General features: G+C 39.8%; 3 protein-coding genes across 11 annotated transcripts; 1 reads left to right on the top strand and 2 right to left on the bottom strand.

Annotated features, from left to right (window-relative positions):
- Positions 1-2,214: 2,214 nt before the first annotated feature.
- On the bottom strand, positions 2,215-11,411 carry RWDD2B (RWD domain containing 2B). Of its 3 annotated transcripts, none has more exons than XM_089512140.1 (5): positions 11,341-11,411; positions 7,092-7,319; positions 6,940-7,007; positions 4,760-5,122; positions 2,215-2,653 (listed from the first exon to the last, which is right to left on the bottom strand). In XM_089512140.1, the coding sequence occupies exons 2-5, from the start codon at positions 7,296-7,298 to the stop codon at positions 2,419-2,421; spliced, it is 873 nt and encodes a 290-aa protein (XP_089368266.1). In that variant the 5' UTR covers positions 7,299-7,319; positions 11,341-11,411; the 3' UTR covers positions 2,215-2,418. The 3 variants fall into 3 exon arrangements, with proteins under 3 accessions (XP_089368266.1, XP_089368264.1, XP_089368265.1); XM_089512138.1 differs by lacking the exon at positions 11,341-11,411 and adding an exon at positions 11,262-11,309; XM_089512139.1 differs by lacking the exon at positions 11,341-11,411 and adding an exon at positions 7,866-8,082 and having other exon boundaries at positions 7,215-7,319.
- USP16 (ubiquitin specific peptidase 16) lies at positions 11,401-40,940 on the top strand. Of its 6 annotated transcripts, none has more exons than XM_089512133.1 (18): positions 11,401-11,500; positions 14,722-14,824; positions 16,008-16,189; positions 16,851-16,954; positions 18,929-19,032; positions 21,342-21,529; positions 22,826-22,921; positions 24,794-24,924; positions 25,690-25,777; positions 27,177-27,255; positions 28,007-28,098; positions 29,860-29,916; positions 30,901-31,074; positions 32,046-32,706; positions 34,261-34,355; positions 35,014-35,100; positions 40,396-40,552; positions 40,654-40,940. In XM_089512133.1, exons 2-18 carry the CDS (start codon positions 14,764-14,766, stop codon positions 40,779-40,781), a joined length of 2,484 nt encoding a protein of 827 aa, XP_089368259.1. In that variant the 5' UTR covers positions 11,401-11,500; positions 14,722-14,763; the 3' UTR covers positions 40,782-40,940. The 6 variants fall into 6 exon arrangements, with proteins under 6 accessions (XP_089368259.1, XP_089368261.1, XP_089368256.1 ...); XM_089512130.1 differs by having other exon boundaries at positions 11,402-11,500; positions 40,651-40,940; XM_089512131.1 differs by lacking the exon at positions 11,401-11,500 and adding an exon at positions 11,591-11,672 and having other exon boundaries at positions 40,651-40,940.
- A 1,630-nt stretch (positions 40,941-42,570) lies between these two features.
- On the bottom strand, positions 42,571-55,591 carry CCT8 (chaperonin containing TCP1 subunit 8). 2 transcript variants are annotated; one of them, XM_089512136.1, is made up of 16 exons: positions 55,413-55,591; positions 53,646-53,736; positions 53,238-53,317; positions 52,642-52,791; positions 51,632-51,812; positions 51,190-51,251; positions 50,235-50,372; positions 48,437-48,615; positions 47,709-47,775; positions 47,539-47,626; positions 47,301-47,416; positions 46,564-46,635; positions 45,556-45,720; positions 45,161-45,280; positions 44,658-44,756; positions 42,614-42,773 (listed from the first exon to the last, which is right to left on the bottom strand). In XM_089512136.1, the coding sequence occupies exons 1-15, from the start codon at positions 55,470-55,472 to the stop codon at positions 44,670-44,672; spliced, it is 1,656 nt and encodes a 551-aa protein (XP_089368262.1). In that variant the 5' UTR covers positions 55,473-55,591; the 3' UTR covers positions 42,614-42,773; positions 44,658-44,669. The 2 variants fall into 2 exon arrangements, with proteins under 2 accessions (XP_089368263.1, XP_089368262.1); XM_089512137.1 differs by lacking the exon at positions 44,658-44,756 and having other exon boundaries at positions 42,571-42,773; positions 55,413-55,589.
- Between the last annotated feature and the right edge of the window lie 6,401 nt (positions 55,592-61,992).

Raw genomic sequence — 61,992 nt, 5'->3', positions numbered from 1 at the left:
TTAAAATATAATATTATTTAATAAATACTATTATTTATTAAATAAAAATAAATCAATACAATAATAAATTAATAGTAAATGAATAATTAATACTGAATAAAAATAATACTTATTAGTAGTAGTAGTAGCAGTATGCCACCTTACTCACAGGAGGGACCGATCACAGATTAAGAATGTGTGTGTTATATATTTTAATGCTCTTTCTGACTCATGGTGATGTCTAAGGCAACCCTATCATAGGGTTTTCTTGGCAAGTTTGGTTCAAAGTAGGTTGGCCATTGCCATTCCCTGAGGCTGAGAGTATGTGACTTACCCAATGAGTTTCGGGGAGGGGAAGGACTCGAACTCTGGTCTCCAAAATCCTAGGCTGGCACCTAAACCATTAGTCCACACTGACACACACACACACACACACACACACACACAAACTTTTAAGAGCCAGCTTGTTGTTGTGGTTTGAGCACTGCACTATGAATCCAGACATGGTATTTTGTGTGTGTGTGTGTGTGTGTGTGTGTGTGTGTGTAAATTTGGTGTTTTGAGCATTTTATACACATACACACAGAGAGAGTGGACCCTTGGTATCTGCTGATGTGTGGTTCCCAGCACCAGCCATGGATACCAAAATCTGTGGATGCTCAAGTCCCATTATGTACAATGGCATAGTCAAATGGTGTCTCTTATAAAATGGCAAAATCAAGGTTTGCTTTTTGGATGTTATATATATTTTGGAATATTTTCAAATCGTGGATGGTTGAATCCGTGGATAAAAAAAACAGTGGATATTGTAGGCTGACTGTAATATAATTACACACACACACACACACAAATATATATGTGTGTGTGTGTATACAGTATCCCCTGCCAATTCACGCGAGATCCGTTCTGAACACACACACACTCCAGCAAAAATGGCAACTTGCAAATATTTGAGTCCAATTGAAAAAAATGGCACATGCACCCAAGACACGCATGCAGGGACGCACCACCACTTTATCCCCCCCCCCCCTGCAAATCTACAGTGCTATATAAATAAAGCATAATAATAATAACTTCAACAGGGAGAAATGTAAGGTACTGCACTTAGGGCGGAAAAATGAAATGCACAAATATAGGATGGGGGACACCTGGCTGAATGAAACTATGTGTGAAAGGGATCTAGGAGTCCAAGTTGAACATGAGTCAACAGTGCAATGCAGCAGCTAAAAAGGCCAATGCAATTTTAGGCTGCATCAATAAAAGTATAGTATAGTGTCTAGATCAAGGGATGTAATAGTGCCACTCTATTCTGCTTTGGTCAGGCCCCACCTGGAATATTGTGTCCAGTTCTGGGCACCACAATTCAAAAAGGACATTGAGAAACTGGAGCATGTCCAAAGGAGGGCGACTAAAATGGTGAAGGGACTAACCATGTCCTATGAGGAATGACTAAGGGAGCTGGGGATGTTTGGCCTGGAGAAGAGAAGGTTAAGAGGGGATATGATAGCCCTGCTTAAATATTTGAAAGGATGTCATGTTGAGGAGGGAGCAAGCTTGTTTTCTGATGCTCCAGAGAACAGGACCAGGAACAATGGATGCAAGCTACAGGAATAGAGATTGTACCTCAACATTAGGAGGAACTTCCTGATAGTAAGGGCTTTTCAACAGTGGAACACACTCCCTCAGAGTATAGTAGAGTCTCCTTCCTTGGAGGTCTTTAAACAGAGGCTTGATGGCCATCTGTCAGGGTTGCTTTGATTGAGAGTTCCTGCATGGCAGAATGGGGGTGGACTGGATGGCCCTTGTGGTCTCTTCCAACTCTATGATTCTGATTCTATGGCAAAAAGAAGGCAAAGAAGGGGCCAGCTGAGCCATTTTACCACACAACAACTTCTGCTCCTGAAACAATCTCATATTTCTGCACTGCAGAAAAAATTCAGTTTGACACGACTTTAACTGCCTTGGCTCAATGCTATGTATATGAATGTAGTAATTCTGAACTCCAGCGGTGATAATTTCCTGTGTATGAACCAGAGAAGCAGATAGCATTCCTACAACCCAGTCTTATGAAAAATTCAGGCATGCATACCTGCAAGGGTTAGTCAATAGCAGCTATTAAGGTGTATAGAACTGAACTTTTAAAAAATATTTGTCATTAAAATAAAACTGTGAACTTTTGTTTCCTAATCACAAAAATACAATGCCTGCTGGATAACTATTAATTGAATTGCCTGTTAAGTGTCTCTCTTATATGTGTTTTTATGTTAATTCATATCCTATGCCTGTTTGACCATTTTGTTGTTTTTGTTGGTTTAGTGTTGTTCGTGAAAACTTGCTTGGCATCAAAGATTTTTTAAGTAGCCATGAGCAAAATCATTACCAATCATTTATTGGTTTATAAAAAAAGAGAAAATCTCTTTTTTTCATCTTCTTAATAGCCTACTGTCCTTCAACTCCAAAGTACAACTGAAATATATCGCCACAACCACTGTCAAGTAAAAAATGATACAATTGTCCCAAATCCATGTGATTTCCTCTGGCACCATGTGCATCAAATATTTTTTCTTCAAAAGCTGAGAATTTCTTGTGTTTCTCCATATGACCTCCAGATCCTTGTAAGCAAATATCTTCTCTGTGCCGGATTAAAATTCGTTGCCATGATAATCTTCTAAGCCTAGATACAATGAGAGTAGTGCAGATTCAGAAAATGCAACAAGTCTAATCCAGCTAAAGTTACTGCTAAATCCAGTAGAAAATATTAGTTGTGACAAATTTAATCCCCACAGCTTTCAGTGCAATTTAAATTATGTCAGTTTGTTATCATTAAAGGAAAAGGATTATATAAACCAGACTTAGTTATCTGATATTTATTTACATTTATTTACACAGATTAACATGGAAATCACTCCTCCCTACCCAGGATCACACAGGAGATATATATCCAACTCTCTTCCACGCCAGCATTCTCTGTAGTTGCCAGCCACAGATGCTGGTGAAACATCAGGAATAAACTCTTCTAGAACATGGTCACATAGCCCAAAAAACCCACAAAAAACTATGAATGCCAGCCATGAAAGCCTTCGACTTCACCTTGTATACTTTGATTTTCTTTGCTTGCTTCTAAACTATATACCCTTGGGAGTCCATCTTCCATCAGCTTCTGGGACGGGATGATGCAAAACAGCTCAGGGGCCCCATATAGCCATCAATGGTGAACTGGGTTACCATGCACTGCTAGTCTGGGCAGCACTAGATGTTTAGGCACTAGGTTCTACCATTTACTGTCACTGGGTATTGGATTCCATCATAAAACAGGTTTCTCTGCTGTATACCATCTGCTGATCACCAATAAGGCTTGTCTTATAACAATAATGTGCATCAGTGCTCAGCACCAATATAGGACAGGGTAGGACTAGACCTAGTTCCAGAACAAAACAGTATGTGCAGCAGGCACGGTTCAAACTAGGGTTCAGTTGAAAAGCTAAAAAAATAAAAGTGTACACATGTGAGCTCTCTCCCCCCCCCCACCCCACATAGCTATGAGAACTATCGATGTATGTTAGCAGCAGAGCAAAAATCACACCATTTCCCAGCCTCAAAGTGCCAAGTTAGTGCAACAAGTATCAAAATCATTAATATAAATTAGCTTTTTCTATACCCAGTGGATAGCTGTTAACATTTGGCCATGAGGTTGGTTGCCAACAAACAAAATCCATCTGGTGGCAGACCCCAACTCATTACATCCCTAGAGAATGTTCAATCCTGCGTCGATATTCCAATATGCCTTCTTGTTAGTCTGACGTGTAGGAGACAAGCATGATTGTTCGAAAGAGGTGAAAGGGGGGATGAAACAACTCCTGAATGGTCCTACTGATTGACTGTTGATGAAATAACTAACAGCGCTTTCAAACTAAAGAACTAAAGTACTTTAGCACCAGTTTAACTGTCATGCTTCCATCCTGTGGAATCCTGGGATTTGTTTTCAGAGCTATTTAGCCTTCTCTGTCAGAGAGCTCTGGTACATCATCAAACTACACTTTCCAGGATTCAGTAGGATAGAGACATGGCAGTTAAACTGGTGTCAAACTGCCTTATTTCTAGAAGCCATCTTCTGTCAAATTAGAGATCCTAAAAATACTTATATTACCTTCCTCACCATGCCACAAGAAAAACTTCTGCTGCAACAACAGGCTTCTTCTGTCATTAAGATTTTAGGTTGTAATATCACACAGTGAAATCTAGACTTTGACATTAAGGAATGTCTGTTAATACTATTATGCGTGGGTCATTTTCCTCCCTGAATGGTTCTGTAAAAGTAGCCATCCTCTTGCTTCAATATACCCTAACTTATAATGTTTTTATTGGCTTTACTATATCATTTGTACTGTGGAAAAACAAGCAACTGATACATCAGAGAACATGTAAGGAAAGAAGATACTAAGAATTCTGAGAAAACATCAATTCCATAGTTTGCTTAGAGAGAAAAAAATTAAGGACCAGTGTGACTATGTTATCATTACAGATTCTAATTTGGATTATAAAAACTGTGTGCTTTACAATATAATACAGAATTTTAGTATAAAGTTATTTTCTACTTTGAGTATAGTGAATTTTGATCCAAGAGGCCTCAACTCAAATCAGCTTTAAAGTAAACATCTGAATGAGGATTACTGATCTATAGAAATAGTACATTACAGTCTTGGGAATTTACTATTAGTAAAGTTAACCGATCAAAATAAGAACCTCACAAATCTTAAATAAATGATATATGAATACCAACCTTGCCCAAAACTCTTCACACATACTCTGTGGGCCTTCTACACAAATGATACCTGGTTTCCCAGGCATGCTGAATCCAGAGAGAGAGAGTTCCTTAGACCAGTCAATTATATTCTTTCTTTTTTGCTTGTTATAAATGTGATGACTATAAATCCAGAGTCTAGTGAAAATATCTTCAGGCTTCTGAACGTCTGATTTCTGTATAGTGGAAGATAATTGTTCCTTGCTGATGTAAGCAGCAGCATGATCTTTAATCCATTCTCTGGCACTTAAAATGCACACTTCACCAGTACAGTGTTTCTGCAAGTATGTCATGAGATCTGTGTTTAACTGAGCCTGTTGCGATCGGCTTATGAATGGAGATCTATAAGAGAAAAAAGAATGGTGCAGTCTGAAACACAGCCACAGTAAAAATCATTTGTAAGATGAAATGCAAAACTGATTCTAGATTCTCCTTCACTCAAAATATGAATGGATGCAAAGCTAAGTCTTGTTTACAGCAAACAAATTGAAATAAGTGGGACTTACTCACTAAAACAAACCAGGATCAAACTGTACTGTCATATATTCATATATAACAGGAAATTGCCATTTGGAAAGGAAGCTTTAAACTTCCTGCCCTAATGCAAGATGCAGGTGAGGTAAGGGGAAAAGCACAAATCTGAGACTGGTCATTTTGAATTCTCATATGCATGGCAAAGTCATTAAAAAACATGGTTTCTGTTTTATTTCAGCCTGACTACTGTCTTTGTCTTTAGGCTTCGGACAACAGGCTGGGAAAGTGCTTTTTGTCATTCCCCATACAATGGGTCTTTGGTATCTGCTGGAGATTGGTCCCAGGATCCCCTGTGGATTGGATACCAAAATCCAGGGATGCTCAAGTACCATTAAATACAATGGTACAATAATAGTGTCCCTTGTATAAAATAGCAAGATCAAAATATGCTTTTGGGAATTTGTATCTTTTAAAAAAATATTTTCAAGCTGTGGATGGTTGTACAATCCATGGTTGTACAATCCATGGATATGGAGAGCCAGGTGTATTTTTGAAAAATTAGAATTATAACAACACATTGATGTTATTCGGTTCTGTAAAATTAGGCCCTGATTATCTGTACCCTTAGGCTGTAGAGCAGATGAATAACAGTAATAAAGGAAACCACAGCATGCATACTATGGAAATAATAATAATACAGGTAATAGGAAACAGTCTCACGCTTCCTGATAAGTGAGAACCAGTCAATTTATTATTCTGATTTTTTATTAATCAGGTGGATATGAGTTCCTGTTGATGTATATGATAGAATGGAGAACCTAAATTCCCCTTTCCCTATGAAGAAAATCAGTGATTGCACTGAATGTCAGAATCTTTGTTGGAATATATATTGTAGCTACAACTTGCTATTTTGATATCTACAAGTGCATGAAAAGATATAAATAGAGGGGGGGGGGAAGATCACTAAAACTAGGATTTTTTTCAACTATGGAACATAAATAATCTGTCACAGAATTATTTCCTCTTAAGAAAAAGATTGCTATTTAGAGAAGATGGCAGGATAAATTCAATTTTTTGTGGTGGGTCAGAGAGAAAGGCTTTAAGAATATCATCTCTACACTAAAAAAAAAAAATTAAAAATGAGAATGTATTTTTCAGTATAGGTGATAGGACTGATTGGTAAAAACAAACTGATTACAATTTACACTAATATCCACCACTTATTTGGATTCACTTATTTTTAGAAGTATTTGGAAATGCAAATTTAGACCCTCCAAAAACCAGTATATTTCTCTGATCCAGATATATTTAATTTATAATGACTGTAGTCATTGGATAATTATACACCACAGGAAAGGTTAAATGTGTACATTATGTTATACAGTGTGCCCTTTCTTTACGTGGGGGATCCGTTCTGGACTCCCCTGCGTAAAGCAAATTCCACCTACACTCGAGCCCTACTTAAATGAATGGGGCTTGTGCATGCAGCAGCACAGTGGCGTGCGCATGCCCCATTGTTCTCTATGGGACACGCTGCCCCTTCTCCCCATGCGGCTGAAATGCTGAAATCTGCGTAAAGTGCGCCCGTGTATGACACGCACACACTGTATATTACTTTAAAACAAAAACAGAGGATTTCCACTTTTAGCCTGCAGCTCTCCATTTCAAAATGTGTAGTACACTACCTGATAGCGATTTCTGGAAGCACAGTTGGATATTTCAGCGGGAAAACACAAAACAAAGAAACGGGAACCTAGAAAGAGATTTTAAAGAAATTATATTTTAAACTCTAGTTTCAAAAGCCATATTGATTTATTTTAGGACAACAGGACATTACCTTATTTCCACTGGGAATATCTACTTCTAAATTAAGCATAAACTGTATTTTTGAAGATGGTTCTTCCAAAGTACGTTTTTCAACATGATCTTTCAGTTCTGCTAAAGCCAGCTGGTCAATCACCTTAAATTCATCTTCATTAGGAAACATACTGGAAAGGAGATCTAATTCAGAAAGCTGTTGTTCAGCTTCTTCCAAATTGCTCATTTTGGATATTTTTTTAGATTCCTAAAGAAATTGAGGGAAAACAGAGTTAACATTTACATGTTCTATTTGTTCTAGTTCTGTATAATAGTTAGATTTTAATTCTTGAATTCTGAGGGAGAGGAGAGCCATCAGGAGAGAGACCGAGGACCACAGAGACCATCAAGGGAATGTAGGAAGGAAGCGGCTGCTGTATTCGTTACTGCCTTGGACCTCTGCTTCTGCCAGAGGACTTGCTCTTTGCAGGACTGAAGCCCTCACTCAACAGGCACTGACCCCCACCCAGCACAGCTGCCTTGCCTGGCTGAACTATAAAAACTGGACTTCAAGGGAGGCCTTACCAAACAACAACCAGCAGAGAGATTATGGACCACAGAGATCACCAGTGAGCTATAGGCTGCTGTGTTTGCCACTGCCTTGGACCTCTACTTCCCTCAGTGGTCTGGGCCCTTTGCAGGACTGAAGCCCTGATTCAGCAGGCACTGCTCTGTACACTTGCACTTTATTCTTGCACTGGGTATAGAGGGCAAAGGTTTGTCCTTTTGCTGCATAGGGTTAAGCGTTTGTTACCTCCTTGGCCTCTGAAGGAGATAGGCAGGCCAGCTCCATGGTCCAGGCCTTTGAGGGAGAGAAGAACTGCTGGACCTGATCCCCCTTTCCTCACTACCATTCCCTTCTCCTTTTGTGTCATGTCTTTTTAGATTGTAAGCCTGAAGACAGGGAACCATCTAATTAACCATTTGTAAACTGCTCTGAGAGCCTTTATGGCTGAAGAGTGGGGTATAAATACTCCAAATAAATAAATAAATAAATAAAATCATAGAGTTAGAAGAGACCAGTCCAACCCCTTGCCATGAAATCAAAGCACCCCTGACAAATGGCCTTCCAGCCTCAGTTTAAAAACCTCCAAAGAAGGAGACACCACTACACTCCGGAGTTTATCAGACTCAAGTTTTGGACCCTGCAATTGCGCTAAGGAAGTGTAAAGACTGTTTTGCGTGATGTCTTACCACATTGCTTGCTTTTCCGTCATTCCCCCATAACGTTATGTTAGTGCTACAATTGCGCGAAAGTTGCGATTTGCGTGATGCGAAACCATGCATAGCGGAACTGTCTACTACACCAGTGCCTTCCGTTTCTGTCAAGCATTTCGCATCAAAATCCTTGTGCATGCCCTTTGGAGGCTTTGGTGGCATTGTGACCTTTGTGCTTCCGGGGGAGCGAGGGGGTCCCCCCATCTCTAGGGTCCTATTTAGCGGAGGGGAGGGGGAGAAGGAAAGAGCGGAAGGAAAAAGGGGAATCTGGATGCAACAGGTGACAGAAGGCAAAAGGGCAATCAGGGTGGCTTTTGGATTGCAAATGCAGTATTTTCCCCCAATTATTTTTATTATTAAATATATACACCCCTGTCTTTATTTTTATTTATTTATTCATTATTTTTATTATTAAATATATACAAAATGAGCGCATGTTTTGTTGTGTTTTTTGCTGAGGAATGTGTGTGTGTGTGTGTGTGTGTGTGTGTGTGTGTGTGTATTTGCCCTTTGCAACAGTATCCCTTTGCTGGAAGTCAGCTAATAAAAGTGAAAGGGAACAATAATAGGGCACTTTTTTCCTTGGAGAATCCATGCTAAAATGCGAATGTTACAATCAAATGTTACATTTGTTGCTTTTGTCAATTAGGCAATTGGCAAAACGATACATGCTTTTGCAAGGAAGGACAGCTCTGAATTGCTTTTAAAAGTCATAAAAGAATGCATGACAATCACATCCTTTTCTGGCATTTACGGTGATGAAATTATTATTATTATTATTATTATTATTATTATTACATGTGCAAGAGGCATTCTGGGGTGGCAAGGAGTGGGGGATACAGGATGCATTATTTTTATTATTAAATATATACACTTCTGTCTTGATTTTTATTTTTTCCCATTATTTTTATTATTAAATATATACACCCCTGCCTTGATTTTTAGTTATTTTTTCATTATTTTTATTAATAAATATATACACCCCTGTCTTGATTTTTAGTTATTTTTTCAAATAAATAACCTCGCGGCTTGGGGGTTCCCTTTTTCTCTCAGTGCTGCCGCTCTTTGGATGACCCTTTGGGGTCCCTGACATTTTCAGCCTCCTAGGTGTTCATGCAGGGCAGTGGAATGGAGCTGGAATGTATGACCCTTAGGGGCCCCTTAAAGTTGCAGCCTCTTCGGTGTTCATGCAGGGCAGAGGAATGGGGCTGGAATGGATGACCCCTGAGTGTTCCTTACATTGGAAGCCTCCTAGGTGTTCATGCAAGACAAAGCCACTCCCCCCTCCCCGGGAGTTGTCCTGGAAAAGGAAGGCCACCGGAAGGGAATGGGGTCAAAAAGCAGCCCAGCATCATGGGAACTTTGCAATCAGTAACTTCAGCGTTGCGTTGCGCTGCTGCCTACCACACCAAACCATTTTGCAACACATTTCGCAAGATAATGGGAGACCATGGCCTGGCTTCCCTTTTTGCCCGCAATGCCCAAAAAGGGGAGGAATGACGCTTAAACTATGGGAGCGTTGCGCAATGGGCTCTCATAGAAATGAATGGTGTCTGGAAGAACATCGCACTTTCACGTTATTGCGCAACGGTGACGCTAACATTGCGCGATAGGCAGGAAAAATCGCCAAAAACTCGCGTCTGATAAACTCCTCCGAGGGAGTGTGTTCCACGGTTGAACATCCCTGACTGTCAGGAAGTTCCTCCTAATGTTGAGCTGGACTCTCTTTTCCTGCAGCTTGCATCCACTGTTCTGTGTTTGAGTCTCTGGAGCAGCAGAAAGCAAGCTAGCTCCCTTCTCAATATGACATCCCTTCAGATGTTTAAACAGGGCTATCATATCTCCTCTTAACCTTATTTTCTCCAGGCTAAACATCCCCAGCTCCCTAAGTCTTCCTCATAAGGCATGGCTTCCAGACCCTTCACCATTTTGGTGGCCCTTTTTCGGACAGGCTCCAGTTTGTCAACATCCTTTTTGTATTGTGCATAAGTATTCCAAGTGAGTTCTGTCCAAGGCAGAATACAGTGGCACTATTACTTCCCTTGGTCTAGACCCTTGGTCTAGAGAGCTAGACCTTACTTCCTGACAGTAAGGGCTGTTCAACAGTGGAACACACTACTTCCTCGGAGTGTAGTGGAGTCTCCTTCTTTGGAGGTCTTTACGCAGAGGCCGGATGGCCATCTGTCAATGGGGATGCTTTGATGGAGAGTTCCTGCATGGCAGAATGGAGTTGGACTGAAAAGCGTTTGTGGTCACTTCCAACTCTACAATTCCATGAGTCATCCCCAAACTGTGTCCTTTAAGGGATTTTGGACTTGGGCTTTCAGAATCCCAGGCTATTGGCCAACATGGCTGAGGCTTCTGGGAGCTGAAGTCCAAAATCTCTTAAAGGGCAGTTTGGGGTCCACTGATCTAGACACTATGCTTCTATTGATGAAGCCTAGAATCACATTGGCCTTTTTAGCAGCGGCATCACACTGTTGACTCATGTTCAACTTGTGTTCTATTTGAACTCCTAGATCCCTTTCACAAGTTCTCCTGTTGAACCAGGTATCCCCATCTTATAGCTATGCCTTTCATTTTTTCCTGCCTAAGTGCAGTACCTTACTGAAATTCATTTTGTTAGTTTTGGCCCAGCTTCTATTGATGCAGCCTAGAATCGCATTGGCCCTTACAGCTGCCATGGCACACTTTAACTGTCATGGCACAATGCTATGGAATTCTGGGTAAGTACAGTCAGTTTTGACACCAGAGCTCTCTGACAGAGAAGGCTAAACTACAGGGAAGGCTAACTACAATTCCCAGATTTTCACTGCATCGGAGCATGGCAGTTAAAGTGGTGTCAAACTGGATTATTTCTGCATTGCTGAAGCAGCCATCAACAACCGAAGCGCACCCGGAAGCGCGGCTACGGGAGTTGTCTCATATTTACTGAGTCTGTGAGCATCGGACGCTTCCGTCCCCGCCCCCCGCGAGCTCATTAGCGCTCTCTTTCCCGACAGCCAACGGACCGGAAGTTCCTGGCGATAAAAGTGGCCGCTCTGCCACGTGATATCAATGCTCACGGGCCGCCAGCCGCTTCTCTGGTGCGGACACGGGGCCGCCGTAAAGCCCCTCTTCCGACTCACTGATGTGTCGTAAAACACGCAGGTACTCAGGACTTCGTTGCAGGTAAGACCCGATAGAACGCAGAGCATCCGGGCTCTTACCCCTCACTCGCCTGGGCAAAACGTTGGAATGCTTTTCTATTAGTGTCAGCCGCTGTCAGTAAAGGCAGGATAGGCGGGCCGCGCGGTGGAGAGTGGCCAATCACAGGAGGGATGTCGCTGCTTCGCTCGGGAAGGTACGCGGCTTTCTATTGGCTGCTGCGGCTGCGCTGCAGAAATAATCCGCCTTGGTTCCACTTCCGCTGCCATGGCTCAGTGTTGTGGAATTCTGGGAAGTGTAGTTCGTTGTGGCACCAGAGCAAAGATATTTAAATATCTGTTTGTTACACGATATAATATAGTTATATACTTTTATACATATTATATTTCAGTTGATATAGGCTGCATCTACATTGTAGAAATCATCCAGGTCGACACCGCTTTAACTGCCATGGCTGAATGCTATAGAATTCTGGGAATTACAGTTTCTGTGAGACATTTTGCCTTCTCTGTCAGAAAGAGAGCTATCTGGTGCCACAACAAACTACAATTCCCAGGATTCCCTAGCGCTCAGCCAGGGCAGTTAAAACAGTGTCAAACCGGATTATTTATAGATTGTATGATATATTAACATAGCCTGCCTCCACACTGCAGAAACAGTCCAGTTTGAGACTGCTTTTAACTGTGTCAGGGAATTCTGGGAACTGTAATTTTGTGAAACATTTAGCTTTCTCTGTCAGAGAGCTTTGGTTCCAAAGAGTAAACTACGATTCCTAGGACTAGCACACTGAGCCGGGCGGTTAAAGTGGTCCCAAACTGGATTATTTCTGCTGTGCGGACGCAGAGGGAAAGTAAAACTAGGCAGCTGTGGAAAAAGTAATGTATTTTCGTTTTCTCTCTGCTTTCGAGGAGAAGTTGCGCTCCATAAAAACTGCTGCAGCACTCGTGGATATGTTGATATATATATATATATATATACACTGAGGAAGCTGGAGTTACAGTCTAAAAACGAATAGTCTATGAAAGGAACTTTCTCTTCTCTTCCCTCCTGGCTTCTCATGGCGATTACTAAAAGTGCATCTACACCCTGGAAATAATGCAGCTTGACACATCGAGACCGTATGTCCTCACTACCAAGGAGGACCAAGGACTGTGAAACGGAGGACATTCAAGGAAAAAGGGAGGACACAACCAAATAAAAGCTCAAAACACTCAGGTTGAAGTTTAGGACAATGTCCTGGACTTTTTACATTTGTCTGTGGTTTCTAAAATGCCTGCTTGGCATACGGTGCGCCTGCAGTGTAGAAATAGTGCAGTGTGGCTCCATTTTAAGTGCTGTAACTCCATCCTATAGAATCCCGGGATTTACAGTTTTAAAAAGCCTTTAGCTTTTCCCTGCCAAAGAGTGCTGGGGCGCCTCACAAAACTACAAATCCCAGGATTCTGTAGGATGGAGCCATGGCAGTTAAAGCACTGTCAAGCTGCATCATTTCTGCAGCGTAAATGCACCCTTACAGACAAAGAGATAGTAGCAATATCAGTTTTGTACTGAGTGCCTTGCCAGATCAGCAAAGCTGTACGCTCCTGTATTTGAGACTGCTGACTTCTTAATTTCTCTGTCCTGGTGAGGGAAAGGAAGAATGTTCAAGGGTTCATAGAATCGTAGAGTTGGAAGAGACCACAAGGGCCATGCAGTCCAACCCCATTCTGCCATGCAGGAACTCACAATCAAAGCACCCCCAACAGATGGATATCCAGCCTCTGTTTAAAGACCTCCAAAGAAGGAGACTCTGAGGAAGAGTATTCCACTGTCAAACGACTCTTACTGTCATGAAGGTCTTCCTAATGTTTAGGTGGAATCTCTTTTCCTCTAGTTTGCATCTTCTCTGGAGCAGCATAAAACAAGCTTGTTCCTCCTTCAGTATGACACGAAAGAGTAAATGTTTTCCTCCACCCCCCTTTTCCAGGACATTGTCCTACATTTCAGCCTTCTATCCATGAGGAATTCCCAAACGTCCTGTGTTTTGAGCATGACTAAGAAGCATGAATTTATACTGTATTAATGTTAGTGCTTTTAGCTTTTGTTTTGTAATGTCCTACATTTTTCTTGAATGTCCTACATTTTGCAGTGACCTGCCCCCTATGCAGTTAGGACATCTGGTTGCCCAAAATGTCTTAACTTTTAATGTGAACTTAATACTGGTAATGTGTTTCTTTGGATCTGTACGGAAAACTTGGGTTGTAATTTCTATAAAATGCAGGCAGATCTGTCATTTAATGGAGGAATGGGGGGGGGGAAGCAAAATACATACAAGCATGTAGCAGGGAAAAGGCCAGCAACATAGGAAAAAAATAATGCAAGCCAGAAGCATGCTGAAGTACTTAGATTATCAATCCAGTAAAACTGGCTTGTTTCATAATAGCTTTTCTTGCACATTATTGTATTGTTCTCTTGAGGTTAGACTCAAAATGTATAGATCCATACCTTTCTTTCATAATACATTGTGGGTTAGTTTGGGATTTCCCATCAGACTAGCTTAACCTGCTGTTCTAGAATATAGTTTAAATGGATCACATAGCTTTTAGAGTCACACTGTTTATATTCTGGCATATTAATAGGTGATTTGCATAAATATAAATTATTTTATTGCATTTATATCCCAGTTTTCATCTGCAAGGCTGGTACACCCAAGGTTACTCTGTTTTATCCATACAACAACTCTTTGAAGTAGATTATAGTGATTATACGATAGCTTTGTCCTTGTCTTCCCAGAATCGGGGTTGATTTCTTAGTTGAGCACATATCTGAACTCAGATCTTTATAGTCAAAGTCCAATAATATCCACAGCTAGACTGTATGGGGGCTCTCAAGGACTTTTCTGTTCCCAGTATATTTTGAATGAACACTTTGCTGCTAAACAAATGGTTGTAATCTACCTGGGTAGGTCTTTCTATAAACTTTTCAGCCAGAGGTTGGACTTCATGGCCCTTTGAGCCTTCTTGTCCATATGTCTATAATATATAGAAAGAAAGAAAATATGATTGACAAGGTGAATTCCATTCCTATCTGTTATTAACATTTGTTCCAGGACATTTCATTGTGACCATGGTTTCTGATCCTTGAAGAAATAATACAGCAGTGTTGTGATACCATGGTGTAATGTGTGCTAACAGCCGCTGCTCCTGGAGTTTGAGATTTCCTTAGACATAAAGAGTGATGATTATTTTTTTCTCTCTTTCTCGCAGATCATAATAGTTTGATGTGAAATAAAACCTTTGTTCTCTAACATGGGAAAGAAACGAACAAAAGGGAGAAATGTACAGCCGGATGACTTACCGGATGTACTAGGTATGTTTTATAAGTCAAACAGTGTCAGTCTCTGCCCTATTGCAATTGTTCCTGTGAAGAAGAACAATATGTATCAGTGAACACAGTTCTCCTGAGGTGTGATCCTCTTTAGATTAAAATCAAGTCTTTAACTTTCTGGTTTCTCAAAAGGAACTAACATTTATACTTTTAGTATACAAAATACACACTCTTCCTGCCTATTTTGTTACTGCACAACAGAGCATGAGGCAGGAGTTCAAGCCAGCACTTGAACACTGTGATATCCCTGTTCCATCAAACCATCTGTAATAATAAAAGCAACTTAGAGCATAAAAAGAGTTAATTTTCATGTAGCCAAAAGACTATCAAATTACTTTCTAAATCAATAAAACAATTCAGTACTGATCAAATATCTATGTCTGGGCTTTGTATACAATACTGTCAGAGCATCAGTGTGGGCCTAGGGAGGATGGCGATAAGAAAGAAGAGGTAATTATGTTGGTTTTCATATGCGCATACTTTAAAAAATGCAATGCCTTTTTAAAACAAACAGAGTTTAAGCATCAGATCAAGCAAGTATTTATTACGTGTTTTAGAAAGCAGGGGTAGGCATAATATGGCCATCCTGATAATGTAGCTTTCTAACCCTTATTAGCCCCTGTCAACATTGCCTGTAGATTGGAGCTGCAGTCCAACAGTATCCAGGGCAGCCAATGATTTTTCATTTTTGATATAAAAACTACACAAGTTCTTGTGGAATCATTTGTGAGACAGTACCAGCAAGTACTTTACTGCTACCTGCAGGTACTTCATTACTAATTGCTTATTACAGCTGCCTCACCTTTCTTCCTTGGAGATCAGTATAGTACATATAAGCTGTTTCATTTTGTTTCCCTCAAAGCCCTACAAGACAGGTTAGAATCTATAGCTTTTAGAATCTATTCAGTGATTTCCAAACTCTGGTCTTTCAGCTTCCCAAATCCCTGACCCTTGGCTAAAATGGCTGGTGTTTCTGGGAGCTGAAGTACAAAGCCTCTGAAGGACCAGAGTTTGGGAATCACTGAGAGACAAGCCTTCTCAAGGCACTTTACAAGTGAGCAGATAACTTCACCCTAGAGATATCCAGTCCTATACCACATGAGTTTTAAATAATGTACCTCCACCCACTAGCTGTGAATCTCACCTTGTTTAAACTTCTTGACAGAACCTGTGTGCAAACACCTTCGTAAAGGCTTGGAGCAAGGCCACCTGAAGAAAGTGTTGCAGAATGTAGACCGGGGCTCTTGCCAGGACTGCCAAAAATTGGACAATGGGACGCAAGAGAAATCTGAAGAAGAAGAAGAAGACAAACCATCAATATGGTTATGTCTAAAATGTGGCCACAGGGTATTTCCCCCCGTATAACAAACATAATAAGTTTTGAAAATGTATGACTGATTGAAATAGTACCAAAATCCTAGCACTGTTAGACTTTCAGAATTCAAACAAGCATAGTCAGTGGACATGCTGGTTAGAGATGTTGAGATTTGTAATTCAAAAAGTACCTTTTTCACGCTATGATTAATTCTTACCATAACTTTTGATCAGGAGGAATACACATATTTTAGTGATAATACCAATCTCCTTTCTGTTAGATGCTTAAGACATGAAATGTGTACATTTAAGAATCTTCAGACTGGGTACCAATACAAAGAACTTTCCCTCCTTATCATGTCAGTCTTTCTTACTGCTGAATAATAACTAGTTTTTCTGCTAGACTTTATATATCAGTTAAGATTACTATGAACAAATTTTGCTCATGGGATACTCTCCCTAGAGTAAGCAATTTTTATTTTAATTAGCAACTCTTTTCATCACTAATTGAAAGTTATTAAGCATGGCCTAAATCCTGTTGGTTTGTCTCGACTACAGTAGACCAATTGAATCAGTTGTTCAATCATGAGTCAATACATAAGTTAATCTCATTGATTCAGGGGGTCTATTCTAATTGCAGTTAATAGTAGGATTCAGGCCTGTGTGTTTCATATTTGTGTTGTTAATATTACAGGGCTGTGGCAGAAATTCTCAAGGAAAACATGCTTTAAAGCACTATGAAACACCAAGATCAGAACCTCATTGTTTGGTTCTCAATCTGGACAACTGGTGTGTGTGGTGAGTTTGTCAGTTCTATGGTACAGTCAGCCCTTGGTATTCATGGGTTCAACCTTCCTTGGCTTGACAATATTCTTCCCAAAATTCCAAAAAGCAAACCTTGATTTTGCCATTTTATATAGGGGACACCATTTTACTATGCCATTGTATGGAAAGAGATGTGCTGCAGGGCTATTAAAAGGATTATGTAATCTTTTGTACGGCATACAAAATGCACAGGTTGTGTGTGGAGTTCTCAATGTCCCATACGGGGTTTCTTAATCATGTACAGTGTGCTCGCGTTAAACGCGGCTTTGAGCATATGCTCAAAGCCGCGTGGGGCGCAGCGGGCGGCACATTCCATTCCCCATGCGCCACCGTGCCACCGCGGGCACAAGCCCCATTCGTTTGAACGGGGCTTGAGCATCCACATACTTTTTCTTACACGGGGGGGGGGGGGAGGTGAACAGATCTGCTGTGTAAGAGAAGGGCGGACTGTACTACAGAAGCTCAGTAGCATCACTGTGTGTGTGGTGTGTGTGGAGTGCACTGGGTGACACTCCAGAATAGGGGGTGACACCCAGTGGGGTGTCCCCTCAGCCGCAGACCTGGTTTATGGGGATCCCCACAGCCGTGGGCCTGCTCCCTGAGGGCACGCTGGGCTTCTGCTGCCCACCCCATGGTTGATTCCCAGCCCTTTCCTGGAGTACACAGAGCTTCTCCCGCCCTCCTTGGGGGCCGGGGATGCTCCCGGGCCCTTTCATACGGCTTGCAGGGCTTCTCTAGCCTTCCCCAGGGGTCCGGGGCTACTGCATCTTCAGCTGTGCGCTTGTGTTCCTGCACTCATTGGAAGTTGTGCACCGGAAGTCCTGCTTCTATAAGTCCACACACCCCTGTGATTGACCACACCAGGTGACATCAACCCTAGGGATGCCACTGCAGAAGCTATTATGAAAGTTAATTATATTATTATCCTCAGTACAGAAGATTCTTTTCTGAAAGTAGGGTATGCTCAAATTCCACTGGGATATGTAGAAAATAAACAGTTTCCTGCACACATTGCTCTGATTTATTGAAAAACATTAATTATCAGTGGGTTGTAGCGACTGCTTTTGGAGAGGGGTGATGTGGATATTGTCTGCTGGACAAAGAAGCCCATGTTTGCTTACTTGGGACTGCAAATAAAATTAGCTTCCAATATAGTTCTAATTACTGGACTTTAAAAATAAGTCACATTTAGGGTCCTCTCCCCTCAAATAACACAATTTAGCAAGGAATTCATAATGTCCATTGTTGTTCTACCAGAAAGCTCAAGTAATAGTCATCAGTTTTATCCCCTGGACATCAAACATACTACATTTCAAAGCTAAAAGGAACCTTTAAGGAGTTCAGCTGCACATCAACAGTTTATTTATTTACTTATTGCATTTACATACTGCCTTTCTTCTGGTGTGTGGTTCACAAACACTAAAACAAATTAGTTAAAAACATGGTAAAAAACCACAATTAAAATATCACCATTTTAAAATAATGCATTAAACAATTTAAAATCATTAAAAAGTATGCAAACATTAAAACTAGAGTACTCTGCATTCCCATGAGAATTTAAATATAAAATGTAAGAAACCCTGCAAAAAACTTTGCCTTCAAATGTCATATTACAATTAGTCATAGGTCTTTATTTAAAATGTGAATATATTATTATACCATGCCATAATATCATAATACAGTCTCCTCTCCTAACTCGCAGATCTGAGATTTGCAACCTTGAATATCCGCGGAGGGGCGACCTCTGCTATTTTCAATAGTGCGCACGCCCAGGGGCGCACCTCATTCAAGCCTATGAGGCTTGAATATGCTTTCGCGGGGGGTCAGGAATGGATCTGCTGTGGAAACGGAGGGCCAACTGTACTTTGGATTGATGTCAACCACACAGTTAACCTAGGAGCCTGTGAGTGCTTAACTGATATGCTTTGCTTCTTTTTGTTGAAACAGGTGCTACTTATGTGATAATGAGGTCCAGTACAATAGTTCTACTCAGTTGGGGCAACTTGTGGATTATGTTAGGAAGCAAGCTCTTATGAACATTGAGAATAAAGGTAAATTCCTTGAACATTAGACTTGAATTTACTCATAATGTGTGTGTTAGTTACTGACTCACATTTGAGGAGTCAGTGAGTATGCTTAAAACTTAAATAACTGCATTACTGTTTTTCTGATTCTAAAAATATAGTATTTTCTAACTGCTAATCAGAAACGCAAAATTTCATCCGTAGGCTGCATACACAGATAGGCCCATAAGCCTTTAGAAGAAAGAAGTAATTGTAAATTTGCAATTACAGGTTGAATCTCCCTTATCTAAAATGCTTGGGACTAGAGATGTTTGGATTTTGTATTTATTTATTGATTTGGATTTTGGAATACCAGTATTTGTATATATGTACATAATGAGATGTGTTGGAGTTGGGACCCAAGTCTAAACACAAAATTAATTTATGTTCCTTATACATCTTATATACATAGGCTGATGGTAATTTTATACAATATATTTGATAGTTTTATGCATGAAACAATGTTTGTGTATTTTGAACCATCAAGTGTCACTGTCTCAGCCATTCATAGAAAAAAAAATGGGTTTTTAGAATATTTTGGACTTCAGAATTCCAGATAAGGAAGACTTAACCTTTAATAGTGACTATATTTAAATTAATAGTGACTAACCTCATACATGCCGAGAGAACCAGCACAGTGTGGTGGTTTGAATGTTTAGGATTCTTGGAGACCACAATTCAATTCCCTGCTCAGCCATGGAAATCAAATGTGTGAGCTTGGGCAGCTCAGATTTTCTCAACATTAGAGGAAAGCATTGTCAAACATCTTCTGAATTAATTTTGCCATGAAAATCCTAAGAAAGGGTCAGAGTCAGTCCTATTCAGCTTGAAGGCATATAATAACCACAACAACATCATACTGCACTTGAGTTTGTATTTAATATGATCACATCAGTAGTTAGAAATAGTAATCTGTCAGACACTTGGAAGCTCCAACTTGATCAATTATCGAGTCTGTTGACCCTACTCAGGCTATGTTTAATATTGTAAGGTTTTCCCAGTATTTCTCTTACCTCCATCTCTCCTCTCTGAGCCAAATGTTTTAAGAGAATGGCCAGTCCCATAATCATCTAACACGTTTTCTGATTACGAATGTATTCTCCTTTCTCCTGCTTACTTCTTAGTAGTGGCAGCTGTGGTTTCACATTAAAATGGTTGCCTTTGGAATTGTAGGCAGGGAATTTCCATCATTAATATACAATTTATGATAATAGGATAGCTATGTATGCATTTCATTAATTTTCTTTTACACCACTAAATTTCTTGAGGAATCATGCAGCCCTCCAGAAATTGTTGGATTGCAGTTCCTGTCATTCCTCACTATAGGTTATGCTGGCTAGGGCTGATGGGACCTGCAGTCCAACAATATTTGGTGGGCCACATGATTCCTATCACTGGTTTAAAAACAATAATAATGTATATTTATAATTGATCTCTTATGATATAGAAAATTTAAGTGGATGGTGGCTACCGGGGAGTGGGGCAAATGAAATCATCATACCCCCTGCATACAAACTGCCCACCCACATTAAAATTTTGCTTGAGTCTCCAAATTTCTAGCATTGCAGGGAGTGAGACACTGAAAAGTGTTCACACTTAGCATGCTGTGCTTTTATTCTCTTGCTAATGTTGACTATCCCTTTGCTTTGGAAGCCTAAATTTGCTTTCTAAATGCTCAGCTGAGGTTTTAAGTTATTTCAATGGTAGAAGTCTGGGGAGTGAAGGAAATTTTCATTTGGGAAGAGAAGACTTCTAATTTTGTTGAGCAGTGCTCCCATTTTGACTTCCTGTAGTTACACTCTTGAAACCTAATGGGTTTCATAAGATGCTGGTCTCCCCCCCCCCCCCCCACGCACACACACACTACCCCTGTGTTTTCCTTGTAAAGCAAGAGTAGTCAAAGTGCATTTCTGGGCTGCACATGTCCCCTTAGTCTGTGTTTTGCAATCCTGGACCCCCCCCCCACCTGTGCCAAACATTCTTCAAAGACAGCCCCACATAGAGCACCTTACAGTAGTACAGACAGGATGTAGCTAAGGCATGTGTCACAGTGGCTAAGTAAGATGTCCCTAGAAATAGGTGCTGTTGGCACACTAGCTTTAATTGTGCAGATGCATTCCTGGCTACTGCAGAAACCTGAGCATCTAGGTTCAGGACTGAAGCCAGAATTTTAGCATTTTGTTTCATAATGCCACTTTCCACTCGAAGTAACATTTATAATTCCTACATCCCGTGACTGGATTGACATCACATCTGAACTTATTTATTTTAAAATTAAAATCAACTGCTTTTTTTAGTGTCTAAAGAGGAAGAAGACAAACCAGTAGAAAACAAAAAAGTAAAAGATCACAGAAATGAAGAAGAGAAGGAGAAAAAAGAGCTTTTATTCAAAGACAACAAGGCTCATTTAAATGGCAATGCAGAAATGACAGTGAAGGGTCTCAGCAACCTGGGAAACACATGTTTCTTTAATGCTGTTTTACAGGTAAGGTAGAAATTGCTGAGATATCCAGATCTCTAGTCCATCTGTTCTCCTGTTTGTACTGAAGAGTCATTGGAACTGCTATTACATATTTCTGTTTCTGATCTAATTATTGTTTTTAAAGCTCTTTGTAGCATTGCTGTTCTGGGTATATCATTAAACACATTTTTGTACTTTCTAGATCTTTGAGGTCATGAATAAAGCTCTGGTGTATGTGTTGTATCCTTCAGAGTTTAAAGTGCAATTGGCAGCTCAGTGGACAATATAGACTTTTCTCTTTAAGCAGCTGTGTGTGATAGGGATTAATTGGGTTAGTGGTGTTTTCCTCCAGATAGGGCCAATAGATAAGCTATGAGACTGATTGAACAATGGCCCTATACAGACAGGCCAAAATAAAGCTGCTTCAGGTCACTTTGGAGGTATGGTGTTTCAATGATGCATGCGTCCTAAGTGTCTGGAAGCTGCACCAAAGCTGCACTCCAGTCCTTAGGACTGGAGCGTGGCTTTGGTGCGGCTTCTGGACTCTTACGACGCATGTATCATTTAAACAGCATACGTCCAAACTGACTCGAAGCAGCTTTATTTTGGTCTGTCTGTATCAGGCCAATGTGACTTTCCTACTTCCTCACCACTACTATCACAACAGCTTCCCTATACAGTCTTCCAGGCTGAAGGACCTTCTTGGAGGAATTTGTGGAGGTGCCGTGAGATTAGGAGATCTTGAAAATTCAGTGGCATTATATTCTTTTCACTTGCACAAAACATCTGTAGAAGTTAGGTTCTGCTATTAAGATACTGTTGCTAACACTAACATTTTTTATTTTTAATGTTTTCTGTTTTGAAAAGCTTATTTGCATTGGAAAATAAATTATTAACCCTCAGGATAATGACAACATCAAATATTAAAGAATCAAAAAAGCTAAAGCATCCAGACTAGGTGCATATCTCTCCCTTTTTTGAATTTAGAATCTCCTTTTGGGGCAGGCCACATGTATTTTTCTGTTTTGGGACCTTTGTTGTTTCTTTGGCGCATAAATACAGATATGTTGGTTGTTTCCTCACTAAGTGTTTATATTATCCTTCCACTGCTGTGTAGTAAAACAAAATGTATACAATATAATCATCCCCCTCCCCAAGGTTAAAAGGAAACTCTGAAACCACAACTATAATAGCTGTAATAATAGACCCAAGGGACTAAAAACTGAACATTAGTTTTCAAATAATTGTTTTTAAAAGCTTTTCATTTCAGCTTGTAGAGATTTTTGAACTGTCTAATGCCTGACATATTTTTCCTTACAGAACTTATCACAAACCCCAGTTCTGAGAGAGCTCTTGAAAGAAATTAAAATGGCTGACTCTACAATTACAATTGAGCCTCCTGAATTCTCAGTAGCAGTACGTACACTGCTGTTTTGTGATATGTTAAAATAATTAAGAGGTGGTTTTAAACACTTTAAGCAACTTCTCTCTTCAAGGTTAAATTGTTCTTCTGCATACTTTTTGATGGATTTAGTGAGGAGGTGGCCAAAGCAATAACGCCATGACTGTGGTTTTGTATCAGATGAAATAACTTCATCTTTGAATGCTCTCCTCTCCTGTTTTGTGATGACAATAATGAACTGCACTTTCATGTTATGGCTGGGTCCACTATGCATCAATAGAAGCATAGTGTCTATATCAAGGAAAGTAATAGTACCACTCTATTCTGCTTTGGTCAGGCCTCACCTGGAATGTTAAGAAGCTAAAGCGTGCCCAGAGGAGGGCAACCAAAATGGTGAAACGTCTGGAAATCATGTTCTATGAGGAGAGACTTAGGGAGTTGGGTATGTTTGGCCTGGGAAAGAGAAGGTGAAGAGGTGATACAATAACCCTGTTTAAATATTTGAAGGAGTGTCATATTGAAGCTGGAGTAAGCTTGTTTACTGCAGCTCCATGGAATAGGATCCAGAACAATGGATTCAAATTATAGGCCAAACTATAGGAACAGAAATTCCACCTCAACATTAGGAAGAACTACCTGACAGTTAGAGCTGTTTGATAGTGGAACACACACTCTTGGAGTGTGATGGAGTCTCCATCTTTGGAGGTCTTTAAACAGAGGCGCTGGGTGACCATCCATCGGGACTACTTTGATTATGAGTTCCTTCATGACAGAGGGTTGGACTGGATGGCCCTTGAGGTCTCTTCCAACTCTATGATTCTAATTATTCTTTAACTTTCGTGTTATCCATTGTTTTAACTGTATTTTGTTTTAACTAATTTTGTAAGTTACCTTGAGTCCTATATTGGGAGAAAAGTAGGATATAAATTAAATCAAAGATCCTGCCATGTTGGTCAACATGAACTGCTATGGAGACCTTTAACATCTGAACAGATTTGTATAACTGTAAATAGTGTTATAGGCCAACACAGCACATTAAATTTGACATAAGCTTTTATAAACAGAATCAGAACTTTCTGATCTCCTCATGGCCACATGAAATGGGAAGTTGAGAACACACAAGCCACCTACATCCTGTTAAGTTTGTACAGGACTGCAGATACATATTTATGTCTTAATGGCCTGTTACAGACAGTCAAAATAAAGCTGCTTCGAGTCACAGTGGAGGTATGGTGTTTCAATGATGCATGCGTCCTAAGAGTCCAGAAGCCGCACCAAAGCCACACTCCAGACTGGAGCGTGGCTTTGGTGCGACTTCTGGACTCTTAGGATGCATGCATCATTGAAACACCATACCTCCACTGTGACTCGAAGCAGCTTTATTTTGGCTGTCTGTAACAGGCCCATGATACCAATCTCCTCCCCCGCCCCCCACCATTGTCCTTGTTTCCCAGCATTTGGATCTTCATTTGAAATGAAAGGCTGTGTTGGGGGCTGGATTTCCTTTTAGGATACACATTTCTCCTCCTCCTCCATACACACCCACCCCTCTGAGCCAGATTGGCAAATTCCGATGACATATCTCCCTCAGTTCCCTCCCTATGCTACAATCCCCCCTTGCCCCAACTCCTAAGCCTTTCCTCATAGCTCTCTAAACTTTATGAGAAACTTTTGGTAGGGGTGAAGTACAAAGAGAGGACAGAGAATTCATTCTGTGAGAATGCTCTTTTATGAATACTACATTAGATGTGGATCATTAAATCTACAAAATAATGTGCCTTTGCTTAAGAGAGTGGAACTGTCTGTTTTCCTGTTTCAGATTATTGGCTAGCAAAGCTGCTGTTTAAAAATATGTAATGCAGGTGCTTTCTTTTTGTGTTGTTCAGGAAACCCTAGAAGTTACACTTGATCAGCCAAAACCCCTTACTTTAGCAATGTGCCACTTTCTGACAGAAATGCAAGAGACACAAAAGGGAACTGTGACTCCTAAAGAGCTTTTCTCCCAGATCTGTAAAAAGTGAGTATCTCCGTATGAGGCAATATTAATATTGAAAAATGGATTTAGTACAACATATTTCATGTATTGGCTGCTTTGTAGTGAATTGACCTAATCAGTTATAACTTTCTTAATTGCTATGCCCTTATGAACATCAGTTGACTAAATCCAAATTTATGCAAGTGAATTTTCAGAACTTTCTTTCCTTTCCCAAACCCTGCATCCTTCTGTGTTGCCCCAAAACTTACTCCAACCTTCCAGAACTATATTTGTAGATCCACAGGAGGTGGAGTGGGTAGCAGGAACTGGCCCTCTTTCAATATCAGTGGATTCCACTCATCTGCAGGAAAAGCCCACTGCTGGATCTTGCCCCTTAAACAATCCAGACATCGAATGGTTCTAGAATTTGAAGTGTTCAATCCTGTACAAATTTAACAGGAAGTAAGTGGTATTTTTAAACAGACCTATGTAGGTTTGTGCTGTAAATCTCTTGAAGAAACTATATCCCTGCACTTTTTTTATTCCATACCAAAATTATATGGAAGACCATGCAATGAAACAAGTAATTGCAATATTTCCAGATTATTGTTACAATTTCCTGGGGCAGTAGCATAAAAAGATAAACAAACCTGAACATCTGAAGGTGATGTGAGACTTTGTTCTTCATTGTTGAGCGCTCTTTTCTTTTGCCCTGGTTTTCAGCTGTTTCTCCATGTCTTCCAGGAACCAAAAGTGATATCCATTTTAATCTGTGACCATATTATTTTCGTTTTCTTTCTTACTCAGAGCCATACGGTTTAAAGGGTATCAGCAACAGGACAGCCAGGAGCTGCTTCGTTACTTACTAGATGGAATGCGAACAGAAGAAGTCCAAGTAGGTATCTAATCATCATTGGTATGGTGGCTGCTGGAATTTCACATACTGCTTCGTCAACTTCTAGTGTTTTAGGAGAATGAGTTCTTTGAAAAATTCATGCTACAAAATCTAGCTGTGAATTCTCATGGACATAATGGGTGAGATTTAGACTGCAGTTCTGTACACCCCTACGGGAGAATAAATTCATGCTTAATTTAGAATTGGGCTATTATTCTTATTTAATAATTTTATTGAACTTCAACATATATAAATCATACACATTCAGGGCATCAGAAATACAATAAAGTTGTATCTCTGAATTAATACATTCAATTTCTCTCACTGCTGTGTCTTAACTTTATTGTGCAAAGGAACATATCTTCATTATTATCCAAAGGCAACTGTCGTGCAACAAAATAGGAACATTATGTTATCTCTTAAAGTTTTCAAAAGGCAACCATTATGTAGTAAAATAGGGTGGTTCTTTTTATCGGTACATAGAATTATAATTCTAACTAACTATATAATTGTAACTAATTTTATTACCATTATTATAATTATCACCATCTTTAGGGTTTTGTCATATATATATATATATATATATATATATATATATATATGCAAGTCCTTGCATATGAATCAGATATATTGAACCAATTTTATATGAATGAGTTGCATCTACTTTTTTGAAAAATTGGAAGCCTTTCATTGACTTGCAGAAAATGACAATAATATGTTAACTCTGGGGTCTGATAATTAGGCTTAGCTAAGTTGAAGAAGTTCATATTTAAAAAATTAGAAGTTTGATGCTAAGATTTATAACCATTATAAAGAAAGTCAGAAATCAATATAAATATTTCTTGGGTTTTGGGTTTTTTCCCCCTTGTTTGTTACATTTTTCTCTTCTTTCTTTGCTTTTTCAAGTTTTTGTTTGTATGTATATTTTTTTTTTTAAATAAATAGGTTGCATCCAGTTAGTGTCATCCAGGAATAGGGAGGGATGCCATCCTCAATCATTTTCTGTTATTCCCTGTATCCTCCCCTATACAAATCTGCTTGGGCAGGTTGGGGAACTCCTTGAGATAACAGGGGAATTGGTGCTGGGGGCTTCAGTGGCTGTAGAAACGTCAAAAACCCTCTCCCTTTTTGCTGTGTCACTGGAAGCGTCCACTGGATCAAATATATGTGTGTGGGTGTTGGTGGGAGGGATAATCTGTCTTTAAAATAATATGCTCAGAAAGAATGGGTACCATATTATACATAGCATATTTGTTGGTAGAATAATTTGTGCTTGAAGGTTATATTTCCGTTTAATTATTATTATGGAGGTTGGACCTCAAAAAAGCTGTATTATTTTTATTTGTTTTTATAAAATATATACTTATGTTTAGTAAACATTTAAAATTATATTGTCTAGAGGATCTGTGCTGGGATTTTTAAGGCACTGAATAATTCTGCTGACAAAGAAAATGAAGAACTAAAAAAGAAGATCAAAGGTAACTTTTGCTATTTGTTGGCCATTTTTTGGATTCTGTCATGGAGTCAAAGTCTTAATGAGACATGTGTGCACATTTCCCACAAAAGCCACACTTGTGGGTCAGGTTATTTCTGGAGTAATGGAGTGCAGGGTTAAATTATTCAGTGGACTTCCCCACCTCAGGTGCACATGACAGAATCCTTTTGGCATGCTTAAAGCAGATTGATAGATTCTGCTCTATAATTTTGGGGAGAAAAAAAGGAACAACTAATATTTAAAATGTTCACATTGTGATTTGAGACTATTTGGCAGCCCCATTCATCACCTCTTTCCTAGTCGGGAACTCTAATGTCTTTATTCTGTCTTTTGACCGTTTCTTTTCTAATCACTGATTAGATTCACATGTAACAGCCTGGGTATAATTTGTTGAATTCTGACTAATGTCTAAACTCATCCTTACAAACAAACCCCCACTTTAAAAAATGGCTTTTTCTTTTGTGTGAACTTTTACTTGTACCTGTGTTGTTTTCCCAACAATTCCTCTCAAGCAGAAGCTGACAAAATAGAGAAAAACAGGACAGAAGTAAGGAAAATAAATTGTCATTTGCTTGACTGTATGCAGGTCAAATCATAACTAAACCAATACACAACATGAATAAAAATTTAGTATGATATTCGAACAAGACCAGTTCAGTATTGTTATAAAACAAGTGCATATTTTAAAAGTAAAAAGTTTGATTGCTTTATTAATATATTGTCTAACATTTCAGAATATGAAAAGAGAAAGATAACACAGACTTTTGTGGATCGTGTTTTTGGAGGCGAGTTAACAAGTACAATAATGTGTGAGGAGTGCCAAACTGTGAGTGGCTTGATGTTTGTTATAGTCCAAAGTAGGAGTGCAAATTGTGTGACCCTACAGATGTTGCTGAATTTCAGTTCCCATCATTGCTTACTATTGATTGTGTTGGCCTGAAACTGCTAAGATTTTGAGTTCAGTAATGCCTTGAGGAACACATAATTCCCACTCTGACCCGTAAAAGTATTTTTAGGCAGTCAGTGGAGTGGCACAGGTTTCTCAAATGATCTGCATCCCAGCAATTGTGTAGAGGCAGGAAGGGGCAGTTTTACAGGTGCCAGGTTTTGCAGGTGCCAATTCTGTTATCCTCCAGGTATAATCTCAGAATTCAAAAGAGTTGCTGAATACATAGCTGGTGATTGTAATGGCTAGGATAGTTTTTTTGCTCCCCTTTCTCATAATTGACTGTAGCAAAATAAATTATTTGTGATGAAAAAATCCACGAAAATTTACCAGGCCTAAGATCAGTTAGAAGACCGTGTTCATCTATATTATTACCATCATTTACAAAACACACAAAGTTGAATTGTTAACCTTATTCATGTCTTAATTTCATATAATGTTTCCTATATGCCATTGTTTGTCCAGGTTTGCATTTTTATTCCGGTTTAGTGGTTTATCTTATACAGCGCCCTACAAATTAGGTCCAGCTTTAATATCCAGAAAATGTTTTCATTTAGGTTTTCATTTAGGGAGCCCTGGTGGTGCAGTGATTAAATGCCTGTACTGTAAGCCACAAGGTTGTAAGTTTGATCCCAGGGGCTCCAAGGTTCACTCAGCCTTGCATCCTTCAGTAGGATGCTAAAATGAGTACCCAGCTTGTTGACGGCAATTAGCTTATACATTGTAAACCACTTAGGTAATGCTTATTTCACTGATAAGCGGTATAGAAATGTACTTGCTATTGCTACTGCTGTTTTCACTTGCCAACAAGGATATAATGAAAGCTCCTCTGAGAACACATGCAAAACATATTTCACTTTCCACTCAGCAAGAAACAGCCTGGTTCTCCCACAAAATTAAGGAGAATGACTAATAGCACAGATGGCATTTTTCTACATGAGCCTTATCTCCCCTCTTCCCCTTGCCAGTGGTGTCTCTCCAAAAATTTACACTAGCTTCCTAAAAAGATCCAGTGTAAACATTTTTTTTTTCAAAATGAGTTTTTTCTTCCTTTCCCTCAGAAATTATCCTATGACTGTTATCTTAGTCAGATTTTTTTTTCCTTTATGGTTTGGGAATGGGGAATTAATAAAGACTGCAGAGGCACTGAGGAAAGTAAAAAGTAGATTTGAATGTGCTTTCAGCCTTCTGTTAATTTGCAAAGTAAACTTTCCTGTTCTTAAGAAATCTGTATGTAAGCGGAATAAAATAGCAGCTTGTTGACAGAGAAGTATTTGGAAAGAATTTATTTTTGGTGATTTCTATTTTTTATGTTCAGCCAGAAGAACAGAGGCCAAATTATTTATTTATATCCTGCCCTTTCCCCAAAACTGGGACTCAAAGCAGACTACTCAGTACTGGCATCTTGCTTAACTACTTTTCTTGGATAAGGCAAATTATTCTTAAATGCCTAATTTTAGCTTCAAACTCCCTGCCCTCCCCAGTGGCATTGGAATTTGGGACGTTTTTTCCACCAGCAGCTGCAAGCTCTAGTAGTTTCGCAGTACAGCTAAATTCATACACACTAACTCTAAGATATACGATACTTTAAATTCTCCTACTATTAGTTCTCCTACTAATGGACTCAAACATTTATTTCAGGTTTCATTAGTTCATGAGTCATTCCTTGATCTTTCACTCCCAGTTTTCAATGAACAGGTAAGCATAAAAATGTGAGCCTTTCTTTAGATTGTACAATCTAGGTTGTGTTGCTAAGATTCTGGAAACAGCAAAAATGGAAGAAGAATTTGAAGAAGACAGTATTCATTAACAGGTTATGAGAAAATGTACAAAAGACACATAATTTCAGTGAGTGAGATCTAGAAGTTTCTATATATGAAGACCTTTCCCCATTCAGCTAAAGTGAGAGCTTGGAAAGATTGGAAGGTGAGAGGTCCTCAATCTTTCCAGGATGTGTACAAACAGAACTGAAAGTAAGGAAATCACAGAGTCAGGCAAAACAGGTACACGTTATTCTTCACATGTTGTTGTGCCTGCTACCAAATCCACAACATATGAAGGTCAAATAATAATGGAACAACTTCCTGACGGTAAGAGCTGTTTCACAGTAGAACACACTCAAAACAAGCAAATGATCTATAGCTCAAACTACAAGAAAGTATATTCCACCTAAACATTAAGAAGAACTTCCTGACTGTAAAAGCTGTATGACAGTGGACAAGGTCCCTTGGAGTGGTGGAGTCTCTTTCTTTCGAGGTTTTTAAACAGAGGCTGGATGGTCATCTATTGGAAGTGCTTTGATTGTGTATTCCTGTGTTGCCCCTTTGGTCTCTTCCAACTATGATTCTATGGAATAAACTAATTATACATAGTGTAACTGTAGAATTTCTACTACTTCCATACTATGTTTAGTGTGGTAGTTAACATCACAAAAATATATTTTTGTGAAAATGTGAAAGAAAGCTTGGCACATTTTTTTTGAGGACTTGAATAAAGCCAAGAAAACTGAGGCCAAATTCTCCTTCCCTGCAAAGTATTGTAAACAATAACAATTTATTTTTCTCATTATTTTTAATGCTCATTAAATATGCCAGACTGCATATTTTGCAAAATATGTATTGAACTGTACTCTAATATTACCACTCCATACCTGTCTAAACAGTTCATATTTTTCTTTTTAAGGGTAGTAAGAAAAAAATAGGTGAGAAAAATGTTAAAAAGATACAGGAAAATGAGATGGAAAATGATGAAGACAACATAGAAAATGACTGTTATTTGAAGGACCGAGAGGAGACTCCTGGTACAAGTAAGCATCTTCAGAAAAAGGCAAAGAAAATGGCAAGAAAACAAGCAAAGGTTAGTAGTGGAGTGAGTAAAAATGGGTAAACAAGGGTTGGGCAACCGTCAGAGGCTAGAGGGCCACATTAGCCCCCTAAACAACCTTGAAAGGTTATAACCTCCTATACCACCACCACTGGAAAAAAAAAAACCACCCTTATTTAAAACACAAACACCATCTAGGGACCTGTGATACCAGACTTGTGGTATCACATGTTGTCCCACTCATGGTTTAGAATTGTATAAATAAGAAGTGGTAAGCTTGGAAGTTATATATCCTCTCTCTCTCCCTCTCTCTCCTCCCTCACCTTGGATGCTGCAATTTCTGAACAAACTTCCAAATTTGTGATAAATTATAGGTCTACATCCTGTAATGTGAATCTAATTCTCATATATGCTTCTGTCCCCTGCAGCCATCTTCACCATCAGAAGCTATTTTGTAGAAGGTTTCTTAGTCCTCTAGAGCAGATTTGACTGCATACGTGGATGTGAAATTGCCCCCTTTACTATGCCCCATTGGATCCTGGCCATTGTTTGTGATTGCATAACATGCAGCAATCTGTGACTTGGTCAAACTGTAATGTACCCTTAAATAAGGATTTGATCGTGTTTTTTGAACAGAATTTTAGAGAAACAATAGTTTCAGAATACCATAGTTTGCCTCATTAGCAAGCACATATATTTAATGCCACAGTGTTCTAAGAAACTAAGTGCTGTTGCACATTCCTATATATTAGGGGTTGAGGAGAGTGTGAGCTTAAGGCCATCATGACTTATCCATTGTAACATTAAACTATGGTTTGAATTAGATATAGTCAGATCACATGCATAACTTGTCAGAATATCTCTATGCATTATTAATTAATATAATTTGTTATTCCAACTATATGGTATAAGCCATGTCTGATATATATGTCATATCTGGCACAAATTCATGTAACTTTCCTTATGGTATCAATTCTTAATATATTGTGTATTTCACTTGATAGAACCAGCGCCGTCAGCAAAAGTTTCAGGAAAAGGTGATCCCTCTAACAGACAGCTGTGCCTCTGAAAAAAATGAAGTTGACCATGGTTGTAGCAATGGAACAGAAACTGTTGAAAGTCACTCTGAGATAACTTGCCTAAAGCAAGAGGAAAAGACATTAAACCCATGTGAAGACAGTATAAATGGACATAATATAGCAACTGAAACCCAGAATACAGGAAAGCACAATGTAAACACAGAGAATTCCGACCACATAGCAAATAATGAAGATAGTATGGAAGTTCCCTCAGAAGGCTTAGTTTCTGTTGTGGAGTGTGTCAATAAATTTGACCATTTGTCTCTCAAAGAAGATAGTATTGAGGAAGATGAGGATACTGCCAATGGTTTTCACAAACTGTCCTTGGATGAAGAAGCTGATGATGATACAGATAGCTTCAGTAAACTTCATAATTCAGAAACAAAAATGTACGAAATAGTGAACGAGGACCCAGAAACAGCATTTCGTACTCTTGCAAACAGAGAAGCAATGAATACAGACGAAAGCTCAATCCTTCTTTGCTTATATCAGTTCACTCATAATGAAAAACTTTGTGAGAACAATAAACTCCTCTGTGATGTATGCACACGCAGGCAACTTTGTGGACCAAAGACTCCTGGAAAAAGTATGCCATGTTGTACCTTCTAAAAACTCTTTATCCCCCCCCCCCCCCCCATCTAGTAGAAATAACCTCACAGAGCACTTGTTTTAGTGGAGTGTGGAAGGAGTGTGATACTTCTTTGTTTTTATGAGTGCATGAGATGGTTTTCCATGTAGCTTTCTCACAAGGCCATCTAGGGCATTGTTGTTGCCAGTTTTGAAGTGTCTATGCAATTTAGTTGAAGAAGTAACTTACTCAAAGCTGAATGAGTATAGCAATTTTGATAATGGTAAATATTGTTATTTTTCTGCTTCTGTATACCATTTGTTTAGGCAAACAATCAGGTTACTGGGAGTAGGAAAGTCTCAATCTTTAGTCCTCCAGATATTTAGGATTTCAATTTCCTGAATCATTGATCATTGACTGGGACTTCTAGGAATTATAGGGTGAAAAAAGGTTGAGAACTACTTGAGTGGGGTGTGGCATAATATGCAGTACTTTGTAAAGTCGAAGGCTTTCATGGCCGGCATCCATAGTTTTTTGTGGGTTTTTCGGACTATGTGGCCATGTTCTAGCAGTTTCTTTCTGACGTTTCGCCAGCATCTGTGGCTGGCATCTTTTTTTCTACATATGACCTAGCTTCCACTTCTCTGTTATAGTTCTATTTCCATTGCTGGTCATTTCTTCTAGGCATTTCTTCTTACATCCCACGAGGTAAGATAGCAATGGTAGTACATTATCAAGAAATAGGTAATGCTCTACCAGATTTCATAATGAAAAACACATATATTTAAATACTGGATGGTAATTTGCAGTAGTTTTGCAATAGAGCACAAAATCCAAGTGTATGCTTTCATTGTTGAGACACAAACACACTGGTTCATGTGTTGCAACTGAGCTTCTGTTTATCTCAAAGGACATTTCATAGGCTTGGATCCTTGTTTTGATTGAGAGCTAATTGTAGCATTCAGTCCCTGTACTTCTGTCTTGGAAACAGGTAGCAAATGTAATCTCAGAAGCCAGTTCTCAGATCTGTTACATTTTTCCTGTGAAAGGAAATACAGAATTGCTTCATGTGTTCAGAGGCTGTGCTTTTTAGTATGCTAATTTGTTTTCAAGTTACATTTTTTCAATTTGTTAAGAGTAAAAATCTCCAGTTATAAATTTAGAAAGCATAAATGGTTGTGTTCTCAATTTATCTGAAACAAATTCCATTTGGCTTCCATTGATTATTGTGCATAGATAAATCTGTGTTCAGTTTTTTATATCAGGGATTGGCAACACAGTAGCTTCCAGATATTTTTGGCTGAATATTTCTTATAATCTCTGGCAAATATGCATGCTGCCTACAGCCTAAAAAAGCATCTGAATTATACCTGCCTGCATCTGGATGGATTGTTCCTGATTTCTTTTATCCATTATATGCAAAATTAAGAACAGTTTCACAACATAAAGCATTCTTTTCTTTTTAAACCTTTTATTTCTGTATGTCACTTGAACATAGCATTAGGGATGGGAAGTGATATAGAAATTGACTAAACAATAACAAAACGCATGTTTTTTTCTCTTCTTCTCCAGATACCAAGAAACATGTATACACTAATGCCAAAAAGCAAATGCTTATTTCACTTGCGCCTCCAATTTTAACTCTTCACTTAAAAAGATTTCAACAGGTATTGTTAACTTCATTTGTAAAATTTCTAAAACTCTCTGTTAGCAGGGCAGCTCAAGATATTTTGGACTGTTGCACTGTACTCTACACAGAGCTGCTTTTGGAAAGTGCTCAGGAGCCTCAGCTAGCCCCAAAAGCTACATCCACACTGTTGGCAAGGGTTGGTTACAGGAAACATATGACTCCCTTGTTAGAGCAGATCCACAGGCTACTGCTGTGTTTCTGGGCACAATGTGGATGGCTGGTTATGAGCTGTACAGCTCAGATTCAGGTTATTGGACAACCACATTTTCCCATGCAAACCTGCACAGTCTTTGAAATTCTTGAGAGGTTTTTCTTTTAGTTGTGCCATCCTCACAGGGATGTCTAATGAAAATGCAGGAAAGGGCTTTCTCAGCAGCAGCTCCCTCCTTGTCCTTGGTAGGTGAAGACCACAACACTTACCATCTGAAGTGATGGCCTCATTCTGCATAACTGTAGTGCTGGACCTTTCTGGTAGATAACATTTGTTAACATTTAGGGAAATGTAGCAAATGGCAGTTTACTCTGGCATATTTTATGTTTTGAGTTGAAGAAGCAATATTTCAAACTGAAAAAGTAGGAGTATTGTTTTGTGATAGCATGCATTTTATTTGTGTCTTTCTGTGGTTCTTTCCTAGGCTGGATATAATCTCCAAAAAGTGAACAAACACATAACATTTCCTGAAATAATAGATTTGGCTCCTTTCTGTTCAGTTAAGTGCAAGGTAAAGAAAGAAAGAAGTACATTTAATTTCCATTATTTCTCAACACCCCCACTTTTTTTAAAAAGAATCTGTGTGTGTGTGTCATAAATTTAACTTGTATGCTTAAAAACATAATGTATGTACATCCAATAAACATGCTTACCATGTATATATTATGCACATACAAAAATAAAGGAGCTGGAGTTCGATTCTGGTTCAGTGCCATTTAAGACAAAACTAACTCCTTAATATATCATTTGTCTTCTCTTGGGATCATGACACCGGGTGCAGAATTTACCTAGCTTATTGAGTAGACTAGGAAGTCATCTAATTCCACTGCTAAGATGAACTGTATGTATGTTACATTCTGAAACCAAATGACTGAACCAGGAAGACACAGACCTGGAGGGAGAAAGAAACTAGATATATCAAGATCTACTTTCACCATAAAGAAGCCCTAATTCCTAGAACTAATATGTCTTTGGTTGGCTTTACTGTATAGGCTGATCCCACCCTCCCCTCAAAACTGTAAGAACTGTTGCATGAGGCACAGCCTTTCATATAATGATGAACTTTCTTGATTGTTTTTTACTGTGTTTTTAATCTATGTGTCTCACATTCTTTCCTCAGACAGTACTTCACTTTTCAATGTTATCATATCGTTCCTTCTATTCGGAGTTCCTTGAGATTGTTTTCATCCTTCAGTGTACTGTCTCTGGTTCATTGTGGCCAGTATTTTCAGTACTACTTAATATCATTTGCATTGTCAATCAATCAATCAATCAATCAATCAATCTTTATTAATGCTTAAGCCAAAGGCCATTCGCATGATAAAATATAAAACCAATGACAGCAATTCAGAATTATAATATTCCATCAAATAACATCCAAATTTAATACATAATATGCTTCCAGTCAATTAAATAAGACAAGGTTAAAAAACCACTTGAAGGTTTAGATAAGATCATCCACCTAACAATCGTTAAAACGTTTAAAAAAAAAAACAACTTCAAAGTTTAGATAAGGTCATCCCCCTGACAATCAACTGCAATGTCTGCTATTACCCTTGCCCGAATTTTGATTGCTGCTGAGGCAAACAGTGAAACCTTATAAGTTACCTTAGAATCAATATCAGACAAGAGATAATAAATCTTTTCGGAAATGGTATTAGACTGTAAATTGGACAGAATAGATCCCATAAATTTAGTTTTTGGACCAGTATATAGCGAGCAAAAAAACTAATAATGAGGCAAATCCTCGATTTCTGGGGCTCCACAAATACATAAACAGGAATCCTTAGGTGTATGTGAATATCTGCCATCAATCATGGCTGAGGGCATTGTTTGAAAGCGAAGAGCTGTAAAAGCCTGTCTAAGCTTTAGAAATGTAAGATTCCGTAGGTAAACAGCCATCTGATGGTCCAATTTATAAAATATAAACCATTTGGAAAATTTTGAATTGTTAATAGCCAGTCTATCCAGATGCACATCATGGTTAAAAATATATTCACGGAGCTTCTCTCTTGAATTCCAACTGGAAGAATTTTCAATTAGAGCAGGATATGATTCAAGCAGCCTCTGGTGTCTTGAGCTCCAGACTTTGCAGCTTGGTAAATATTGAAAACACAACTTAGGAAAAACCTTAACTGTAGAATCTTTAACAGATCTCCAGTAATTAAGTAAAGTAAAATGAATGCGAGCTTTAATGGAAGGGAGGCCAACCTCAGCCCGGACCAAGGCTGCAGGCGTGCTGGGTGGGAGTAGGAGCAATTTCCTGAGAAATGTATTCTGGATGGCCTCCAGTTTGACCAATTGGGAATCATCCCAACCCCACACAGCAGCGCCATAAATAATGTGGGTTATAACTTTACTCTGAAATATTTTTACAGCAGGTGCAACTAGATGACCCCCTGCCTGGTTATAGAATCTAAGGATTGCTCCAATTGATCTCACAGCTACTGCTCTACTAGCTTCTATGTGGGACTTCCAGGAGAGGTTTTCTGTGAAGTAAATGCCGAGATACTTAAATTCTCAGCATTGTTCAATCTGATGACCGTTAATAGAACAATGAAAATCAGTGTCTTTTCCCAAAAACCATTACCTTTGTTTTATTATAGTTGATAACAAGCTTTTCCTTGGAACAAAATGCCTCTAGTTTGGAAAGTAACCTTCTCAGACCTATACGTGTAAGTGAAATTAAAACCATGTCATCAGCATATAACAGAATAGAGATCTTTTTTGATCCAAGTGTAGGTGGAAAAAATTCTGGGCCAGAAAGTGCTGCGATGATGTCATTCAAATATAAATTAAAAAGTGTTGGTGCCAAAAGGCATCCTTGTTTAACTCCTTTATTTGTAGGAATAGGATCAGTTAGTGAACCAGAGGTACCAACTCTTATCCTTGCTGTTGTATTGGTATAAAGTTCCTTGATCAGAAACAATAAGCGGTTATCTATATTAGTATTGGCCAGTTTATGCCATAACAAGTTTCTGTCAATTGAATCAAAAGCTGCTGCTAGATCAATAAAAGCAACAAATAGATGTTTTGTAGTGCCTTCGATTCCTTTCTGGGCTAAATAATAAAGAGTCAGACAATGGTCAATAGTACTCTGGCCTTCCCTGAATCCAGCTTGTTCAGGATAAATAATCTGGTTATTAAATTCTCAATCCTCCAGTCTATTTAATAAATATCTACTATATAGCTTAGAATCAACGTCCAGAAGGCTTATGGGCCTATAGTTATTAGGATCTTGCTTATCTCCCTTCTTATATATGGGGACAACTATGCTCTGTTTCCAGCCTACTGGAGTTATCCCAGTATTATTGATTTGGGTAAACACCTTAGCCAATATTGGAGCCCACCATTCAGAAAAGTTTTTATATATTTCTGGGGGCATCATATTTTCTCCTGGGGCTTTATTCAAATGCCAGAGCTGCAATCAGCTTTTTTATCTCAGACTCTGAAACCGGGGGCCATTGAGGCAGATAGGTAGTTTTTAAAACAAAAAAAGTGATGCTCTGCATTTGTAGCTCCATAGTTTACTAAAATGGCTATACCATTGTTGTGATGTGATATGCCCAACAATAACCAGTCTAATCCTATTCATGCCAGAGGCAGTAATATCCCAAAACTGTTTCTCGTTCTTTTCTGTAACAGCTTGTGCTAGTTGTTTCCATTGTGTTCTAATATATTCATCTTTTTTGTGTTTTAAGAGTGCCTTATAGGATGACCGCATAGAAGCTAAGATGTCAGGAGAGATATTATCATTGTTTCTAAGTGCCTGCCGAGAGCACTTCATCAGTGCTTTCTGAGCACTTTGACATTCCAAATCAAACCATCTGTTAGTTACTACCGTGTTGGGATTAAATTGTTTGTTACTCACCAACTTGGGCCTAAGCATTTTTACTGTGTTTTTAATCTATGTGTCTCACATTCTTTCCTCAGACAGTACTTCACTTGTCAATGTTATCATATCGCTCCTTCTATTAGGAGTTCCTTGAGATTGTTTTCATCCTTCAGTGTACTGTCTCTGGTTCATTGTGGCCAGTATTTTCAGTACTACTTAATATCATTTGCATTGTCAGAACTCTCTCCTTCCTTCCAGTCCTGCATTTCCATTGTTCTCTCTAGTATTTCTATTTAATTTTTCAGCACAATCATAGTAGTCCAAAAGATTGCACATTTAATCTTTCTCAAGTAAACCACTTAGTTTTCATTCTTCTTACCCAGCAATAACAACATACACTCTGGGGGAAAGTCACATAGGCCTGTTACAGACTGCCAAAATAAAGCTGCTTCAGGTCTCTTTGGAGGTATGCTGTTTAAATGATGCATGCATCCTAAGAATTTGGAAGCTGCACCAAAGCTGCACTCCAGTGCTTAGGAATGGAGTGTGGCTTTGGCGCGACCTCCAGACTCTTAGGACCCATGCAACATTTAAATAGCACACCTCCAAAGGGACCCGAAGCAGCTTTATTTTGGCAGTCTGTAATAGGCCTCAGCCTTGGCTTTTTTCACTTTAAGCACTTTCTCACCCTTGCCCTGGTCTGTCACCACACCATGTCACTTTTTTCATTAGGTTACCAAAATAGCTTTGCTGCTCTGGCAGTTGTCACCTTGACTATGGCCTGGTACAGACCGCTCAAAAAGGGCGGTCTGCCGGCGCCCTGGTTTGCTCCACGAGGAAGCCGCAGCGGACAAACTGTGCAGCTTCCTTGCGGAACAAAAAGAACCCACAAAAGCGGGTTCTTTTGCTGCACCATGACGTTGCAGTGCGCCAATGGCGCACTTGCGACATCATTATGGTGCCGCAACATGCAGACGCTAGGTGTCCGTCGCATCAAAATGGCAGCGCCCATCTGTACAGCGCACCATCATTTTGATGTATGGAAGACATGCTAGGGTTGTGGGGCGTCTGTAAGAGACGCCCCGAGGCAACTCTAGCACGTCATCAAGACGTGCCACGAGGCCCGTCTGTACCGGGCCTATGTTCTCCTTTTCTGGTCTTTTTCTCTTTGGGTTCCTGATTTCTTTCCAGCTATTTGCTGACACTGCAAGATCCCATGTTAAATCCTCCTGTGTTGACTTTACACGCCTGACTCCTGCAGGTACTTATTTAAAAAAAAACAAACCTTTCTATGGCCTTATTCCCCCTTGTTATTCTTCCACTTTTTCCCAACTCAATATGTATTCCTTACTACCAGCTTGTATCCTAGCACATCATTTTCTGTCACCTTCCATCAAGGTCCATCACTTCCTTTCATCTTTTCTCTTGATCCCTGAAATGACTCCACCCTTTTTTCATTGCCACTCTGCACCTAAGACTTCCTTCAGACCCCTCCAGAAAATCATTGGCATTATGTCCTGGTAATATCCACTTGAATGAGTTCTCTGTCAATCATTTTTGTCTGACTTTCCCAAATACTGGCTGTTAGGATAGGCTAGGACTCATGGACTGCAATGATCATGAGGGCTGGAAGGGAAGATAAAACCATTATAATGGCATCCTTGGTAGAACATTTCCCGATGTCAAGAAATTCATAGTATCCTAGTTTATGGATTAAAATGTGATGGATACATTTCTGTTCTGATGTATTTTGTTTGCAACCAACATTTTCAACAAGAACTAGGTGTCCTAATATCTTTCATCTCCTACTGCGAAACATACTGCTGCTTTCTTAGGAAGGAATCCCTTTAAATCCAAATCAAGACACAGTAGAAAATATTGTGTGTGGACACAGAGGAATTTTAAAATGTTAACTTTTTCATTCATACAAAATAAAATCAAGCTGCCTTAAATGCTCTTGTGTTTTCACAGAATGTTGCAGAAGGGAGTTCAAGGGTCCTGTATGCCCTATATGGAATTGTTGAACATAGTGGCACTATGAGATCTGGCCACTACACTGCTTATGTGAAGACAAGAGCTACTGCCAACCAACTTTCTGATCTTGTTCTCCATGGCAGGATTCAACAAAGTAAGTAGAACGTACCCTGAAAGACCAATGTAAAACTAATTTTTTAATGGCCAGAATGTTATAACACAGCAAATTTGCTTGCTTTCCCCCCATTTCAGCAGATACAGAAGAGACTGAATCAGCCAAAGGACAATGGTTTCATATAAGTGACACCCAGGTGAAAGCAGTGCCTATATCCAAAGTGCTGAATGCACAAGCATACCTCCTATTCTATGAACGACTACTGTAAATTATCTAAGGAACGGAGACTTGCTCTACAACCAATTGATCTGAAGAGAAGGAAACTTGGATTCAGCAAATTATGCTGCTGACCTGTGTACATTTATTTAATTTGCATTTTGAAAATTTTACTCTTGGTTTTAAATAAAAAATACATCCTTAAAACTAACTCATGGTAGCTAACATGAATTATCCTTATTTTATGTAGCGTAGAGGGCTTATTTGTCATTTAATTTAGAATTTTTGCCCCCTTTAAAAACCCTTCTAGCTTTAGCTATGTAGGTACTAGAAAACCTGGGGGGAAAAACGCAAAGTGGTACAATGGGCACTTGGTATATGAAGGGGTTTGGATGCCCATAGATATATAGTCCCATTATATACAATGTATAGTAAAATGCTGTCCCTTATATAAAATGGCAATTAAGGTTTGCTTTTAGAATTTTTTAAAAAAAATATTTTCAAGCAAGGCATAGTTGAATTGGTTGATACAAAGGATCAATTGTGTAGTGGTTAGAACACATAGCAGAGAGCTGGGTTCCACTTTCAGTTCATACATGGTAATCTATTGTGTGCTTTTGGTCAAATTGCACTCTCTCAGCCTTAGTGGAATGCCATGTGAAACTACCTCAGAATAAATCTTGCCAAAAAAGGGGGTCATCATAAGTCAAAAAAGACTTGAGGACAAGAAAGCCTGCATTAAAGGCTTAAGACTACCATAGAGATCCCCATCATGTGAATAAATTGCGCTGGTACCGGGTTTAAAATCACAAGAAACATATCCCTTGCAATCCTCATAGGCCAGGAATTAGAAGGCTGCATTCCCGTCCCCTGCCCTGAGACTTTAGAACATTGCATCTCCACTCTGAAATCTTAATAGCCCTCATCACACTTTTTTCATGATTGCTGCTCTTTCCTCTATTCAATAGTTTAATTTTAAAACATGCCTAACTTCACTCACCCATTCACTTGCCGGCAAAACACATAGCAATAAGTAAACACTCCTTTCCAGCTGCTTTTCCTCTTTAATCAGTGGTACAGCACAAAAAAATTATCTATTTTCCTACCAATTAGTAACTAGGGAAATCACCTGCCTCAGCATAGGTCATTTCCTAGTACTCTTTTCTCCTTCTACGTAGCCACTCATTCAGGATGGAGCAAAAAATCTCAACAGCTGAGGAAAGAGTGTTTGCTGGCAGCAGTACAAGGCCTCTTCAAGTGTCATTTCAGAAATTATTTCTGGAAAAGCATATTTCATTTGGAAATACAAATAATTACATGCCATTTTTCTTACTTTCATAGGGGTGCTTGTAATGTTCTTTTGGTGATAAATTGGCCAAATGAAATATGTCTTCTAGTTTCTCCTGTTACTGGAGAGGATTTCTTATGAGAGTTACACTGAGCTTAAATCATCCAAACTGCATCATCAACCATCCTTTTGCTAATACAGATAATTTGAGATTAAAGCGAGGGGAATCTTTCTAGAAAAACATAGAACTGTGGCATTATTTTCCAAGGCCAGCTACCTTTGTTTCCAGAAGGGTCCTTTCAAACTACAAGGGCAATTGCCTCTTTACAACTCAAAAGGATCATTACAATGAGGAAACATGCCAAACATGGCATATCCCATAGGCTCTTAAATTTGGTGCACAGTATGGACAATGGAAATCTGGATTAAAGTAGCTGAGATTTGTGAATTTATACATTATATTGATTTTAAAACGGGTTTTGTACACACCAAGACACAGATACTGAATGTATTACCTTGAAACTCTTTAAATTGCTAAGAACATGGGAGCAACTTTTACTGAAACTGTTTTATTGAAATGGTACAAGACAAGCATCTAGTAGAGATTAGTCTCATAATTTAAAGGTAGGTAACACATGACAAGATACACAGCTCCTAGAAGAAGTACACTGAATTGTTTCAATCACTTTGGTCGTCATCCAAGTCCTTCTTTCCTGTTGGCGGTTTAGGGCCACCAGCTGGTTTTGCCATGATGATCTACAAGAAGAAAGTTGTTATTACATTGTTGCCTCCAGTTTATATAATAAGCATGGTAGAACTGGATTTTATCTATTATGGACCTTTATAATTCCTTGCACATCATTATGTTAGTACTTGCAACACCTAAACTAATGTATGCTCTTTTATGTTGCAGCAGAGTAATACAAAACACAGAGTACTACTGCTTTAAATTGTCTGTACTGTGTGCCTATGGCGGGATACATACCGCCATATAGTACGTATTGTATACGTACTAGGGTTAGGAAGGGGCGGTGCTTCCACACACCCCTAACCCTAGTACGTATACAATACGTACAAGATGGTGGCGCCCCTTCCACATGGGCGCCGCCATCTTTACGTACTGGACGCATAACGTCCAGACGTGTCGCGGCGCCTATGACGTCGCGAGTCCACGCCAGGCGCCTCGCGATGTCATAGAGGCGCCGCAAGAAGAAGCTCCGAAATGGAGCTTCTTTTTTGCTCTGCGCGGGGAAGCGGTGGTTTGTATCCCGCCTATGTTAATACAGTACACAGAAAGCAAAGTATATTTCAAGACATTCTTCCATAGAAGGAAAATGAGTACCCTCCTAAAAGGAAAGTTATTTTGCTTTTTACATGCATTGTAAAACAGCTTCTTAGAATCAGAATCATAGAATCATAGTTGGAAGAGACCGCAAGGGCCATCCAGTCCAACCCCCTGCCATGCAGGAAATCCAAATCAAAGCATCCCCGACAGATGGCCATCCAGCCTCCGTTTGAAGACCTCCAAGGAAGGAGACTCCACTACACTCTGAGGGAGTTTGTTCCACTGTCGAACAGCCCTTACTGTCAGGAAGTTCCTCCTAATGTTGAGGTGGAATCTCTTTTCCTGCAGCTTGGATCCATTGCTCCGGGTCCTAGTCTCTGGAGCAGCAGAAAATAAGCTTGCTCCCTCCTCAATATGACATCCCTTCAAGTATTTAAACAGGGCTATCATATCACCTCTTAACCTTCTTTTCTCCAGGCTAAACATACCCAGCTCCCTAAGCCGTTCCTCATAGCACTTGGTTTCCAGACCCTTCACCATTTTAGTCGCCCTCCTTTGGACACGCTCCAGTTTCTCAATGTCCTTTTTGAATTGTGGCGCCCAGAACTGGACACAATATTCCAGGTGGGGCCTGACCAGAGCAGAATATAGTGGTACTATTACTTCCCTTGATCTAGACACTATACTTCTATTGATGCAGCCTAAAATCGCATTGGCCTTGTTAGCTGCCGCATAGCACTGTTGACTCATGTTCAACTTGTGGTCTTACAGAATGCTGTATTGGCATGTGTATGTAACCTGCCTTGATCACAGGAAAGGTGGGCTAGAAATAAATATTTTATTATTATTATTTATATATACATTCTTACTCATTCCACAAAAACATTTTAAGACTGAGTTGCCATGGTCAATGGTGATCTGCATCCAATACTCTTGAAATATCCTAAAGATATTTTCAGATGAAGGTAAAAGGGGACTCCTGATCTCTAGGTAAGACCACAATTCTGCTGCCACAATTTCCAAAATGCAGTCACTGTGTCATATGTCTGTTATACTGCATGTTAACACATGACAGCAAACCACACTAACAAGTTTAAAAGGGTTAGTTAACACAGTATTCCTGTCATACTGAACGTGGGATCATGCATATTAAGCTCCTGACCGATATTTCAGCCTGTTTTAAGAACATCTAATACCATGTTTCACTCTCAGTGTCTCAAGCAGGTTGTTAGATAGTGATGTTGCCAACACGCAATTCTTTGAAAGCAAACACTCATCAATTCCAGGCAGGGTGTAAAGTACTCATGCAGAGTTTCTGTTCTTGTGAACAGGAGAGACATGACACTAAATCTTACTGCAAGCTATGTTCAGGGGCCTTCTTGCCAGTCATCCTTGTCCCAGTTTTCTGGTGCTTTAGGGGCTTTTGGACCACCTGCTGCTTTTGCCATAATAATCTACAGGAATTACATATTTAAACACTGGTTTCCACAATTTCAATTTTGAACAAGTCTCTGCATAAACATAATTCTGAATACTCCTGTCTTGTACACAGCTGAAAATGATACACAAAGGGCTGCTACCAGTAGTGTCTAGTAAGGTTCTACACTGAAGACTGAGAACATGTAGCCTTCCAAATGCAGAAGTACACTCATCATCCTTCATCACTGGCTAGAGCTAACATTTGGAGACCCACATATTCCCCACCCATACTCTATAACAATAGAACATTAAGTTAAACCATAAAGCAGAACCTCAAACCGTAATGAAATTCTGAAATACCTATATAACTGTTACAATAGGCTATGAGTTTGCACAGTAGACAGATACAGTATGAAAAGAGCCCATTATGCCCACTTACCTGATCAACTCTTAGTACAGTCACCGCAGCATTTGTTGCCAGCTTGATTGCCCAGTATTTACCAAGGTATGTGTCCAATACACCAGCTTCCAACATATCTTTCACAGCTGCAGCTTCAGCCTGTCAAAAATGGACAGAAAGTTCATGGGCAGAATTCTCTAAAGTCATCACCTGAATAAAAGGCATGTTTTGGGGGTTTTTTTATCGAAGAACCTCAGAAATATCATCACGCTTAATATTTATGAGGTATTTTGTTTCTATGGCCTTCCTGAAATACATCTGACCCAACAGTATTCAAAAGGTTACCCTGCTAACCAAAGCAAAATTATAAACATTTACCTTGCAGCCACTTCCCTTCCCAAGTTACAACTAATGGACATCATATATAGTCTTACCTCAATATCAAAACCAACATTTTTGTTGCCTTCTTGATGTACAGCATAGAGCTTAGAAATAAGTTCATTCCCTTTTACTCCAGAATTTTCTGCCAGGGCTCGGGGAATGGCTTCAAATGCCTCAGCAAATTTCTTGATAGCATATTGATCAAGACCTGGACAAGTCTAAAGATAGAAGAAAATGGCCATTGCTAAACTAAAAGTATTAGCAGCATTAGTACTTATGTAGAACTTTGAAACCAATGGTTGCTATTTGGGATGAGTATTTATCACTTCCTACATCAGAGACAGTATTGCTCTGTATATCAGCTGCCAGGAAATGTGAGGTGAGGGCGAAGTTGAATTCTTCTCTGCTAGCTAACTTCCTATTGGTCACTAGTCAGCCACTTTGTTAAATTAACATAAGACTAAATTAATTCATCAGTATGATCCAAACTGATCCCTCTTCCTTTCATTGGGAGTTCCACAATCAACATGTTGCTATAGAATACAATGCATGTACCTATAACCTTGTATCACTTGAAGATGAAACACACAATGCTTCCTCTGGCGAGTATCTCATATTATGGGTAGGCTCATACAGAAAGAAACTATCTTTCACATATTCTGGTCTCAATCCATTTATTTTTGAATATGGCTGGGAAACCAATGAAATTGGTGTAGTTAATACAGTACCAGCAATATCACATCACTAAAGCTCTTAACAGACCACAGCCTGGCCAGCGCATGCTGTAGTAGCCGCAGTTTTTGAACACTTTCTAAGAGCACCACTGACATAGCAGTTTACAGTAGTCAAAAGATAATTAAGCTTATCGTTATTATGGCCAGTTTCGTGCACCAGCCAAAGCTTAGCAAAGGTACTGCTGACCACCTCAAGCACTCTAGCACATCAGGAGCACTACTGCAGCCAAGAACACTCCCAAGCTTTGAACTTTCAAAGGGAGGAGGCTCTGATCCACATCCTAGCAGAATTTTTAAGTTTAATAAGGAAAACCATTTGTAACTTACCTCTCCATATGAAGTGATCTGCTTTGCCAATTCAATTTCTGTTGCACCACCACCTGGAACAAGTCGTTTATCCTAGAAAAGTGTGCAGATTTTATCATATTTTATAGGCTATGATTTCAAGTGCCAATTCAAGTATGAAAGCTTTAGAAACATTTATTTCTAAAGATACATATTACATAGTGGGTTTGCTTTCTTATATAAAAATGTACACATTTAAATGGATACACTCACAGTTTAGTATGTATACTATAAGTTATGCTATGTATATTTATGTGTGTATGCATATAGATAGATGGACTGTGTGTATGCGTTTGTGCGCCTGCATACAACCAAATACTTATCATACTTCATGTATATTCATTTAAATTTATACTCTTTTTTTGTAGGATATACAAATTCCTATAATTTCTGCTTTTGTATAATAGGATTGTAGCAGGAGCCAGTGTGGTGTAGTTCTGTGAGTGTTGGCTAAGACTCTAGGAAACCTGTGAGTTTCCAGTGGGTTTAAATCTGTGCTCAGACATGGAAACCCACTAGGTGAACTTAGGCAAGTTAAATTCTCTCAACCAGAAAAAGGCACTGGCAAACCTCCTCTGAAAAAATTCTGCCAGAAAAACCCCATGACATAGTTACCGTAAACTGGAGTCAACTTGAGACATAGCAGGGTTACATTTAATGAGGTATTTAATAAAATAATTTCTCAAAAACAAGTTATCTATTCACATGACTTTACTCACCCGAGTGAGTACTTTGAAAGTGTTGACACCATCATCCACTGCTCTTTCTACATCATCCATGAGATTCTCGGTTGAGCCACGAATTACTATTGTAGAAATAGCACCATCTTCCTTGTCTGTACAATTGGTGGGGAAAAATCAAGATTTAACTCATGAAGCTTTATTATGTGCTAAGTTTGCATACTTAATGTAATAAACAGAACAAAATCTAATTTACTAAAGTAACAGCAAGGCATACCATGTTTAAACACAACTACTTGTGTTTCCCCAACTTCTGATAAATACACACTGTCACAGTGACCCAATTCCTCTAGATTTGGTGGTGTCTAGAAAAAAGAAAAAGTATTATGCCTACACCAAGAAACAAATCTCCATTAAAATAACGCATTGTTGTTGTTTTTTACATACCAGTCTGGGAAGGGCTGTAGCACTAACTGTTTTACATAGTCTCCTGAGATCCCACTTAGAATTCAGCCTTTAAAAAATACATAAATAATGTTCAAGGCAAAAATCCTTTCCATAATTTGGAAATTCTTCTTAGTACAATGAAATAAAATTTTTCATATATGTTCAAAAAGCTTATGTTATAAAGGAAAGACCAATGTCTAAAGTATTGACATTGATCCTGGCATATGTGTATCAATCAATCCCTGCAAACATATATAGCGACTTCAGACACTAATGTGTTAAGCAATCCAGAACATGTACTCTTATTTAAGGAGTGGCACATTTCTATATCAAATCAAAGCTTCCTCAAAATACTACAGTGCATTATACAAGGTACCCCAGTAAAAGTCTCCTATCAAGTGCACCTAAACTGCCTGAAAATCTGAACTGTATCAGTTCAGTAACTCGTACACTGGAATTAGTGGATAAGACCCATTCCACCAGTGAAAAGTAAACATGTCCTTAAGGTTATCAGCAAAAGTTGTAGCGAAATGTAGTGCTAAGGCTGGGTGAGTGGGAGTTAGGCCTGAAAATGTATGGAAAACTAGTACATGATCTTCTTAATCTCAGCATCACTTATCACTACCATCAAATTATAATGTAGGCTATAATCATTTATACATTGTGCATATGTATATATACTTTAGGACTCTAGGAGATTTAGACTATTTCATCTTGTAAATCCTTACCTGATCAACATAAGTTTGTATTTGTTAGCATAATGAAGGGCCATGTCTGCCACTTTTCCACCTGTAACTACAACATTTGCACCAGCATCAGCAATGGCCTTCACTTGTAACTCCATTAAGTTCTCCTCTCCTCTACTAAAAGTTGTCAGTTCTTCGGCATTTTTGATTAGTACAGTTCCCTGTAGACAGAAAATATTTTCCCCATCACTCACAAAAGCCATATGCCAAGCTTCTATTAATTTTTGTTTTAAACTACAGTGGAAACTTGCTTTATGCGGGGATCTGTTCCGAACCACCACCCCATGTAAAATGAATTCCGTGCATGGTCAAGCCACGTTTAGATGAATGGGGTGCACTCCTGTGTGCAGCGTGGCACGCACGTCACAGAAACATGCACCATTCATCTAAATGGGGCTTCCTGTCCTCATTACCTCAAGTCCGCATATGGAAAGCCCATTTATGGGGCAGGCCAACTGTATCTTGTTCTTAGAGGCAATTCATGCTACGTTTTGCTTAATACACAGAAGCTAGAAAGTGAAAGAACTGGAAGTACCAATAGTCTCAGTTACTGCAGACAAGAAGCATCCAAAAAGATAATGCAACTCCAAATCAGTAATTTGCGGCATTACACTCATCTGACGAGAGTGACCACAAAACATAGATGTTCTTGCCCAGTAATTATTTTTAAGAACATTTAAAAAGTTCAAAAGGTTAAAAGGGAAAAGAAGCTCAGCTGTTTTGAGAGTGCTTTGCTCTACTTCCATCCTGACATGTATTATTCCATAGGACTGACGGTGGTCCTTTCTTCTGTTCTCCATAACTAGTAATTAAACACTGATTTGTAAATATGCATAACTGGCTCCTTATTTTCTCCAGGTAAGCCTTCCATGGAAAGCCAGGCTGCAGGGTTTTATGTGCACCCTGATTCATAATTCGGTTACACAGAGAAACTTTAATGTAAACTGAGACTTATATAGATAGCCAGCCATTTCCATAATTGTAGTGTCTGAAAAGTTAGTGCTGTGGTTGCATAAATGATATCAAACTGATTATATCCCTGAGATACAAAGCACGATACAAGACACCTCTTGTTTGTTCTTTGTGTATCATGGAGAGCATAGGGGAAAGCATGGAGTCTTCCTGCTGCTGGCCATCTTTCCTCCCATGTCCTCCCACCTGCTATAAAATTAAGGTAGACATGCAAGTGACTACAAATTTTGACTGTTTATATCTCAGATTAGATTTTTCCAGACAATTATAAACATTATAAAGATTAAGCTTCTACTACATATTTCTGAATACATAGTAGTAACAAAGTTCTCTCTCTACCCACAAATGTCAGGGAGCAACAATTCCATAAAGCTAGAGAAGATTTTTTAAAAAAAGCAGGATAACTCCAGAGCTTTGTCTGAGAAAACTGCAATTTTTATCTTCTCCTTTTGGTAATACTAAATCCCACTGATAATGGTAAAATGAGCAACATGCAAATTACACCAGGTCATTTCCCCAGCTTTATTAACAAACAATTAGTTCCTCAAATTTCCTATTTCTTTTCCCATACTCCTTTTGCATTATTCTTTTTTATAGAATCACAGAGTTGGAAGGGTCCCCATAGTGCATCAAATTCAACACCATTAATAGATTATATTATTTAATTAGCTAATAGATTATTAACCTGAGGCCAGACTTGTTTTTATAGTTTTATAAACACTAGACTTCTTGCCAGCTCAATAAGAGGGTATAAATGGTTTAAATATATAAGAATAATGCTATTGTCCAGATGATGTCCATAACATACCTTAGTTTCCATGATCATACCATCAAAAGGACAAGAATAGACAGCAATTTTAGCATTTTTGACAGAAGTAATATCACCTTCAGTTTCTTTTTTAAAAACCATTCCATGCAAAACTGTCGATGCCCAAATGCCAGAACCCTGAAGAAAAAAAGTGGCAATTATCCTCCTACCCTAGTTAAGGAACTGTATTTTTAATTTTAAGATCATTAGATTTATTCTTTTATTTAAAACTCTGCTCCACCAAACTCTAAACTCCTCCTTTGGAAAATACAGTCAAAGAAAAAACTGCTGCATTAGGTGGACTGGATTTCCCTACACTCCTGTCTAAGTAGACTGGAAAATTACCTACTCCAAATCCAACCTACTGTCTCCCACTTATGCAAAATAATCTGCATTGTTATTGTGATTTACAGTTATGCTGACATTATTGAAGCCATAATGCATGCTATTCTCTGAAATCTACCTAAGAACCTCAACTTTGGGCCCGAAGGGACAGGCCAAAATAAAGCTGCTTCGGGTCACTTTGGAGGTATGCCGTTTAAATTATGCATGCGTGCTAGGACTCTGGAAGCCACACCAAAGCCACGCTCCAGTCCTGTTCAGGCCCTTTGTTATGTATACAAGTATCCATGATCTAAACTTTTGGGAGAACTTCATATATATAGAAACAATATCTGCTAAAAATTCAAATGTCACAGAAGGTATCTTTCCAACATTTTGCCTCTATCTTACTCCAATTAATGTTGAGAAAGGCTTTTTCAAAAATTGTTTTGTAACAGCCATTTTTTATTAAGAAGTTCTGTTCCTAAAACATCAATCTTGCAAAGCAATGCTGAAACCTTTTAAGTATAGCAACCAGTAACTTTGATAAAGCTCAATGAAAGTTGCTTCCTGTTATAAGCATCTTTAGAGACTAAACATACAATACGGGTAAGAAATTGCAACGATTACTTACTAAGATCTTGCACACTCTAATGTTGTCAACATTGAAGTGACCCGATTCAGGAAATATAGATACTGTGAGAGAATTAAAAACCAAAATCGCATTACTTTCAGCAAGATTATTAAATGAAGCACTTTTTTAAAAAAACAAAAAACTTCTAGTTTAGTTACTTAATGACATCCCCAATTTAATGGGCCAAATAAAAATATTTTAAGTTATAAACAAATTAAGTTGTATTCTCCTTTTACAGGCACTGTAAAATCTACCTAGCAGTGAAGACAGAAAATCCATAATATAAAGCAACATCCAGTGAGAAAAAAAAACAGGGAGCAATTTAAGCCTTGGTTTCCAGTACAAAAGCCAAATTTGAGCAAAGCTTGCATAAAAATGAAATGTAAAGGGTGTTAATGAACAAACTGCAAACAACATTAGATATATTTATATTAACACTTACCACATGCTTCAGTAATAAGATTAGTCAAAAAGACTTCATTGCCACAATGTTTACTCATTATTGAAGTCTGCAGCAATGATGCCACTTCTTCAACATCGCGAAGATTTTTTGCAGAGCAACATACTAGATCAGGTAGAATTTCTAGGGCTTTCTTGGAAGCTTTTTCATAGCCTTCAATCACCTGCAATTAAATATACTGAACTCTTTATACCAAAAATAAAAAAAAATAAAAAATGACATTTCTGTTGTTGAAAGTCAATTTGAATAAATCTCCCTAAAAACCTCCAAAGAATTCTGTACAAATCACAATGGAAGGAGATCAAAGTACATTAGCACTGCTGAAAAGTAATTTGAAAAATGTAAGACAAAAATTAGAACGGGGCTACAGTCTTCTGTTCACTTATCCAACAGTCTTTGTGTGTTTATGTGCCTTCAAGTCACCTATCAATGTATGGCAACCCCATGAATTTCACAGTTTTTTTAGGCAAGATACAGTTTTGTCAGCTCTTTCCTCTTATAGCCCACAGCACCTGGCAGTGATTGTACTGCACCTGGACTTCACTGGCAGCCTCCCATCCAAGTACTAACCAGTTGACCATGGTTAGATTTCAATATCAGACAGGATCTGGCAACGTTGGGATATATAAAACGGCTCTAGCCAACAGTACTTTGGCTTAATGGAATTGTTTGTAACATCATTATTCAAGGGCATATTGTCCTGGAATACTAATAGGAACTGCAATAATCCTGAGAAGGGCTGAGTTTTTAATGTTGTGTATGTTACAAATTTTAATGGTTTTTATTCTAGCATGTTATATTTTAATTTATAACCGTTTTAACTCCTTAAATTGTTTAATTATTTTTAAATGTTTATATTTTTATATTTTAATATTCTTATACTGTTTTCAATTGTATTGCTTTATACCTGTTGTTCGCCGCCTTGAGTCCCTATGTTGGGCGAAAGGCGGGATGTAATAAAATAATAATGATCCAAGAAAAATAAAAATTACCTCTGAAACAGAGAGTCCCATTCTTAGAAGCTCCTCTGCATGTTCCAGGAGGGCTCCAGCAAAAACAAGGACAAAATTTGTTCCGTCGCCAACTTCTTGTTCTTGCATATGAGAAGCCATGACAATCATCTTTGCAGCAGGATGCTGAACCTATTCAAGATTTTATATCAGGAAAAGTACAATGTGAAAATGCATAAAGAACAGTGTATTTTAGCATGTTTGACACTGTAACATAAATTCAAGCTGTATACCTCATGCACTGCTTCTAAATTTTATGAGTCAATACGCTGTACATATGTGTGATGTACTGAAACATTTGCATATTTTGTTCTTCTTTGTTGTTAAATGCCTGTATTTGTCATACACACTCCCATTCAACTCAGCAGATCATGCCACTGCCTGTACTTCAAACCAATTTCAACATTATGTTATCCTAATTTTCTCTCTCCCACTTCCATTCAGATCCCTTTCCTAGGAAGCAAGACAAGACAATCTTCGTAATGGACAGCATACAAAATACTCCACCAAATAATTCCCATGTAAAATTCAGCATATTTTAAACAGAGTATGAAAGAAAGAGGCAGGCAACAACTTACCTCCAGTTCTCTTAAAATTGTAGCTGCATCATTAGTAACAAAAAGCTTTTCCAAATGATTGATAACCATTTTGTTCATCCCTGAAATAAGCAAAACAGAATACCTCAAATATGATTATGCACATCTGAGATCAACTTAATGTGCAGGATGTCAATTCGTTCAGCAGTAACATTTTTACTATGATAGGCATGCTAGCAACATGGTACTGATAAGTGTGAATTTGTTTCAGAAATGAAACCACAGAACTCCAACTAATCCTCCAAACAAATCATGGCTTTATTTCCCAGGTATGCTAGCAAAAATAGGACTGAATTATTATATGATGTCTAGTTTACTACTTATACACTACACAAGAAGGAAACTGATATGTATGTACGTATGGATGTGAGAAAAAGTGTTTAGTCTTACCATTTGGTCCATAGGCTGTGCGAGTTGTTTGGGCAAGTTCCTTACATGCCTGAATGTTTCGATACACAGCTTCCTCCAATCCTGAGTAATGCTACAGACACAAAACGCACTCAGAATTAGACTTTCACAATAAATCCCATGAATTCTCAAGATGCCAAAGTCTGACATTTCAGGTTTGAATTTTGTTCAGAGGCAACAAAACAGAGCATACTCTCATCAGCCCTTTTCACTGTGTTTGGCTACAATACTTGCTTTAATATCCAAGAGTCTTTGTCTAAATTAGTTTCTGAAACTAAAAGAAATCCCGTAGAAAGGTAAGATACTACTTCTTGCTGCGAAAGAAAGGCGATCCTCAAGCAATGTTTAGATTTGCTTGTAAATCCCATGATTAAAACACACATTTACTTTACCAAGAGTAATTAAGAAAATGTTTTTAAATATTATTTTTGAATGGATTTTGAAAGCAAACATTAACTATATACCCCCTCCCCAAAAAAGCCCAAACATGTTGCTAAATCAGTGTTATTTAGATTTAGCTAAGTTAAGTATAAAACTAAGCTTCAGCAACCCCACGCTCATCAGGCTTTATAGCTCCTCAAGACGGCTATTCCCTGCAACATATAAATAAATAAAGAACTTTATTGATATACTGCCCTTCGAAACATCAGGGCGGTTAACAGCAATATTCAATACAGTTTATAAAAACAATACCATTAAAACAGTAATAAAAGAATGGCTCCTTGAGGGACCCCAGATGTTAGGGGTCTCTTATCATGAAATGCTGCATGCTCTCAGGATTTGGAGATTTCTACAAGACCTTTTATACTCCTTCTTCAGCATCCCATACTGGCCTTATTTGCGGGGAGGGACCACTGGGGAGAAAGCCAGGAGTGAACCCAGACCTTCCCAGGCAGAACACTTCTCCAAAGGCTCCTTTAATCTTAACACTTGCAGCATTATATGTTTGCCCACTCATGCCACTATTTTTCTCCTAGTCCCAACTGGCAGACGTCTGCGTTCTCAGAAGAGTTTTGCCCTCCTCTGCTCTAGCACCAGTCCTTCCTCATTGCTGCAGCATGCTCTACATTCAGTGCCCATGGAAAGCGTCCAGAACTGGTCTGAACTGTGGCTGACAGGATTTAGTCCAGAACGTTAACTGGGCTGCGCATATTGGAACAGACATGCGATTCCCTTCCTGGGACTACACTTCCTTTCAGATGATGCCCAGGGACAATTAAGACTGAAGAGGAGTCTGGAAGGCTGGCAGTTTTGGACTAGCACCACTCCAGATCTGCCCCCTTGCCCTCTGCAGCCACTTCCTTGTGCCCTGTCATGAAATGGTACGTGAACCTCTGCCTGGACACAGAGGGACACAGGATGCTGGACAAGGGTTCTGCTCAGAAACAGTGACTGCCATTTTGGGACTTGTTTCTGCTTCAGAAGCACAACCCCTCCTCCCCCTCCCACCCGGCGCCTGGCGCGCGCCTCTGACGTCACCAGCAACTCCTCCTCCCCCTCCCACCCGGCGCGCGCCTTTGACGTCACCAACAAGCACGTTAGTGCCGGGCCCACTCCCTCTCCTTCCCCCTCCCTCGCGCGAGCCCTGCGGTTGCTAAGCAACGGGGTTGAGAAGCCCGACGGCGTTAAGGTTCTAACGGAATTCCTTCGTGTGCGCGCGTTCGTGGAACAGAACCAAGCTGCGCCTTCCGCTTCTGGAACCTTCCGCGCCCCTTCATTCCCTGGCGCTCCCCGTCTATAGCCTCTTACCTTCGCTCCTTCTTTCAGCATCTGGGCGAAGCCCGGGGCTTTCGGCACGTGTAGCGCCATCTCTTCTCTCTCTCAGGCCGCGGCTTCCGCGAAGAGGCACGAGGGGAGAAACAGCGAAGACCGCGAGAGGCTGCGTGCGCAACTCCCCTCCTTCCCGTCGTCCCTTTCGCACAGCGCATGCGCAGAAGGAAAAAGAGTCAAAAACCGGCCGAAATGGAGGGGGAGGCACTGAGCATGCGCGAGTTACGCTTGTTGTCTGTCTCTTAGTGGGAAGTTAGTATAAAGTCAGCTTTTCAGGGGAAGGTGAGGCTGCAGCTGCTGGATCGTCCCTTTCACAGCTGCATTTAGTGCCAGGCGCATATATGGTCCTCTGCAAACAGCAGATCCTACCCTGAGGCCGACCCTTCACCATCTGCAGCCCAAAAGCAGACCTGGGAAGGGAAAGAGAGGGAAGCCAGGGAGCAGAAGGACAGGCAGTGCTTTCAGCTGCAAGGACTGTAGCTGCCAGGGATCACAACTGGAGAGAGGCACTCAGGGACGCAGCCCTGTCCGGAGTCTGTGGAGTCAGTGCATAGAGAGAGCCTCTTGAAGACCTTTGAGACTCACTGAAAGGAAGGAAGGAAGGAAGGGAGGGGCAGCATGAGCTTCGTAGACTGCAGTCTGCTCCCTAAATGCCTCTCGGGAAGGAGACTGGTCTCTGCGAAGCTCATGCTGCCAGAGATGATACAATGCCCTTAATCCTCCCTATCTGTGCTCAGAGATAAACCCCATTGAGGCCCATGGATTTTGTTCATAGGAGAGTTGGTACAGGGCTGCAGTCGGTGTTATTAAAACTTGTCGTGGTTTGACTGAGGGGCCTCCTGGCCATTGCTGCTCTGTTCCTTGTTGGCTGTCTGCCCTTGAGGCACTCCTGACTTATGGCAACCCCATCATAGGGTCTTCCTGGGGAGGTTTCTTCAGAGGAGGCTGCCATTGCCTTCCCCTGAAGAGGAGGAGGAGGAGGAGGCTGAGAGCGGGCCGATTGCCCAGGATCTCCCAGAGGGCTTCATGGCTGAGCTGGGAATCAAACCCCGGTCTCCAGAGTCATGCAAACCTGCTCTGTTTGGCCACTTGAGTATCTTACACACAACACAGTGGTAGTTACTACTGTACTGAACATAAAATACTCCAGTGGCCACAAGAGGGCAAACTTGTATTTACTTTGTCTATTATGAATGATTGCATCTTGGGCTGGATATATCTGTAAATCAGGGCTCTCCAACCTTTTTTGCTCACTGAGCCCTTATTCCTGTGGCGGAGCCCCTAAGAGGCTTCCCTCCCCTATGGCTTACAAGTTAATGGTGTTTAGAAGTATATCTAAGAATATCTTCTTATTCATTAATTTTCACTTCTTTCATTTTCCTGGAGCAGCCGTGGAGCACCTGTAAAGTGCATGCAAACCTCTAAGGCAGGGATAGGCAACCTGCGGCCCGTGGGCCGGATGCGGCCTGGCGAGGCCTTGGGACCAGCCCTAGCCCTGTCCTGCCGCCGATTGCCGCCGGGGTCTTTGGCCTCTTGCGCGCAGGGGCAAGCGGGGCAATTGTCTATAGATGCCTCAGAAACATGCATTTATATTAACATATTTTTTTTAAATCAGCAAAAAATTTTGCATGTCCTCCACTTTTTTAAAAAAAGTGTCCACCATTTGAAAATGTCCTACATTTGCCCCGGTTTATTTATTTATTTAAATTTTTTAAAAACTATTTAATTATTTATTTTTTTGGCTTCAGCCCCCCAGTTGTCTGAGGGACAGCAACCTGGCCCCCGGCTCAAAAAGGTTGCCTACCCCTGCTCTAAGGCAATGGTTCTCAACCTTCCTAATGCCGCAGCCCATTCATACAGTCCCTCATGTTGTGGTGACCCCCAACCATACAATTATTTTCATTGCTACATGCAAATATGTGTTTTCCGATGGTCTTAAGCAAACCCTGTGAAAGGGTCCCAACCCACAGCTTGGGAGCCACTGCCCCAAGGGCCCCTCGGAGCACAGGTTGGGGACCCTGCTGAAATGGTTAGGGATGTAAATCTCTGCTTAGTTTAGTCTGGCAGGCAAGAACAAACCTTTTCTCCTTACAGGGGTAAAATTATAAGGGGGGATATTTTGCCAGTTTTAATGTCTTTGCGTGTTTCAGGACTTCTTGCTTTTTTAAAAAAAGCACAAAAACATTGTTTTGCAGAGGAAGGTCCCACTACATAACCCAACACACAAAAGCAGTTGCACAAACTGTGTGTGTGTGAGAGAGAGAGCGTTCCCCTCCCTCCCAGAAAAAACTCCTGAACTGCAAAAAGGTGATGGTGGTTTATGTGAGTATTTTGGCAGTGTTTTGACCTGTTGACGCACTCTTTGTCATGTATTCCTTACAGCTTTCATGAAGTGCAGTTGAAGGAAGGAAGTAGTGGGATGCTCAGTCTATATGTCACATGCTTTTCAAGGTTTTTGTAAGCCAAAACAACTTGGTCAGATGGCATTTGATCAGAAGAGTGATGGACACAGGGAAGTTGCTTAAGTATCTCCTCATTGGTCATTTTCCAGCTTATGATTAAACTGCAAGCCACATTCAGTTAAAAAAAATCATGTCATGTAATGTGTAAAATTCCCATGATAGTTTCAGCAATATGATCAATGCGTTTCCTCCTTTTCTCTCTGTTCTCTTTATGCACTATTGTTTATTTAATTGGTTTTGTTTATTTGCTTATTTTTGTATCCCAACTCCAAAATGTTTGACGTTCCGTTCCATTTTACATTATTTACAACCCTTCAACATAGTTATGCTGGAAGACTGTCGGGCCATAAATCATCTAATAAGGTGAATAAGGATTTGAACATAACGCTCCTCATATCAACCCAGGAGACTAAAAGATCTCTCTCAGTCTCTCACTTCCATTTCACAAGGGCTTATTTCAAAAGCTTCCAAATTATTTGCAGGAGGTTATAATAAGTGTGTGTGTGTGTGTTGTGTGCTTTCAAAAGTATGATATAATATTTCATGAGCTTTTAGAATCAAACTGGAAGAAGATTAAATGAAATAAAAATTTCAAGTTCAGTGTTAAGCATGTCAGAAATGGTGAGCAAAACAATGCAATACATTTTTGTATTATTTTAAATTTGTAATATTTTCACATTTTGAGCACATCTTTATACATGATATGGTATGGTAGATAAGAAACTGAGAGTAACAGCTGAGACTTATTATCCTAACAAGTATACACAGGATTACACCTCAAACTGCACGTTCCAGGACTCTGTCACAACAATTTCCTTTTTGGAAGCTTTTGTTTCATCTTGTTTTGTTTTTGAAATCCTAGAACAGGTTGCGTTAGCAGCAGGTTAGTGAATGATTTTAATCTTTGCCCATAGATGGAAAAGCATCTTGGGAGTGGTGATTTTTAGTTGGAAGTGTATCAGAAACATTTCTTAGTGCATTCTTCACTTAGGCTTACAGCCTGCCCAAGTTACTTCCATTTAAAAATATTTAAAAACAATATGTCAGGGAAAACACATACAGGGACTTCATAATGTGAGTGAAGCTTGCAATAAATGTTACATTCTTCGGTTCTTTTTTGTTTGTTTTTTGTTTAACCTATACATAAATTATTTGCTTTCAATCATTGCCTTAGAATGAATAAACATATTAAAACACTAATCAAATGAAGATTTAGGACCAAATGAAGATTTAGGATGAAATAGAACATCAGACTTTCATCTTTGTTGACAGTTTATAGAAAAGCAATTACTGTAAGCAGCTGTTATCCAGCACCTATATATGTTTCTTTAAAGAAGTATCCGTGAGAGAGTGAGAAAGATTAGTGAGAAAGTGCCATTTTCTTCCCAGTTAATAGTCTTATTGGGAATGTGTCACTGAATGTCACAGGGAGTGACTGGATGCTTCAGGTAGTATCACTAAAGAGGAATATTGTCATTCCTCCCTTGCACAGTGTCAGACTCATGATCCTAATCCAAGTGTTCACTCAAGAGTCAACATACATAAGAGCTAAAAGTGACTAGTATTAAGAAATTATATTGCACAAAGAACAGTGCTATTAGATTTTCCTTCTGCTGATTCAAAATAAACCTGACAATGGGCTTTTCTACAGTTTTTCTTGTGATTGGGCAAATTCAGGCGGGTTACACACCGCCATTAAAGTACGCATGGAGCGCGTACTAGGGTTAGGGAGGTGCGGTGCTTCCACACCTCCCTAACCCTAATATGCGCTCTGCGCGTAAAAAATGACGGCAGCCGTTCCAGACGGCCGCCGCCATGAGGACGTCACGGCCGCGCCGCCTCTATACGGGGCGGCGCGGACGTGACGTCCTCGCTCCGTGCCAGGGCGCCTAGTGCGCCCTTAGCGCAGACCAGAAAGGAGCTCCATTTCGGAGCTCCTTCCTGGTTTGCGGCACCGCTTTGCATCGCTGGGCGCAGCCTTCAGACGGCTGCACCCAGCGAAACAAGGGAGAAAGGGGCCAAGTGGCCCCTTTCTCCTCCTCCTCCCTGCCGCCGCGGGGTGTCCTTGGGGCTTGAAGCCCCAAGAACACCCCTTTTCAGGCTGCAGGGAAGCGGCATTTTGGCAGCTGAGGCCCCGATACACCGGGGAAAGGGGCGGGTGCAGCCCGCCCCAAATAGGCGGTCTGTAACCCGCCACGGTTCCACAACCAAGACCTCTTTTGCAGGATGAACACTCTTAAAATGCTAGGAGTCTTAGCATCCAGTCATTAAAAATGAAGAGGAAAACAACCTTATGTCTGCTTCATCTCATTTCAAGAAAGAAAATTCTCCCATTCATATACCTATAGCCCCATTCAGGCATTCCTGGCCCAAAACAGATGGGCAAAAAGAGCCACTTTCAGGCCAATCCAGGGGCATGGCGTGCAGTTGACGCAAACTGCCAAATTAATAATAATTATTATTTATATCCCGCCTCTTACATTTTGAGGATCGAGGTGGGTAACAGCAAAGTTTATATAATATACAACAATAAAAACAGCAAGCCCCACAAGACCCCAGCCCAACCCTCCCTCCCAAGTATAAAATAAAACGGTTAAAAATACATAACAATATGACAAAATTAACAAACAAACCACAAATAAGAAAAATAATAAAAGGAGGGGAATTCAGTTGGTTCTGGACATTATCAATCAGGGAAGGCCTGCTGGAAGAGAAAGGTTTTTGTCACCTTTTTAAAAGCCTCGAGTGAAGATAATTGGCGAATCTCTTCTGGCAGGTCATTCCAAGTTTTTGGAGCGGTTACAGAGAAGGACCTCCAGGAGGTCACTGCCAGTCTGGTCTTTCTAGATTGTAAGAGGTTTTTCCCGGAGGATTGGAGTGTACGGGAAGGATTGTATGGGAGGAGGCGTTCCTTCAAGTAGACTGGACCCAGGCCATGTAGGGCTTTACAGGTGATAACCAACACCTTGTACTGGGCCTGGAAGCTAATAGGCAGCCAATGTAATGATTTTAAAATAGGTGTAATGTGATCAAACTTGGATTTTCCAGCGACCAGTCTGGCTGCCATGTTTTGTATCAGTTGGAGCTTCCGGATGTGGCACAAAGGTTGCCCCATGTAGAGTGGATTGCAGAAATCAAGACGAGAGGTTACTAGAGCATATACGACCGTTTCTAGGTCCCACTGGTCCAGGTAGGGGCACAACTGGAGTATCAGCCGAAGCTGATAACGCACTCCTGGCTGTCGCATCAATCTGAGAAGACAGTTGAAGCGACGAACCCAAGCGCACCCCCAAGCTGTGGATACAGCCTTTCAGGGGAAGTGTGACCCCATCTAGAACTGGTGAACTTATCTCCATACCCGGATTGGGGTTACCTATCATGAGTACCTCAGTTTTATTTGGATTCAGCTTATGTCTATTTTCCCTCATCCAATCCTTTACCAACTTCAGGCAGTCATTCAGGGGGGAGATGCCCTTCTTGGTCACTGAAGCCGTCCGAGATGTAGAGAAATAAATTTGGGTGTCATCAGCGTACTGATCACACCCCGCCCCCATGTCTCCAGATTATCTCACCCAGCGGCTTCATGTAAATGTTAAACAGCATGGGGGACAGAATGGCGCCCTGAGGGACGCCAGATGTCAGCTCTCTCATAGAGGAGCAGCTGTCCCCCAGCATCACCATCTGGAATCTTCCTGAGAGGTAGTAACGTAGCCACTGCAAAGCAGAGCCAGCGATTTCCAACTCTCTCAGGCGTTCCAGAAGGATACCATGGACTATGGTATCGAAGGCCGCTGAGATGTCCAAGAGCACCAACAGGGCCACACTTCCCCTGTCAGTGCACACACGGAGATCATCAACCAAGGCGGCCAGAAGCCACACCAAGGCCAACTAACAAGACCAAAGCCTGCTGCAAAAGGAGGGGGGAATACTGCTTCTGGCTGGCAGTCCATTCTGAGGCATGGCAGCAGCCAGCCTCGGGACTGCAGCATCTGCCCGCCATGGTCCTGCTCTGATCAGGAGTCAAGACTGGGATGGCCAGATGCTGCCAGTCTGTTTGACCCCCATGTGTGCTAAATAAATATACAAGAAGCCAGGGA

The sequence above is a fragment of the Sceloporus occidentalis genome, unplaced genomic scaffold, assembly GCF_023333645.1.
Source record: "Sceloporus occidentalis isolate IW3139 unplaced genomic scaffold, rSceOcc1.0.p SCAF_2, whole genome shotgun sequence".
NCBI classification, from domain to species: domain Eukaryota; kingdom Metazoa; phylum Chordata; class Lepidosauria; order Squamata; family Phrynosomatidae; genus Sceloporus; species Sceloporus occidentalis.
This window is presented reverse-complemented; position numbering and strand designations above follow the sequence as displayed.

Coding starts and splice junctions, on each gene's coding strand:
- RWDD2B (XM_089512138.1), bottom strand. Junction 7,008..7,091: donor ATATTCCCAGTGGAAATAAG/GTAATGTCCTGT, acceptor ATCTCTTTCTAG/GTTCCCGTTTCTTTGTTTTG. Junction 5,123..6,939: donor CTTCCAGAAATCGCTATCAG/GTAGTGTACTAC, acceptor TTTCTCTTATAG/ATCTCCATTCATAAGCCGAT.
- USP16 (XM_089512130.1), top strand. CDS start 14,764: ATGGGAAAGAAACGAACAAAAGGGAGAAATGTACAGCCGGATGACTTA. Junction 24,925..25,689: donor TTCTCCCAGATCTGTAAAAA/GTGAGTATCTCC, acceptor TTTCTTACTCAG/AGCCATACGGTTTAAAGGGT. Junction 25,778..27,176: donor TGCGAACAGAAGAAGTCCAA/GTAGGTATCTAA, acceptor TATATTGTCTAG/AGGATCTGTGCTGGGATTTT.
- CCT8 (XM_089512136.1), bottom strand. CDS start 55,472: ATGGCGCTACACGTGCCGAAAGCCCCGGGCTTCGCCCAGATGCTGAAA. Junction 50,373..51,189: donor TTAGAGTGTGCAAGATCTTA/GTAAGTAATCGT, acceptor TTTTTTCTTCAG/GGTTCTGGCATTTGGGCATC. Junction 45,721..46,563: donor AGATCACTTCATATGGAGAG/GTAAGTTACAAA, acceptor TTCTATCTTTAG/ACTTGTCCAGGTCTTGATCA.